Here is a 72,089-nt window from a genome sequence, read left to right as displayed (position 1 = left end):
GCATTTTCTATGTTTTAACAGACATTGATGTCGAATCCTATGAAAATTTGTAAATTCAAGACATTACTGAGAAACAAGAATTGATCCCAGAAGTTTATACAGGAAAGCCGTAATCTATGTACGTAGCACACATTGTAAAAGCAGTTTTTTTTTTAATTGAGAAGAAATTAAGAAAATCTTTCACCAGGGATACTGAGATTTTATTTTATTTTTAGTAAACGAGTAATTATTTACATAAACATTACATTTGTTAACCTTAATGCATTTTTTTTTAATGAACAATTAACATTTTAATGGCATTTACTAATCTAGCTTGATGTTAATAATGTCAATTTATGAAAAACTTTGTTTATTGTTCATTCTTATTTGTTCCTTATACATTAAATAACATATGTTTAATATACCATTAACTAACAAACTTTATAATGTTAGATGGTAAAAAAATATATTTATTTCTAACAGGTTTTTAATTTTCTTTTTATCTAGGTTAGTGTTAATTTATCAAAGGTGGCTGCTTCATGATAGTTGTTCATAAAGTATTAACTAAAGTTTTATTCATTTATTTATTTATACAACTTGAAATAATAATGAATAACAAAAAACTAAATAACAAAAAAAATAATAATAACAAATGAATATGTATTATGTGGAAATTAACATTATATTAATGCAGAATAATTATTTTTTATTGTTAGTTCATTATACCTAATGCATTAATTAATGTTAACAAACTGAACCATATTGTGTATGTTCCCAGTATATCCCAAAATTCATACATTTTTCCATGTTTCATTTAATCATTTGATCGATGCATTTTTATTTTTTGTTCATATATTTATGGTAAATTTATGTACTTTACCTCTTTAATTGAATGAAAAAAGTGAAATAAAAAATTAACATACTGCTCTCCATGCATATGTATGAGACCATCTTTCTTAGATGCTTTCTATAGTTTTAAGATAATTGCAATATTCATATCGTGTGACTGGAATACAGCAGGACTTTGTTCAGCCATCACGCATACTGAATCGTAATATAAATGCATTGGTGATTATCTCATTGAGAGATGGTTTTGCTGACAGACAGTAGGATGGTTCCATGTGGTCATATTTTTCCAGAGGGACTAGTTAAGGGTGAGTGTGCTCACTTATGCCTGCTGGCTAAATTCTGGGCCATTAAGCAGAAATACATATCTACCAGCTGTTCAGATGTTTGAATGTGTGTCACTGCACAGTTTTAATGTCCACTATTCCCTTTGTGGATTTCTTAATTAAGAGTGAAAGAGGGTTGTTAGTAGCTCTGTGGAGATATGTATGACCTTTCTTCCTGAGGGTTTAATGTTGACGAATGTCCCATTCGCCTCTGTCTGAAAAGTGCTGCTCTGGCAGATAGCTATCAGGGGATTTCGACTGTACTGCTTTCAAAGACTTCACATAGACTCACGCTTTTAACAGAAGCAGCTAGGGCTACACAACCATTGCTTTACAGAACAGCATGCATTGAATTAAGGTAACAAAACTGATTAAATACAGAACAGTATCACTGAAGATATAAATATTATCTATAGGAATTTTATTTTTGCCCTATTCTATAATTCAACATTATTTTAAATATGTTAAACTGTACAGTAGAATTAGGCAGTGTGTCCACCAAAGCGTTTTTTGCTGATGCTAACATATTTTTCCAGATGTTTTTGCGTCTTTTTTTTTTTCACATTAGCCAAGCGTTGAAGTTGAAGAACGTTCCAATTTGAGAACACAACACAACGCTCTTCATTTGCCGTCCAATCACATTGGGGGAGGGGTGGGACAAATACAACACCGACCAACAGCAACAGATTACAAGAAGAAGCACAACAATGAAACAAAATGATAATAAAACAGTGCTTTACCCTGTGTCGACAGTTTCATATTCAGAAATAAACTACTGCAAAATCTGATGTTACACTTCCTTGGATATTCCATATCAGCAGCCAAAGCGTCTTAAATGCTAGCTCACAACTAGCCTTTTTTTCAGGTGGCTAAAAATGCTTTGTAGGACACGCCCCCTTATACAAAACAGATTAGTTAGCATGTTTCCAAGACATTGCTAGAGGGTTGTGGGTAGTTGCTAAGGAGTTTCTAAAATGTTAGGCAGTTGCTTAGGTGCTGCATAGTTTCTAGGGAGCTGCTAGAACATTGTAGATTTAGGAGTTTCTAAAGATTTGTGGGGGTTGCTAGGATTATTCATAGTTTCTATGGAACTTGTAGATCATTGTTGTTGGTTGTTAGGGGGTTGCTAAGGTTCTGAGTGTTTCCTTTTTGTTCTTTTTTATTTTACTTTTAGAATGTTGTCATTCTAGTGGTTGATATGGTGTTGCTAACAGTGTACTGTAAGTGGTTTCTAGAAGATTGTGGGTGTTGTTAGACAAGCATCCTTAACTACTGTACATATTGCTCAGATAAAACCATTGCGTTTGTGTTAAACATTTGTTAATTTATTGTTTAGCTTCAGTGCACAAAGATTAGGAGTGGATATAGTGAACATTAGACAGATGTCCTTTCACCGCAGAATTCAGATGCTGTGCTTGTATTTTCCATGTGTAGATTTATAATGTAACGTTACACCTTTCATTAGCTGGAGCTGGCCGCTAACATTTGGCCACGAGTGGCTCACATTGGACACAGCTCCAGAGAGCTACTTGTAAAATTGGCTTGCTTTTGAGGAAGGAGGCAATCAAACCAAAGTAAAAAAGAAAAAAGAAATCCTTACAGAGGTAATCTTGTGTTTGGATTTCAAGGATGGCTGGTTAATTTTCACATGGCAATATTGATTCATATAATGTAAGATTACCTAATTTGTACGTTATCTCACAGAAGTGTACACTTGGAGGACTGCAAGTGGGTGGCATTTGGGATGGTTCCTGAGAATTAGCTGTCCAATCAGATTTTAGTTCGTTTTCAAAAGCTCTTGCCATTTTTGGTGTTCTGTGGACCTTCAGAAACCTTTGATCAATCAGAATAATCTCTTGCTAACATTACTTAAATTAAGTCCCATGAAAGACATATTCATAGCAGTGAATAACAGCAGAATTCAGGGAGCCATTTACAATGTGGCCTTTGCAGGGTTTATTAATATTATTCATGGATGCTGTACGCATGGAGTCACTTAAACTATTCTATGTAATTGCTTCCACTTTTCTTAAATGGCATATGAGTAGTTGCACACATGGCTAATTGATTTGTGACAGGAAAAGACCTCTGTATTTTAGTAGAAAGTATGCTGCCTGTCTCCCCGCGCTGAAACTGAACATTTGTGGTACTGAACAGTGAGCTAATGACCACAGTGGTTTCTGTCAGGATAGAGGATTGCTTTGAAATGGTTGCTGACAGCTGAGCATTGCGTTCCATGTGCTTGAGATTCAGTTCCTAATTGAGCCTTTGTGTAAGCAGCGTCTCTGTCTCACATTAAATAATTTAATTATTCTAGCCTGCTTTACATATATATATATATATATATATATATTTTTTTTTTTCATTTAATGTTACTGTAGTCTTTTTAAAGTGATTTGTGGTTAGGCTAAAGAAATAAGGTAATTAGGCTCTTGCCTTCTCTTATAAATGGTTTCTAGATTTAAACTGACATTTATTACAGTGCTAGGAAGGCAGAAATGCCTTCTTGTTAGGGATTGTTTTAAACGCTAAATATTAGATGATGCAATTAATTAAGCTTAAACTGTTTAATATGTTTCACTGATGCTTTGTTTTGTTTTTGGCGTATTTGTGGCCTAATGGGTTCTATTCTATGGGTTCACTTTTCATTGGGAACATTTCTATTTCTTTGTATTTTTGTGTCAGCTTCATGAGAGTTTTCCCAAAGCTCAATAAAAGTATTTCCTCTGTACACGTGTGCCATTAAAAACACAAGCTTAGCCATTGTTGAGCTTTTAGGTCTTTCTATCTACAAGGTCATCTTAAGAGAATGCTCAGGTTTCCATTCTTCCACATTTCCAGTTTGCCTGAATAAATGACTTCCTTTAAAACACTGCCTACCCGCTCGCCCCACAGATCCTAAACACTCCACCAAATGCAGCCATACTGGTGAGCACAGATAACCTACATATGGAATACTAAGGACTTAAAGTACATCAAGCACCATGAATTTTTTTTTTTTTTTTTTTTTTTTTTTTTTTGTGATAGGATTAGCTCTTTTTAGCATTTTAATAAGACTGGCATAAAATACCAGCTCTAAAAGCTTTTAAATTAGTATGAGATGATCTAGAGTGATTTTAGTAATAGATATAATGGTATTTAACTGAAATGAATGGGGTTTCACAGCAGTCTTCTTTAGTCTGCAATGAATATTGCATTTTTTACCTTTTGACTTAGTATTTTTTACTTATATTATATTTTTTCACATGTTATTGTAGTATGGCATTTACCTGACATGTATAAAACATAAAGCAACTGGCAACATGTCAGTGGCATGTTATATTATTAATTAATGTACTTTTAAGTTTGAAATGTTGTTAAATTTGTGATGCATGTGTTTCCATAAATTCTATATTAGGATGCAATATTTAAATATTATTTATATCAGCCGATATAGAATATGTAATTGTTCGTGCTAATTTCTCCCTTATTTATTTATTTTTTTATTCATTTCGCCACCATTAAACACTCACTTTAAAGATAATCTTAAAAAAAATAATCTTAAAATGAGTAGACACTGTTATATGTAATAATTACTCGATTTTTAAAATGACTATTTTTCATACTGTATATTAATAATTGTGTTTCATGTAGTGCTTTGTATTTTTGGTCACAAATGTATTTAATCAGAATAGTATAGATATATAATATTGTTCATTTAGTATATAATTCCTTTCGTCTTTTCTCATTCTGTCTCCCCCTCTGTGTCTGAGTGATATAGCACATGCGTTACCCTGCAGGTAGCCCCCGTTCTGACCCTGCTTTGTTTGCAAACTGTGTGCGAGTATCAGATTCCTCTTTGACAGAATGCAGTAAGCGTGGAGCGGCTGACTGGTTCCGGCGTTGTGCAGCCCACCTCCATGGGTCCTCACATCTGGAAAGATCAGGTTAGCTGGGGGTGAATGCCTTCCAAAGCCTGTGTCAAAGCTGCATTCTGACTCTGTGTGTCTGCCATCACCCTAAATGACCTCCGGTCTCCTCCTTTTGGTCTCTGCACCTGATCCGGAAATGTTAGTTGAGCTATTATAAAACTGTTTGTCAGCATTTCTTCCACCAGCTATGGTTGCATATCACTTTTGCATCTGCTCAGCCATGCTCTTTCAGAACAATATAGTTAAATATTCCACTCATATAGTTAAAAAAATATATATATAGACACTTTGTGACTGTCAGGATCCAAAAGTGGGGTTTTGAAACAAATGCCATAGAAGTAATTACCATTTTTGGTTTTCCAATTAACTTTTCAGTGAAAAGTTTATGAAAGAACCATTTTATGTGATAAAAGACAGAAGTTTGGAGAACTTTTTAATGATCTGAAGAACCTGTAAAGGTTCTTTACTGGCATTGATGTTTCAAGAATCGCACAAAATATTATTTTAAGTGGAAAAAGGTTGTTGTTGTTGAAGTGAAAGTCTTCAGTTGAACTGACTCCACTATTAGAAATCACTGTTAGACCTTTAAGGTTATCAACTAGAATGTTCAATAAAAGTGCAATTTTTTTATGCAATTGAATCAGACATTTTAAATGTAGCTTAAAAAAAAAAAAAAAAAAAAACTCATTGCAGGATTCACTTAGTTGTCAATTCAGATAAGATATGGGGTTATCAGCAGAGAACAAGGCTCTTAAAAGTGTTGTCATTTTAGAGAAAGTGGTTACAGATGTGTTCAAAGTTAAGCTCAAGGTTTTTCAAAACAATTGGAAAGATATCTTAATTAAGCAAACCATGAGTTCATTATGAATACTTCATTACCTAAACGCAGAATATGTTGGGGAGACAAATTAAGATAACAGAGCAGAATGGCTAATTAAGATAACGTTAATGAATGTACAATTGAATTTAGATAAGAACAAAAGAATCATCAAACACTCTCGTTAGAGTGCTACTGTCATCAAGAACTATTGCAAATCTGCTCTGTTCGGGTTTGACACAGACAAGACGAGTTAATTTGCTCTTTCCTTCTCTCTCTCTCTCTCTCTCTCTCTCCCCCCAACCCCCCCCCCCCCCCCCCCCCCTCTGCTTACTGAAGAAATTATTCATTGCATTAAACTAGATGAGATCTGTTGTGCTTGTCATGCAGAAGTTGCCATCACATGCTATGGATGATTTCCAGGGCATTGCTAAGTGGTTGCAAAGGTGTACTATGCAGTTTTCAGGCATTAATACACTAAAACATTAAACATATAGGTTCCAATATATATCTATGTTATAGAACCATTTCTGAGAACATTATAGTAAACAGTTCTTAAAATAACTAGTTTACTTAGTGTGAAGAACATTTTATTAATCTAAAGAACAGTTTGCCAGTTTTCCACTAGGAAGAACATTTTGTGCCGTGGAAAGTATCCATGGATGTTAAAGTTCTTCATGGATCCACTGATGCTATTAAACATCCTACCTAAGAGTAGGCATCAATGATTAATATTCATGGAACTTTTTCATTGCACAAAAAGTTCTTAGCGGAAAAATTTGTACAGATTATTTAGATGTTCTTCACACTAAGAAGAAAATGGTTCTTTTAAGAACTGTTAACTGAAAAGTTATTTTGGGAACCCAAAATGGTTCTTCAGTGGCATCAGTGAAAACCCCCTTCTGGAAGCTTTAATTTTAAGAGTGTAAGAGAAGGCTTCAAGGTGGCATAAGTGGTTCCACAAAGAACCTTTTAACATTCCTGAAACCTTTCCATTACACAAAAGGTTCTATAGATTTTTTAATCTATAGAACCTTTTGTTTCATGTTTTTTCACACTATGAAAATTTTTTTATTTTAAGAACCATTCACTGAAAGGTTCTTTGGGGAACCAAGAATGGTTCTCCTATGGCATTGCTGCGTAAAGGCTGATTCATTTTTCTGCATCAGTCCTACACTGTAGCCTTTAGGCCACAGGCTATGCGTCAGTTTTTATTTATAGTTCTACTTTGTCAACCGAGTCTATGGGGGTTCTAGCAGACCAATCACAGCGCTTACGGTCCAGGTAGAATTGATGCGCTGTTAGATTTTTGAAGAGGTGCACGTAAGGCTACGGCGTAGGCTACAGTTTAGGATGTGTGTCTATGCGTAGGCTACGGCGTAGGTTCGACGCAGAAGTATAAATCAGCCTTAAGTCCCCTTTAGGGACCTTTATACAGTAGGTTGCATGTAATAGAGAAGCATGTGGGGTCCTATCTGGTGTCTTCTGTAAGTTGGACTAGGTCTCATCGCGTGAGCAGCATCCTTACAACTCCTCACGTAACCAGTTTCAGTTTGAGACCTTGGGACAACAGAACAAGCGCCACGACCCACTTAATGTGAGCTAAAGACAAACTGTTCTTGTCAAAGTTCATGAGACTGGAGTAAGATGGTGCACACAGTCTGGGGACAACAGATACACAATCTTACTGATGCATTATGCATCAGCTTGGCAGAATTTATCAGACTGCCAGTGACCATTTCTAAAGCGCTCAGGCTTGTTTGTTTAATTGCTTTGAAAGATAAAAAAATGAGGTCAAAAGTGGTACTTTAAAAGATTAAAGCATGCAATTGCAATGTCATGCAAAGAAATCTGCTTCAAACAATAATGCTATTTTTGGTAACTGACTCTGTCATTATACAACCTATTGAACAGCTTTCATGGTCTAACACTAAATTTGTTCATAAAAACTCCTCACTCCTGATAGATACATCAAACGATCATGAGAACAATTTGTCCCTATATCTGCCTCCTCTCATTATTGAGTTGGGTGCATTCAGAGTTTCAAGGGGTCAAGAGTGCTTTTGTTTTTTGGGGTGCAGGGTTTTGTATGGCTCGACCATTCTCAGAGCTCCTTCAGTGCACGAACACTCACACATTTTGGCATACAGCAGCGGTTCTCAGCTGATTTTGCTTTAGGACCCACATTTGATAGTGGACAAACCAGTAGCAAACCAACATGGTGCCAAAATAGTTTATCGTATTAAAATAAATGCAAATGTTTTCAACGAGTCTATGCTTTCAAGGTGCAGTGTCAAGTTCCATTCAGTTCCTCTCTAATTAGCTTTAGTCATATTGTATTAGCCACACCAGTTGACTATGAATTAGTGCTCAAATGCCATCCAAAAGTAGATGCAAAGTCAGTCTTTCATTTATTCATACATTTGTTAATTTCTTAATTTGTATATTATTAGTAGTATACTATATATAAAAAAGTGACTTGACTATCCTCTTGCTACAGCAGCTTTATTGCAGAATTTGGATTTGCCTCATTTTTTTATTTTGCGTAATTGATTCCAGGGCTGCATGATTACGACAAAAATCATAATTGAATCACAATTGTTGATTATTCCCTTGAAATTGTAATCTCGATTAGTAATTCCGATGATCACAATTTATATTGAATGATGTTAACTATTGTCGGAAGCCACTGCATGTCATATTTTTTAGATGAAAATAAACAAGCTGAAAATACTAACTGAAAAACTTGTATTAACTTTTATTGCTTTTCTAGTATTTAGAATTAAAACAATGAAAAACCCCTTAAGATAACCTTAAATGTAATATATATTTTATCATTATTTATCATTATTATTTCATTACTTGCAGTTAGCAACATATTTTCAGACTGCTCTTGAAACCAGCAATCGTATGATATCCCAGCAGACGTCCTGAAAAGAGGGTGTGGGAATGCAGGAGACATGCAGAATGCAATATGTGCATATGTGTTTGGGGGAAGGGGTCATTTGTAATTGCAGTAAACAGGTTACTGAACCAAGGGGCCCCTTCTTTGAATGGTAAATCAGCTTGGCTGTCACGCGATGTCACACAACCACATGTAGAGTAGACAGGCAGAGAAGATCGAAGCTTCCGCTTTCTCTCTCTTTCCTTTTCTTTATCATTATCTTTCCCTTTCTCTTCATGAATGAGGCCTTTCTCAGGCTGGGACTGGGACACTTGGCTTGCCACAGACTACTAATGTGCTGTGAGTTTCTGGTCAGGCATTAAAAAGACAGCTCAATATGTTCAGGGTCCTGATGTCAGGAGGTTGTGGAAACCATCTCTCAATGTATTACACACATCAGTTGATCTGCCAGGGGAAAGTGTTTCTGCTTATCAGGGCTGCAATCGGATATCTGGACTGTGTTTGTGTGTGTTTATACTCTTTCTCCTCAGGGTAACAGGGTCTTTTGCAGTCAGGTAAGGGTCAGGAAGTATTGCTTGATGATTCCTCCTTTATTCCACGCATGTTATTGTTTCCTTCCAGGCCAAATTCCAAAGCTTATAGCTGCAACGGTTGAGGGTTTGCTGGTAAAAATAACATTGTGCAAGTGGGTTCAGGGATCAAGACTTACCGGGGTTAAGTGGCTTGGCAGATACGGTTTCCATGAACATGAGCTCAAGATCACCAGTTGCTGGAAGGAAGTTACATTTAAAGGTATAGCTCAAAGAAAAAAATACAATTAGAGAACTCATAGAAATCATTTCATAGAGCCATCATTTACTCATCCTCATGTCATTCCAAACCTGTATGACTTACTTTCTTCAAAGGAACAAAAATGATTTGTATTTATTTATTTTTTATTTAAACTGTTGTTATCTGGAAATCTTTTAAACTTTGATTGCACTTCTGTCTGTATAAACTAACTTGACACATGAAGTGAAGATGTGGTGTTCCAGGTTCCACTTCAGAGATGCCAAACATATTAAAAAAGGGATATACCTCATAATTTAATCGCCCTCATGACTATCCAAGTTATTTCCCCCTGTGAAACACAGACAATATTCTTAAAAATGGTTCAGACTGTCTTTTTCCATACAGTAAGGATAAGAAAGTACCATCAAATTAAAACTTGGAAGACTCATAATCCAAGTCTCAGTTTTGTGTAAGAAACAAACCCAAACAGATTCTGTTTATTCTCATTTATACATATACATATTCAAACTTTCAGTCAAGCAATTTGGACTCATGAAAAGTTATGATATTTCATAAAGTTAAATTTGACATGGTGAGATGGGTTGTGGGTCAAATATAAAAAAGGGTTTTACAGCATGGAAGCACAATGGAAGATTATTTCACTCATATTTTAAAAAGTTATCTGAAACATTAAAGTAGACACTTTACCTATATTTTATATGCTTTCTATGTACATTAAACCACTTTTGTAAATGTAACTTGGTGCAGACACCAAAATGGAAAGTCTCTGCATTGACCCTTGTACAAACTCGATTCCAAAAAATTTGGGACACTGTACAAATTGTGAATAAAAAGAGAATGCAATGATGTGGAAGTTTCAAATTTCAATATTTTATTCAGAATACAACATAGATGACATATCAAATGTTTAAACTGAGAAAATGTATCATTTTAAGGGAAAAATAAGTAGATTTTTTTTATTTCATGGCATCAACAAATCTCAAAAAAGTTAAGACAAGGCCATGTTTACAACTGTGTGGCATCCCCTCTTCTTTTTATAAGAGTCTGCAAACGTCTGGGGACTGAGAAGACAAGTTGCTCAAGTTTAGGAATAGGAATGTCCCATTCTTGTCTAATACAGGCTTCTAGTTACTCAACTGTCTTAGGTTTTCTTTGTCACATCTTCGTCTGTGCCAAATGTTTTCTATGGGTGAAAGATCTGGACTGCAGGCTGGCCATTTCAGTACCCGGATCCTTCTTCTACGCTGCCATGATGTTGTAATTGATGCAGTATGTGGTCTGGCATTGTCATGTCTCTTCCCTGAAAGAGACGACATTTGGATGGGAGCATATGTTGTTCTAGAACTTGGATATACCTTTCAGCATTGATGGTGCCTTTCCAGATGTGTAAGCTGCCCATATCACATGCACTCCCATACCAACAGTGATGTAGGCTTCTGAACCGAGCGCTGATAACAACTTGGGTTGTCCTTGTCCTCTTTAGACTGGATGACATTGCGTCCCAGTTTTCCAAAAATAACAAATTTTGATTTTCCTGACAACAGAACAGTTTTCCACTTTGCCACAGTCCATTTTAAATGAGCTTTGGCCCCGAGAAAACGCCTGTGCTTCTGGATCATGTTTAGAGATGGCTTTTTTGACCTATAGAGTTTTAGCCGGCAACAGCGAATAGCACGGTGCATTGTGTTCACCGAAAATATTTTCTGGAAGTATTCCTGAGCCCATGTTGTGATTTCCATTACAGTAGCATTCCTGTATGTGATACGGTGCTGTCTAAGGGCCCAAAGATCACGGGCATCCAGTATGGTTTTCTGGCCTTGAAACCTAATGCACAGAGATCGTTCCAGATTATCTGAATTTTAGGATGATATTATTTTGTAGATGATGATACTGTAACTTCAAACTCTTTGCATTTTTTTCTCTGAGAAACTCCTTTCTGACTTTGCTCCACTATTTTTCGCTGCAGCATTGGGGGAATTGGTGATCCTCTGCCCATCTTGACTTCTGAGAGACACTGACACTCTGAGAGGCTCTCTTTCTGCCCAATCGTGTTGCCAATTGACCTAATAACTTGCAAATTGGTCCTCCAGCTGTTCATTATATGTACATTTAACTTTTCCGGCCTCTTATTGCTACCTTTTCCAACTTTTTTGGAATGTGTAGCTCTCATGAAATCCAAAATGAGCCAATATTTGGCATGACATTTCAAAATGTCTCACTTTCAACATTTGTTATGTTATCTATATTCTATTGTGAATAAAATATAAGTTTATGAGATTTGTAAATTATTCCATTACTTTTTACTCACAAACAACTCACAGTGTCCCAACTTTTTTGGAATTGGGTTTGTATTAAATGTTTTAGGTATGGAAGGAAACTCTGCAAAGCCTGTTGTGTAACAAAGACATACACTGTTAAAATAATAATAATAATAATAATAATTCGAACCCTAGTCTGATTTATTATTATTTTATTTTTTTTATAAATACGCCACCTATAAGCCTACACCTATAATATATCCCTGACATAATAAAATGTTCATGATGTCGCTGTGACGAGTGGGGCGGGGCCGAGAGACGTGGGAACGAGGAGGGAGGCCAGGTGTAGTGATTGGAGATGAGCTACACCTGCGCCCCACCACCGGTCTCGAGTTCCACGTAGGAGATGGAAGGATATAAAACTGGAGCGACGACCGTGAAGGACGAGAGAGGACCAGGCCTGAGCCATTATTTTATGTTTTGCTTTTTATTTATCCCTCACGGACGACTGGTGTGCTGTTTTGTGTTTATTTTTGGCATTAAAGTCTTTATTTGATTGTGCGCCGGTTCCCGCCTCCTTCTTCCGGATGATTAGGAAGTTTTTATTATTACAGTCGCGTTATATTTATGCATGTCATCACATCACTGTCTGGACTTCATAATCAAGTGCTCCCTCTCTTTGTCTGTCTATCAATCTGCATGGCTGTTTGCCTGTCTTTCTCCTTCAACACCTGGTTAGACATGGAGTGTGGGTGTGTTGTGTCAAATATTGGCTGCTGTGGGGAAGTAAATTAAAACGAGGTGCAATTTCCTCCACTCTAATTAGCAGTAAATTGGCAGAGTCTGTTTAGTCAGTCTGTCCAAGGCTACAGGGAGAGATTAACATGTCGCTACATGAGTCAAGGAATAGGCTGCTTGATACTATCACAATATGTTTATATTTACACAATATGCCATACGTTACCATTATGTCTATTTAACATGTTCATTTAGTGCAATTAAACAAAAAAAAATAACATGCTAACAATGAACACATTTATTCACGTGTCCTGCTTTTTATGTTTAGTTATAAGGAAATAATACAAACAATATATTGTCACTTTTTGTAATATCTATTCAGTGTTTGATTTAGATTAATTGCCATTTATTTAGTTAATAATTCAGCATATTATGCTATCAGTTCTGTTCAGTTCTTTTAATAGATTGACAACTCTAAACTGTAATATGCATGAACTACTATTAACAAAGAGTATGTTTGTGTAGATTCATGCAGTTTCAAAACCATTTAGGTGGTGAGTTTAGTTTTTAAAGGCTGCAATTCTGCTTATGCATATGGTCTGATGGTTTTAGTACATTTAGTGTGTGTGTGTGTGTGTGTGTGTGTGTTTGAAATCTCACTTGGTAAAACAGATTGCACTCTGGTCAGGTTCATGAATGGAAAGCATCTGTCATGCATTGAGCTGTAAGCTGTGCAGGGTTCCCTGGCTGTTTTCATTCTAGAAAAGCAAGAAAGAAAACGAAAATACAGAACAGCATCATGGAACAGAAACCTTCTCTCTCTGTCTTTCTCATTTGGGCAGGAGTGTGTGTTGTTAGTTGATTAAATGTGGTATCAGAGGTGAACTATCTATTACTTTACAAACTTCCTTTCAGATTTGTTTGAGTTTTTAAGAGTTTGTCCATCCTCCTGTCTACTCTTTCCTGTATTTGAGTCCAAAGACAACTACTGTCTTTCATCGTCTCTTTCTCACATTCTCCATTCTCCCTGTCATGCACAAAGCTCAGAGGTGATTACTGGATTGTATTGTTGCCCAGGATCTCCTGAAAGAAAAAACGTGAATTCAGCATTGCATTTACTGTGACCTCGGCCTCACACTCGTCACAGTCAGTGTAAAACACAGCTCTGATCAATATACCTCCTTATCAATGTCACTGAGACCAGGTAAAGATTTAATCACACCATTGACTGGACAAAAACGTGAACTGTAGCCAACTTACAACGAAGAAGACTTTTAAGGTGCTTTCACACCCGTAGATCGATGACTTTGTTCCAAAAAAACAAGGATTACAATGTTGCTTTTTATTCTTGGTGCAGTTGGCTTTTACATGGCAGATGTTAGGCTGATGATACACGGTGCAAGTTTTTTTGAGCAATGTTGCTTGGGCACTTTCCTATTGAGGATGGGTAACAAATATCTATCTGGATACTAAAGATCAGTTTTGGGCCCTGTATCTGGTTGCCCATTTTTTTGCTCAAAAAGTTGCCCAGTGTATCATCACTCTTTGCTCTTGTTGCACTAGTAGGTGACTTTGTCTCAGGGTCATTACTACTGTCCTCCTGTTGGGTCCCTGATAAAACGGCTGATTATCTGCTCAACCTGCAATTTATCTCCTGGATGTTAACCAGTGATGATGTATTTTCTCCATTGATCCTTTTGTGAACAATGCATTACACTAACATTGGCTTTCAATCATTGCAGCCTCAACGGTGAATTTGTCTACGAAGCAGTTAAAAGTGTGAAATACAAATACATTGAGCAGTATCTGACTTTTAGTTTCGCCATGGGTCACCAAAAAAAGCACATTCAGACATTTTTACAACAATATCAATCTTTGTCGATGTGGCTTTAACTCAAATGACTCATTAGGAAATAATTGCTTTAGAACGTTGACAGCGTCCAGTGATTTATGACGCAAAGAGAGAGCGTGCACAGGTGAAATCAATCTGCTGTAACGAGAGAGTCCACTCTTACCAGTCTCTCTCAGTCACACTTCTTCTCCGTTAGTGTTTACAGTCCACCGTTCTTCTGGGTCTATGAAGAGGGCATTCACACCTAATGCCGTGTGGCACATGTCTGCAAGCATCGAGCTTCTCAATGCTGATCAAAGATACTTGAAGGGCTTCCCTCCATTCAATCTTAATGAGGTTTTAATGAATCCATACCTTCTGCTGCTGCCAACTTGGAGATGGTCTGCATAAATTCTGATGTAAAGTTCTCTTTGAGTCTTAGATGTCACCAGTAATTTACCCACTTCTGAGCACCAGAATCTAACATTTTCATGAGGCCATTGAGTTTCTGTGAACTCTTGTCCACCATGGAAGCACTTGAGAAATAGGCTCAATTTGAGGTCTGTGTTCTTCCTCCCAGACTTAATTAACGTTATACAGGAAAATAGAAGAGGGGGTGTGTAGGTGGAGGGTTGCTGGAAAGATTGATGCAAGACTTAGGTAACCAGACATTTCTATTCTGCAGGAGTGGATGACAATGTTTATTCAGAAGTTTCTTTTTGAAATGTTTTACCTCCTTTACATAGTGCTTTGTTCCTGAGTGGACATTGAAAGACTGGACACTTGGTACAGTAAATGCATTTAACCATCCCTTATGAACACCTCTAGGTATTTTCCGGAGAGTTTCACCAAACAATAGTACATTGTTCTGAACTAACTGAAGAAATCCAACAATGATCCATTGTTGACTGACAAAACATGTAAAGTAATAAAAAAAAAAAAAAAAAAAAATCCTATTAGCGACATCTTCTTGTGATTGTCAGAATGCAAGAAGCATTTAGTTAGGTATGTGAAGTATTGTTAAAGCCTGCATACATACGTTTTTGCAGAAACACTAAAAACATGCATTATGAACATTTACATTATTTCAAGTATTTTATGTCTTAACAGCTGGGTTTCATTTTAGGTTCATATAAAATGGAATTCATGGATTTTTATATCCTGGTTTTATTGCATTTAATCAATGAGATTAATTAAATATGTTTAATGGCATTATGTTCATATAATGCATTTAATTATTTTTATTTATTTTTTTGGTTCAAAGGGTTCCATCAATTTGCTTAAAAAATACACTATCATTCAAAGTTTTTTTTTTTTAAGTCTCTTATGCTCACTAAGAATGCAGTTAGTTGTTTGAAAATACAATCAGAGCAGATTGTGAAATATTATTACAATTTAACAGAACTCTTTAGATATATTTTAAAATGTAATTTATTCCTGTGATGGCAACATTGAATTTTCAACAGCCATACATCATGTTTCTGTGTCACATGATCCTTCAGAAATCATCCTAATATGCTGATTTGCTGCTCAATAAATCATTTAGATAATTATCAGTGGTGAAAACAGTTGTGCTGCTTCATATTTCTTTGCGAAAACCATGATAGCTTTTTTTATTTCAGAATTCTTTGATGCATAGAAAGTTAAAAAGACAAGGGTTTACTTGAAATATAAATCTTACGTTACATTCCAGTTCTGTCACATTTGAGAAATTTTATCCATGCTGTATGAATAAAAGTAAAAATTTCTTTAAAAACCTTTGTTACCAATGTTACATTGTTGGACTACATTCATCTGCATATTACATGTTTCATATTGTTGAGAAGTGGTTAAGTTTAAGGTAGCGGGTTACAAATAATGTGTAACGTAGACCTAACTATATATTTATTTTGTAAATTTGTACATTTCTGAATCTGTGCGCATGATTACCTTTATGTTTTTGGTGCTATTAATACATATGTTTCAGTCTATATTTAAACAGACAAAAATTAGGAATACCTACACATACTAATGTGATTAGGCAGAAGATACAGTGGAACATGATGTTCTACAGTGTCTTTTACAGAAGTGTTTGACTGAACTCTGTGCTGAACTCTTCAGTAAACGACTCTTGGAGATTTCAGTGACACATGTCAAGTGTGTGGGTGCTGTTATAGGAGAAAATGTAAGCCAGTGGTACAGGCTTTATGGATTTGGTGAAGTTTTTTGTTATGACTACTCTGTGGAGGTGTAACATTACATGCAGGCCACTCACTTTCTGTCCACCCTCTTTCTCCTCCCTGTATATTGTTAAATTATCTCAGCTAGCCTTGACATGTCCGTCTGGAGTTTTTTTTCCAAGGAAAGGCTTAAAACAGTGAGTGGTGTAAGGGTATCCACAAATCTTGATCTTGAAAAAAGATTCTGTTAATTGACAGAAGCATTGTTAATTGTGAATATTGTTATTAATAAATTCAGTTACCTATTCAACAATAGTATATTTTGTCATATTCCTCGTGGAATTATGCTATTATAGTATACCAAGGTCAAGGTCTATAGTAAGGATACTTTTTAAATAGTCTATGCAACAACAGTGGTTCACAAATGCATTCAAAAATGTTTTTGCACTAGTTCAAGAACAGCTTTTCTGAAGGGCTGAGTATTCATGACTGTTCTGGGTTTTGACATCAAGGTGGCCCTGCATATGTTGACTGGATGATGGATGGTTTTCAGAGGGCTGGTGGTTCCATATGAACACAAAACTGAAAGTGCTTATGTATCCAGTTTTTTTTTTTTTTCTTATTTGTGCAAAAAGTAGACGACATTATCTTGACTTGGCTTGTCACTAATTTGGCCTTCCATAATTGTATATAAAATCAGTAAAGAAAACACTGAATCAATTCTGAGTCTGAAATGAGTAAAATAGTGATGTTTCTTTCATCTTCATGGCTTTTCAGTTGAGCTTTGCATAGTTTAAAACGTAGACTCTGTTGTGATCCCTTCATCTCCTCAAACTCCCTCACATCCCATTTTCCGTCTGCCTATCTCTGTATTTCGCTCTCTGTTCTTAAGGTTGGCTCGTGCCACCATTTATGTGGGTTAGGAAAGTGATTAGAGTCAAGAGTAGTGCTTTAAAGACCTGCTTTTGTCTACAGCTGAAAGACTTGAACGAATTGCTTCAATCCCGCTTAGCAGACCTGAGGCTGTTGGGTAAAATCTTCTTCAAGCCTCTGGCTGCCTTAAGCTACAGGTAGGAGTTTCTCACTCTCTGGGAATTTGCATCTTAATTGGGTTTGGCTCTTATAAATGAGGTTAATTACAGCAATGTGGATTTAATTTCAGAATCAAGTACATATTTAGGTTTGAGAGAGAAGGTTTAGAAACACACTGAGATTGCAATATTAGTTTGCACCTAAAAAATCAGATGAGGTATATCTTATGTTTGCTCATGACAGTTCTAAGTAGTTATTTTCTAATTCCAAGTAGAATGGGCCTGAAAAATGTATTAGTGATAATAAATTTATGTAGGCAGTGACGCATAGCCATCCCAGAATGCACCTCAACAGCGAAGAGTCAATAACACATAATCTCCTTCATGTGTTTCTGTGTAGCTCAGTTAACCTGGAAATTAATGCTTAAATAATGTTTATATATATATATATATATATATATATATATATATATATATATATATATATATATATATATATATATATATATATATATATATATATATATATATATATATATATATATATATATATATATATATATATATATATATATATATATATATATATATATATATATATATATATAATAAATCACGGTTGCACAAAAATATTAAGCAGCACAACTGTTTTCAACGTTGATAATTATAAATGATTTTTGAAAATTCTGTTTTTATGTCACAGTAATACATGACTTTTTGAAATATATTCAAACATAAAACAGTTATTTTAAATGCAATAATGTTATATAATACTCTTTTACTGTATTTTTGGTTAAGTAAATGATGAACATTGGAGATTACTTTCGAAACATTTTTTAAATCTAACTGACCCCAAAAATTGAAAATAAATACATAAATGTGTAATAGTTGGCACACACACACAAACCAAAATTTATGTGTAGAATGGCGCAAAACGGCTGAAATAAATGTTATCTGATTTGAACCACATGTGTGGCTTCTGTGGAACTTAACAGCTGTGTTAAAGGTCAGTACTGTGAGGTCCCAGTTCCACCATGTGCTCGATGGCACTTAAGGGAAGGGCGAGTCAACCTCGGCACGCTGGGAAGGCGAGCACATTGCGCAGAGTATTTTATTCATGGCTTTGTGGTTTTTTATGTTATTTTGCCATCCATTTTTTATTGAGAGAAAGACAGTGACTCACACGGCGTGGTGTTCTTGTCCATTAATACTGCATGCCAGTCTCAGCCAGGATTCTACCATGAAATGTTTATAGAGTAAATAATTGCTTCTGGTTAGCGCATGTTGTCGACACCCAGAAGGCGACGGCCGGTGTTTGGACCACAGAAAACAATATAGTCTATGATAGTATATAATATCAGATTAAAACATTTAATGGTTTATAGTAGAGGATTTTGTGTTGTTTGACAACACCTTAATATGTAATATTAAATACTGAATATCAGATCATCATCATAATATTATAATAATAGATCATAATATTACCATAGTTTCAATATGGTACCTTGGTCCATTCACAACAAATTTAATCTGATCCTATCACTGTACTGTACCATGGAAGGTACTGCCAAAAGTACTATTACTATTATACTCCGGATAATAACATGGTAATACAATGTTTTTAATTAAAACATCCCTATATATTCCTTTAAAAAAATACTGTGAAATTACCAGGATACAGTGGCAGTATTCATTGGTAATAAAACCATGGCACATTTTGTGAGATCACGTCCAAAATACCATAGCAGCACCATGTTATTTTTTTAAAGTGATATGAAATGTACCCTAGTACCTTGTCCAAAATACCGTAGTAATACCATGGTACTTTTTGTACTGTAAGTTATATGACATTTAACATAGTACCATGCCAAAATAATATAGTATTACTTTGGTACTTTTGTTAGGTATATGACATTTAACATTGAACATATCATATACTGTAATTATACCATAGTACTTTTGGTAAGTAATATGGTATTTAATGCAGGACAATGCCCGAAATATGTTAGTCATACCATGGGACTTTTGTTAATGACTTTTTGTAAGTGGTATCAGTAGTACTTTGGTACTATTAGCAGTGATATCACATTTATGATATGTATGTACCATGATATGTTGATTTTGCATTAAAGAACCATCATGTAAAAAAAAAAAAACAAAAAAAAAACATAGTACAACCATGGTACTTTTTGTAAGTAGTATCATATTTATCGGAGTACAATGGTACTTTTTTTGTAAGTGAAATCACATTTACCATAGTACCTTGTCCAAAATACTATAGGACTTTTTGTACAGTAAGTGATATCACATTTATCATAAAACGCCATGAGGTTGATTCCCACTCCAAAAACCCCTGCTTGATTTTCATTGACTGCTGGATTCCCTCAGTCTGATAAAACAGTGTTTGTGGAAACTCTTCGTGTCATCTTACATTAGCATAAGGTAAACCATAAATCGTCACTTTTTCTTTCATCACAATTCACACTGCCTTCCTAAGCATCTTTACACACCTGTCACATGGTCCCACAGTCCTGGGACAGACTCTGCATGGACTTTTGGACAAATGGCTGAGCTAAACAGTCTCATTTATGGATTTACTATCCCAGAGTGCTTGAACAGATGAGGACTCGAACACTCAACCCAAGCGCTCAGTAGTGGGTGGAGGTCGATAGGGGGCAAGGAAGACTGGATGAAAGGGGTTTTTAGAGGTTGATGGGGGTATGGAAGAGGTGTGGGCATCGGTGTGAGTGTGGCCATGCCTTTTTGTCTTTGGGCCTGTGGATGAGGGTGTTCTGTGTGGACTGATGGGAGGTTTTGTATTGTATTAATAAGTGCTGAGTGGGAGCTTCATGTTTCCTGTGGGTTAACTATTAACATATCCTTTTTTATTAACATATAAAACAGCGGTGCTAACTAATATTTTTATGGAAACTCTGATCCATTTTTAGTATTATTTGGTGAATAGAAAATTCAAAAGAGCATAATTTATTTGAAATAAAATCTTTTGTAACAGTGTACCTGTAAAAGTTTTTAAAGGCGTCATTAATTAGTTCTTAGCACATGAGCTTGAGTAGCTGGACACATTATTTGGGGAGGATTTACAGAATCAGCCTTGGTTACTCCACAAAGACAATAAGCAATAGCCAAACGATCTTCCAGATGAAGGTTTTTCTTCCAGCCTGAATATACAAACTCCCAGGAGCTTCAGTTTTCATATCATAGAGTGTGTTTGAAAGAGAATTAGTTCTGGATCTTCCACACTTCTCCAAAGGGCTTTATTTATTTCTGCCTGCTAGCACAGATTCTTAAGCAATAACACATAAACTTTCCTATTCAGCCTATATTGTTTCAATGATTTTGCTTATTGTTGAGCCTGTGCAGTTTATTGGGCTAACAATATAAAAAATTCAAATTGGAAACTTGGTGGTTTGAGAACCACTGAGAGATGAGATGAAAAAAACAACTCATACATAATTTAAGTTTTGACGAAAACTCATACTCTGTATAATCTTATGCTCACCAAGACTGCACACACACACACACACACACACACACACACACACACACACACACACACACACACACACACACATATATATATATATATATATATATATATATATATATATATATATATATATATATATATATATATATATATATATATATATATATATATAATTTATTTATTCATTTATTTTGTGCAAATTATGCCCTTTTACACTGGAGCAGCATTTCTGCAAAATGAAAGGCTGATAAAAGTCCCTTGTTTGGCGTGAATTACATGCATGCATGTTTGCTTTCCACAGACATTCATTCTTCCAATCTGATATTGAAATGATGTACCCCAGGCCCTTGGTCATCTGATTTCAATGTGAGATTTGCTAGTAAAGACCGGAATGCTATATGACGCCACACTGGCCTTTTGTGTGTGAGTGAGTGGAATTGAATTGAGTTGTGTAATAGTTGGACCCTGGAGTCATGCAGGAATATGCTTCGGCGGATTCCTTTTTCTTTTTTAAGCAGTGCTGTCAGTAAGACTCATGGGATAGATGATTGAAGCAGAGAAAACACTAAGGTGAGATAGAAAAGACTAGAATACACGCAGTTCATTTTTGCCAGGCCCACGTGGAGTCTGGCAGATTTTTGTAGAATTGGAACACTGGATGTTCTACACATATTCCACCCTTGGCATGGTTGTCTGATAAATTATTCGATGTACTGTCTTTAGACATTTTACGATGCACATATACATGTACAGTATATAACAACAGTTTAAGCCTTTTCATTGAGTTCAGTAGTATAATCGGATGTGTTTATTAAGGTGTGAAGTTCAATTGCTCGCTGGAAGCAGACATCAATTAGATGGAGAATCAGTGGGGAGCTCACTGTAGTAGGAGGCAACTTTAATGAAAATTGAACACCACTTGAACTAACTTGGCAGACCGCCGCTCTCGCTCTGCATGCCGGCCTCATTATTTACCCATTAACAGACTCTCTGTTATAGCAGGCAAAGACTTGCTACTTTATCATGACTCCACATCGACTTAAATAAACAGAGTTTAGTCTCCTCAGCCTAATCTTACAGCTGGCAATTCTTACTGTGACAAATGGAGGCTTATGTTTACATAGTAAGCAAGAATTGTGTTGTCTATAAGCAAAAAGTTACTCCTACCAAGATTATTATTATTATTATTTTTTTTTTGTTAATGTTCAGAAAATTAAAGCTTCTCTTCAGAACCAGTTTTAGCAGTAATTCCAGCACTACCACAGGTCAAAGTGTAAAATAATTGTGAGTTTTTCTAATACAGCAAGACTGCATTCATTTGAGCAAAAATACAGTAAAAAAGTGTATATATATATATATATATATATATATATATATATATATATATATATATATATATATATATTGCATTATTATTACATTTTTCTGTATTATTGTATTTACATTATTTATGCGTTTGAATGTTCAGTTTCCACAAAAATGTTAAGTAGCAAAAACTATTTTCAACATTATAATAATATGAAATATTTATAGAGCATAAATCAACATATTAGAATGCTTTCTGAAGCATCACGTGACACTTAAGACTGAAGACTGTAGCCAACAGTTATTATTATTTTAAACTGTAATAATATTTCACAATATTGCTGTTTTTACTGTATATTTTTTAATCAGATGTATTTATTTGTCCATGTTCATGAGATCATATCATATCCTGAGATATTTCCAGTGTTCTCCATCTCTTTTTTCCCCCTCGTATGGCGCCTGTTGCTGAGAGATTTGGACAGTCCTGTCAGTCACAAGCTCTTTTGTCAAAACCTGTTGAATCCCAATTATTGAAGCATTCATGCTCTGTGTGGTTTGTGCCAAATAGAAATATGAAGAGAGTCTGGTGGTCTGTAGTTCAACATTATCATGTTACAATAGGCAGCATCACGGCTTTGGGTTATTAAAAAGAGATCAGACTGAAAGCACTGGAACTGTTCATGGACTGCTCTATTGTCTTCTAGAAGTGTTGGTATGTTCTGTCGGGGAGGGATCACTGATAATAAGGTCAATGGATTTGGGGTGGAGTGGGCGGAGTCACAGAAACTGGTGTCAATCAAATATGCACACAATGAAATCTTAACTGATTTAGCTCTCTTTAAATGAGTATATTGTCAAGCTAGTTATACTTAAAGGGACAAATAAAAAATAAAAAATGTCATGATTTGCTCACCCCTTATGTCATATGTTTTACTGCTGTATAATTTTTTTTGTGAAATATAAAAAGCCACTCTTTTACACAAGTAATAATGTGAATTTATATTGACACGTTTTTTATTTTATATTTATATTACAGTTTAAAAGTTTATTATGCACATCAAGGCTTAATTTCTTTGATCAAAAATGCAGCCATTATAAAAACATTATATATTTATTTACAATTTTAAATAAATGCTTTCTAATTTAATGCATTTTAAAATGTAACTGTTCCTGTGATGACAAAGCTGAATTTTCAGCAGTCATTACTCTAGTCTTCAATGTCACACGATCCTTCAGAAATCATTCTTATTATGTATATATTTCTTTATGTTTATATTTAAGTTGATCTACATTTTTTATGCAAATATGATATATATATATATATATATATATATATATATATATATATATATATATATATATATATATATATATATAAATTCTTTCTTTTTTAAAGTCCACTTTTACCATACTTTTTATGCAGTTCTTTTGTAGGTTGTCAGTGTAAACGACCTATATGCAAGTGAGTAAATGAAAGTGAGTAAATAATAAACTATCCCTTTAACTTTATAAGTTCCCCGACCAGCCTTTCTTTAAACATTGAATATCACCTCACACGGGGAGACATGCTAAAAATAAATGAGGGTGGAGTTTTGACGGGTGTTTTCATACGAGACATGGACAGGAAGGGACAACTTCCTAATGTCCCGACTAGGACATACATTCTGTTCTTGCATTAGATATAGAGCAAAATAAACATTGAGAAACCAGGACAGTGAGGTTAGGAAATATCTTCCACACCACACCACACATGCCCTCCAATGTCAGAATGATTCTTGTAGAGTGAGTGCAACTTTGACAGTGTGTGTGGGATGTGAAAGAAGGAAAAAGTCTACCTAGAGGATCCTCCACTGGAAGAACAGTCCTCCCCTTTGCTCTCTCTCTCTCTCTCTCTCTCTCACTCACAGTCTTTCTCAGCTGGCTCCGCTCTCTCTCAGTCTTGAGCTGTGAACGTGTGTGCTGAGCTTGTGCGAAGAGAGAGAGAGAGAGCGAGAGAAGCGCCTAGGGCTTCACCAAGCTTTAGTTGAGTTTTAAAACAGTCAGAGAGGAAGAGCACACAACATCTAGGAGATACACAACCACAGAAACACACTTTAAAGTGAGACAGTGATTGGTGTGGACACTCATGGTCCTCTCCTGAGGCTGTGACTGCTTCATCAGGAGAGATGTGATCGTTGTGTGACTTATTTAACACACAGTCACACCTGCTCCATTCAGGACTGGATTGCTGATACGACACCGTGTTTACCAGAGGCCACTGGACTGCACACAGCCGGGGCGAACATGGACTACCTGTGGGGGATTGTACTACTGCTGTGGACGCTTGGCGCACCGGAAAGAGGAACCAATGCACAGAGGAGCAAGAACAACGTACCCCGGCTTAAACTCTCGTATAAAGGTCAGTCACCTTCTGCTTCTGCTGCTGATGGGGATTCTGGAACATTGATCAGAACGATTGAGGAGTCTTAGAAGAGCAGATGGTAAAGTTAGATGGTTTCTTGAGCGGGTCTGGTTACTTCAGGGGGATATTTCATATCACATGGTTTAATTATGCATGGTTGGTCATTTTGAAAGATGTTTTTGATAGAATGAAAGTGAAGCTGGACATCATATTGATAGTCACGGATATATATGGATATGTGTGTTCATTATTCAAAACTAAAATATTAGAGTGGTGTTACTGAACGAGACATTGTCTTTTTTGTGTTTGGCTAGTGCTGAGGGGGGAAATTATAGATAAAAAAAGAAATAGAAAAATATTAGAGTAGAATTTAACCATTTTTACTTAGAAATTGCAAGTAAATGTAATTAATAATTACAAAGTAACACATTTAATTAAATGTGAAATTTCGAAATATTATTTTCTTGTAAAACATACTCCAGTAATCTTTTTTTTTTTTTTTGTGTAATTGCGTAATCATAGATTTTATCAACAATGCCATTTTCTTTTTCTTAATTTTTAAACAATTAACCTTAAAAAATGATTCTATGTAGTTATTTACAATTTCAACCTGATCTGAATCTTAAATATTACTTTTGTTTGTAGTGCCTGTTCAGGTTGATTTGGTCATATAAAAAACATTTTTTTTTTTTAAGTTACCACATGTATCATTTTGAACAGTTTAGAGCTTTAATTAACATTTTTACTTTTGAAGGAAGCACTTAGGTTTAATTCTACAAGATACAGGTAATAAGTTCAGTTTCATGCACAGGTTAAATCAGGGATGTGTATGTGTAGATGTTTGTGGATTTGCAGAGCCTTTGGGCTGAATGCGTTTGTCTGGATGCACAGGTGGGAATGTTTAACAACTGCCATTCATTGTTTCCCTGAAACACCTACATGTACAGTTCATACACCAAAAATACAGACTCAACTCATTTTTAATTTATATGCTGTACATTTTCAGTCTAACTTAATAATAGTTAAATCAGTTAATCATAAATGATCTATCATGGCGGTTTTTGTTTTCAAAAAAAAAAAAAAAAAAAAAAAATATATATATATATATATATATATATATATATATATATATATATATATATATATATATATATATATATATATATATATATATATATATATATATATATATATATATATATATAATTTTTTTTTTTTTTTTGCATCAGTTTATTTATGTATTTTATTCAAGTATGAGAACATGTCATTCAGACTTTCCATGTTGGCATCTGCTAAGTTATACAAAATTTGCACCATAATATTACAGAAATTGTTTGGATATGCAGTGTTTAATATCATCAAAAGATATTGGAAATGTGGATAAGCCTATTTATTTTGTATGTATAACTTCAAATGGATTTTATTATTTTTATACAGCAGTGTTTGATTCTATCAGAACAGACTTGCCCATTTTTGGATTGCGACCCATTACTTAAGGACCAATGATCTATCGTATTCTTCTCTGCATGTAAATGTCCTGTACTTTCCTCCACTTTTGTTGCTCAGCTAGAGTAAATTGTTTATAAGATTCCCAGTGTTTTGAGAGAGTGTGTTATGATAATTGCAGACTGTATAACACAAGGTGGCAGTTTTTAACTGTGCATGTTTGTTAAAACATTACAACTCTTTCCATCTGATTGGCATTCATGATGAAGTGAACTGTCAGAAGCGAATTCACAGAACGAGTGTTTTAATGCGAGAGCTTGTTCCACCCTCCCTTTGTAATAAGAAAGAGACAGAGAGAGAGAGAGAGAGAGAGGTTTAACAGTCAGGGCAGATGGCTGTATAAAAGTGAACCATTTCTCTCTTTGCCAGCTTTCTAATTGCACTGACAGCTCCTCATTAGCTGGCTGGTGGAAGCTGAGCTCTATATGAACCGCGGTGTGTGACTGTCAGGTGACAGACGTCCTCGATCCAGCATGCACACACACTGGGGGCACCTGAAGTACCCAGAGCTCTCATCTGCCCCAGCACACACACACACACACTGGAGCTGTTTACCGTATCAAACACTGACACCTACAGGAATACACACATGAAGAAAGAGACAAAGAGAGATGGAGAGGGAATATATGTTTGTGTTTTGCATCTAGAAAGAAGTGTAAATGCCAAGACTGATTCTGATATTCACAAGCACCAGAGCAAACTCACACACCTGTGAACATGTGTCACCACAGTCTGGCTAATTCATCTTTTTCTGGAGTCTCATTAAAATGCATGTGGGTGTGTGCAATTAATCATGGCGAGCATATATTTGTTTGTTATATATACTTTGATTTACTATAAATGTATTTAACTAAAACAAGAAAAAGTTTTAGAAAACTGAAAAATTCATTCATTCATACTTACATACATACATACATACATAGAGCTTAAAAAAAAAAAAAAAAAAAAAAAAAAAACTTGTCTTCCTTTGGTTGGAAAAACATATTGTTGTGCCCAAAAACCAAGATGGAATGTAACTTCTTTTAGCATAAACCATAATTTTTACTTGAAGCATCAATACAAATTGACACTTTTTTACTATTACATTTGTAGAAATATACAAATTATGCAAAAACATTTATTTTATTTTATTTTGATTTTGATTTAAATGTTACCACGTGAAACACAACACAACATCATCCAGACAAGTTGAGCCATTTACAAGCAGACACAATTCCCTAGAGAACCTTCCAGAGACATAATGATTTTTGTTCTATGATAATGATATTTACAGTATGCTCTAACTTTCACAGTAACCTGCTGACATTATGAGATTTGAATCAAAACATGATTTGGCTAAATAAGGAACCTTTCAAATATCGAGGACAACTTTAAATGTCTCCACAAGTTGTTTTTGATATGTTTCACTTCACTATATTTGTGAGGATAGAATTGTGGCCCTTACATGTACAACCCAACTTCAGTCCTTATAGCCATATCTCCAAAGAACGAGGGTGTGTGTGTGTGTGTGTGTGGTATAGGTATCCCCTCTGAGCCGAGAGTTCCCGGAGCAGCTTAAAAGTATCTCCTTTACATAAATGTTAACCGGTGTGGAAAGACATAAAGAACGAGATAATGTATGTAGCTGCATGTTGTCTCAAATAAGTGGCAAAGAATCAAGAGATTGGCTACTTCAGTCCACACATAATGTATGTGTGTGTGTGTGGATTTGTGTGGTGGAATAATGTTTTTGGTGTAAAACTATCCAAGTGAATGTTTTAAGACAGCTATAATCTCATGAAGGAATGAGAGAAGTTTTATTTCACTTTAATTAAGCTTTTAATCCACAAACATGCCAGGAATCTGGTGTTGGGTGGCATTTGCAGTATGTGAACTCTCCGTATCCTATAAAGTCGCAGTGTTAGAGCACACACACCTAAAACAATACGCTGCCAAATTCCTATGAAATGGAAAACATTTATGCAGCAATACTTATTTTCCCCCTTGGAAAGCAAAACGACTTGAGGGGATTTGTATTAGATTTGATTTCAGGTTTGTGATTGCTTTAAAATCATCTTTGGACCCCGTGGAAGGAGTTCAAACGATAAGGTATGCTAATAATCAGAACTCCAGATTTGATTAGATGGACATGCATGCTGTGATGAATGGAAAAAAGGTGTGCGTGGATAGCACTCATGTTTCATCTGCCCACACACACACACACACGCACGCACACGCACATGTGCCCTGCAGAGCAGAGAGCGCAGGCAGTATGTAGGGTAGGGAAGTTTATTTTTATCAGCCTCAGATGGGACCGTTCCTCTGCCTCCACCTGCCCTCCCCTCCTCGCTTGTGCTCTCAGAGGTTTTTCCACAATAGATGGAGGGAAAGAGACAGAGAGACGGTCTCAGTGGTTCGAGGAGGCAGAGACTAGCTCTTCTTCAGATTAGCAGCATGTCTAAAGCCATGTCCTCCTGTGTGACCGCATGCTGCTACTGTAGATTACCCACAATGCCAGGCAGGGGCACCGTATGTTCTCGAATCTGACACAGAACATTTTTGCACTGACTCAGCTGAACCATGATACACTACTGTTTAAAAGTTTGAGGTTGGTAGGATTTTTAAATGTTTTATTTTTTTTATTTTATTTTTTTTTTAGAATGATGGCTTATGCCCTTATTGGGTATATATTTTAATTAGTAATTTATTCCTTTGATGCAAAGCTGACTTTTTAGCATCATTACTCTAGTTTTTAGTTTCACATGATCCTTCAGAAATCATTCTAATATGTCAATTTGCTAAAACATTTCTGATTTTATCAGTTCTGGAAACAGTTACGCTGCTTAATATTTTAGTTTGATACAATTTTCAGGATTCTTTGATGGATAGAAAGTTCAATAGCATTATAAGTGTTTTTACTGTCACGTTTAATCATTTTAATTCAACATTACTAAATAAGAGCATTCATTTGTTTAAAAAAAAATTACGCTTTTATTTATTATTATTTTTTAAAGCAAGTTAGGAAGTGGCGTTTTCTCTTAAGTACTGAAACTGGGCTGTGTTTCTCAAAAGCATCCTAAGCAAAGTTGATCGCAGTCACCATTGGTGGCAATGGTTCTATGATTTTATGAGTAACGTTGCTTTTGGAAACACAGCCCTGGTCTCTTTTCCAACATGTTCTCATCTCAATTCAGCAACACGGCTATCAAAATGATCTCTTTCCAAATCACAGCATTTTCAATAATATATCCGCAGATTCCATGTAGACTGTTACTTTTATTAGTTCATGAACAAACCTACACTCAGTAGTTAAAAAATTTGTCCTGGAACTGAAATGCATTTTTTTGTTTTTTGTTTTTGTTTCAGTATTCTGATGCTAGTGATCGAATGCTAAAGTTTTACATTTGATGCCCACAATCTTACATTTTTGCTTAAATCTTTGCAGAATGAACTTTAAAACCATTTGGTATGTGTATTGGCATCTCAAATCTTTGATACTGAGAACCTGTTCCTGAAGGTGTTCTCAGATGATCTTTAATAGATAAATAACTCTGGGCTATATGATAATTACAGCAACTGTCGCTAGAGAAACCTGCCAAGAACAGTCACTTTTTCAGATTTATATCAGAGTTATGTTTCTGTGTGTAATGGATATTACTGATTCTAAAAGCACCTTTCTCTGTTTTACAAGGCAGTTAGATCATACATCTCATGTTCTCATTAGATATTTTATTACCAGGCCCAATTAAACATACTTCTCACACCTCAATCGGATCGCACACTCACAAAGACATGCACAATTAGCAGAATGATGTAATAATTACAAGATTTTCTATCTGGGGTTTCTGATTTATGAGCTCGGAATGCCCTGGCAACCGTCTGGATCATAACAGATGCTTTGTTTTCACCTATTTGACTGTAAAAAAAATTGCCGATTGATTTGTTGTTTTGATGAAGACACACAATCATAACAAAGAAAGCAGCATTGTTTCAGAATGCTCACAGACATTTATTGTACACAGACTATTTGTTGCAATGCTTTTGACAGTAATCAAGTGTAGTTAATTTCCTCTTGAAATAATTTAGGACATAATTTAGGAGATGTTTGTAAGACATAAAGCTCAGAGGAAACACTGGTTGAACGTTGTACAGTTCATTTCCTCACAGTAACTGAAATATATGTAAAACACAAAACATAAAAGTCCTATACACTGTCAACTTGATTGCGAAATGCATTGCTTTGAACTGGATGCTAGTGATAGGCTTATGTTGAAAGATATTTAAATATAATAATTTATATATTGCCTTGTAAGAAGCAAATACATTGTAAAATTCAAATGTATTATATATTTTGTTAATATATTTTTGCTAATATATTACAAAATGTAATTTGATTGAACTGATTAATGTGCATTTCACTTATTTTGTTTAAAGTTGGGCTAATTTGCTAATGCTTTCAGTCATAAATAATAGTGCTTTGTTTTAAACATTTGCCATGTTTGAATCAGTTTCACAGAATTCATTTTATTTATTTATTTTCCTATTGAACACAGTGATAGTGAAAAAAAGTTTCTTGTTTTGGGGTCAGGTTACCTTTATTTATATAGTGCTTTATACAAAGCAGTTTTACAGTTAGAAAATACTGATTCAGTGAAGCAAACAAGATTTAATTCAGCTGTAATGCAGCTCTCAAAAATAATAGTAAACAGTCATTATTCAGAGGTTTGAAGTTTAGGCTGAAATGAAACGAGTGTAGCTTTCGGAAGGATTTTTATTTGAACAGAAACAGCTTTGTCTTAGAAAAAAGCCTGTTTGTGAGTGAGTAAGTGTGCACACTGAAGTGATGGTGAGATGAATGCCATGGGGTTTCTAGTGTGTCTGAGTGTGTAAAAGGCATTCTGAGTGTTTTTGAGTCATGGCGCCAAATGGAAACACCACAGCCACTCCAAACCTAAGTAAGAGATTCACTTGCATTCTCTCTTTCTCCTCTTCTCTCACTGGCCTCTTTCTAGCCATCTCAACCTTAGTCTTAACCTTTCTTTTTTCTGCTCTTCTCTTCTCCTATGTGACACTCCACAGGTTTGTCTTTGCTTTCTCACACTTTCCGCTTTCACTCTTTCCTCTCTTCTGTTCTTCCTCCCATCAGGCCCCTTTGAAAGGCTCTTCATTTTTTCCTTCACTCATCTATTAAATATAAATGCAAATGATGTGTGTATGTGTATATGTTTATGTATAGGTGTGTGTGATATTATTATTTTTAATTCATCAATTAATTTATTTTTGGTAGGTATTAACCTTAAAAGTCAGTTCATGATCATGTGTTTGAATTTAAGTAGATGTATTTATATTTACTTTTGTACGATGAATACTGCTGGGTTATAAAACTGAATACAAGCTGAAACACACACACATTCATAGGTTACAATAATTGTCCAAACACTTCCATATTTCTCAGCTGCTATTAATGTCCCTCTGGAGTGCAATTTAAGTGTGACGGCAGGGAAAATCTTACTTCCCTTAAGGACAAATGCTGTAATTACAGCTGGCTGGTCCCGTCACACATTTTCTGTTTTCTTTAACGTGGCTTTACCCCACATGCCAACTTACAGAACAAACCTAAGAGTTGCATATAATGATGGACTGAGACCTTCAGTTAGATATGCTAGATGCTGACTCTGAAATAATTTCATTTACTTATTTTTTGTCTTAGTGGCAGATATTTCACCCACAAATAGAAATTCTGCCATTGTTTACCCCCCAGACCTGTATGGCTTTCTTTCTTGTGTGGAACAGAAGTTAAGAGATGTACACTCTCAGAAAGAAAGGTATGGAAGCTGTCACTGGGGCTGAAGCTTTTATAATATGCACTCTTTAGTAAATAAGGTACAAAGGTATATCTTTTAAAAGTGTACTACCCAAGTGACAGCTTTTGTGCCTTTTTTTTTCTGAGAGTATATTTAAGATGTAAGGCATCATGTTCAACTTGTTATTCCATACAGTGAACACATGACATGTCCTGCAAAAAGGACTTGAAAGCACAACAACTAAAACAAATCCTCTGTAACCCTCAGATATCATCTCTGCGTGCACAATCGAATGTCAAGATAACTCAAATTCCAGTCTGTTCCTCACACAAAGCTACTGCATGTCTTCTGAAGACTTGATTCTTTTATTGTGCTTTTTTTTGTGTGTGGCTTGACAGTCACGGTTTTTGGCTAAGCTATTCTTATAGAAAAGAAATAAGTAAATAGCAAATGTGGCTTATCACTATTATGAAGCTACTTGAAATTATTGTATGTAAGTTACTTTTGTTTATTATGGCTTGGCTTCATTCAGCTATTTGCTCTGTACAGAATTAAATACATAGGAAACAAAAGAAAAATCCACAGGCAAATATCTGTATTTGAATTTATGAGCACCGCCAGCTTTCCTAGCTGCATATTTGCCACAACCACAGTCACACGTCTGTCTCGCACACACTAGAGCAGAGCTAAGGTCCCTGCTGAGCTGTTCGCTGTCAGAGCCAAGGTCCATCTATCTGTCTCCCTCTCAACCATATTACTCTAAAAAATGAAGATGAGGTTGGAAAACATCACGTTTAACGTATCGTCTGCCATAGTTGAAAGCTCAGCATTTTTTTTCTATCAGCTTTTGTTTTGTAAGTTTGAAGGTTACCCATTCTCAAATGAATCCGATAAACTATATTCCCTTTTTTCTCCCACAGAAATGCTGGAGTCTAACAACCTGCTCACTTTTAACGGATTGCCCAACAGCTCTGCCTATCACACCTTTTTATTGGACGAAGAGAAAGGAAGGCTCTTTGTGGGGGCAAAAGACCATGTGCTGTCCTTTAACTTGGTGGACATCAATCTGGACATGGATCTGGTAAGACGAGGGTGTTAGAACAACTTTTAATTTAATCAGGATAACTAAAAATGAATTAGATGATCAGCATTGCACATGGAACATCATTCAAATGAAAGCTGCTAGTTATGGGGATGTGTGAAACATATTTCACTTATGATCAGCTCTTTTTTGGGATGTTGTTAAACCCTCTGTAACCAAAGTCAGTAGGTTTTAGTCTAAAAAAGTAATATTAACTTAAATTTTCGTGGGGAAAAATCCTTTGTGGGTCAAAATGACTGGAACAAAACACGAGGATATATAAAAGTATATATATACATAATAGCTTTACTTGCTATTTAAACATACACAGTCTCTCTCTCTTTCTCTCATTCTCTTGTTCCCTCACTCTCTGTCTTGTACACACAAACACGAACACATCAGCACACACGGGGATCTGTTTCCAACAAAAAGTGTATGAATATTTCAGAGCACAGCTGTCATACTGATCACATCGAGTCTGGCTAAGAGCTGCTATCCATTCACCTGGATAAATAATGAACAAAATAAACGTAGCCAACTACAGACAAACGGCGCCAGGGCAAAACCACAGACCATTTTTGCCTATATACAACTATATGCAAACATAACAGAACAAGAACAAAGCGAATATAAATGTTATCATATGAGGAAACATAGGATATATATCACTTATACTTTAGTCAGCTATCTTAGTAACATTGTAAGAAGCTGTTCACACAGAACATGCTCTCATTCTTGAGTTGAATTACGTATATTTTCCATTGGGCATTTCATCCCATTCTAAAACAAAAAAGTTGGTCAACTAATTCAGTTATTGTCAGGAATAGTGGCGTATACTGTACTATGCCACATTTATAATTGAGGTCTAATGAGGGCAACATGTAGCACTTTCTTCCTCCATACCAACTACTATACAAGTTCTGTATAGTACTTTCTCTCTTTTTTTTTTTGTGTCCCTTGGAAACACAGTTTCACCCAGCACTTATCTGATCAGGGTGCAGTTTTACACGTTCGCAGCCATCAGACAGGAGCTCCATTACAGCACATTGAACTCTCTCCAGCCACAGGGAGAATGGAACTCGCTGTGACAGCAGTCCCACAGAAGCCTCGTTCTTCCCACTAATACAATTCCATTACTCTTTCCACTCTTTTACACAACGTGTCTGGAAAGTTGTGTCTAGACCTTGGCTAATGCAATAGCTAATACTGATTTATACAGATTTGTGTTAAAGAATGGCGTATACACTGGGTATAGAAAAAAATCAGCCCCCTTTAAAATAATCCCATTTTGTTGCTTTGCAGTCATGCTAAACGTGTTGCTATGATACATTTTAGAGTCCGAACTGCTGCTGTACATAGTTTCAACCCATATTTAGTGAAAAAAGTATATAATATTAATATATAATAATATATAATAATATTTAGTTCTTAAAACAAGTAGGTTGCTACAGTAGGACTATGAGATTTATTAGACAACAAGAAGCTCCCAACAAAATATTTCCAGTATTCTTTCGCCTTTAACTTTCTCTTTATCTCTCTCTCTCTGACCGGTAGATATCCTGGCCTCCTTCTCCTTCTCGACGAGATGAATGCAAGTGGGCTGGGAAGGATGTTCAGGTAAGTGCTTCTCTTTCGCTTTGAATTTTTTCCCCCATCCTCTCCACAACCCTGAGATCTGTCGGATAGTTCTCACTGATGCAGTGAACTGCTTGTTTGTCTGTACTGTTCAACTTCTCTCTGCTTCATCACTCATGTCTCAATGTGTAGTACACATATGCATGATCTAACTTTATGATTAGATCAGCAAGATGTAACTACGTAAATGATTACACAAAAATCTGTAGCTGTGAACGGACTGAGTATGTGACCTTGTAATAGAATTTCCCAATATTATAATTTTTTAATTTAATTTTTAATGAAATAAATGCAGCCTTGGTAAGCATAAGAGACTGTTTAATAAAATCTTACTCACCCAAAATGTTTGAGAAGCAGTGAAAGTTTTTTAATTTAATTTTTTTTTTTTTCTTTTTTTTTTTATCTCTCAGAATTGTACAACTGTAGCTAGGTGGTGAAGACAAAAAAAAAAAGAAAAGACAAAAAAAATTACAACCTCACTAGCAGTCACCACTTGCACTCTCTGTTACCTGTGACGTCACTTGCAATCGACACAAATGGTGCGTTGCCAATAAAGACGAGACACTGTTGTGGTTAAATGATTAAAAATAATTTAATTTATTTTAATTTAGAACCATGATGTACAGGGTCCTGCAAGTCACCTGTAGGAGGAAGAAAAGACCCACAAATCCGTGGCCACAGAACTGCAGAACATGAACACAATGCGCAAAGTGTCTAGTTTAGCGTTTTCCTTGTAGAAAAAGCCATAGCTTAATTTGTGGGTCTTTTTTTTTCGTACAGGTGACTTGCAGGACCCTGTACATTATGGTACTAAATTAGGTTTAATCATTTAACCACTACTGCGTCTTGTCTTTATTGGCAACACACCATTTGTGTCTATTGCAAGTGATGTCACAGGTAGCGGAACAGGCAAGTGGCGATTGTGAGTGACATTGTACAGTAGTTAAAAAATTTTTGTTTCTTTTTTTCTTGTCTTAACCACCTGGTTTCTGTTGTGAAATGTTGAGAGATTAAAAAAATGGTGTCTGAAAGTTCAAGTGCATGTCTGCAGTCAGACCCTTCTCAATTAGACAAGTATAGATATATAAATTTAATATTATAAATATAGAAATGTAAAATGTTTTTATTTTACTTTATTTTAATTTATTTTGGTTTAGTACAGGCACGCTTAGTCAACAGCATGGACAAAGCAGCACGTTGTGTGGAGAACTTAAACTTTAATTAAAACCATGCGTTTTTGTCCTTAAAAGACAAAAAATGTCAGTTTAAATTAAGTATGAGTCATGCAATTAACAAATGCTTGCTGAGAGAAATCACTGTACAAATAAGTTACATATAATTATCAAGGTATGTTATGTTGGGATAGGAGGTTGGAGAAATTCAGCTATGTCTAAAGTATCAGTCAGTCAATATTGACGGAGTAGAAAAAGCCAAATCTTTGAGTCACATATTATATGTTGTCATAGTTTTTTGTTAACCTTTTCCACATTAGATGAGTCACTTCAGTCCCTTCCAGATGAGACTTGCTCAGTCATGTGATTTTAACACAACTGAGGAGCTTCTGAACATACACATGCACATTTCCATAGGAAAAATCCCTGCTCAGACAAACACAAACACACACACACACACACACACACACACACACTAACCCTGAGAGAACAGGCCACTGGGGAGCTATGGACGCCCATAACAGGATTTCCCTGTTAATGCACTAAACACCCGGCTGAAAACAACTCCAGCTGTTGTAATATTTTCCTTTTAAAAAAGAGCTTTGTGAGCTCATGTTGGTCAGCTGTGCCGCTGCATGTGGAGTTCTGCTACAGGAGTTTAATGCACACAGAAATGACATACATTAGCCACAATAAACAGAGGAATTATGCAATAGTAAAGAACATGGAATGATTGGGTCAGTCCACAGATTACAGAATTACAATCTGAGGATATCAATAAATAAATAAATAAATAAATAAATAAAATAAACTTATGGAGGTGATAATGTAAGGGTAATTATTGATGAATATATGAAGCAAGTTCCCCTCAGGTTCACGCAGGTGTCCTAATCACAGGATTTGTCATCACATTAACTATGTTCCATAAACTGGTCAAAACAAGAAAATAAAACAAATATTTCATCCATCTTCTCTACTGTTCAAAAGCTTAGGGTCCATAATTTGTAAATTAAATTAATGCATTTAGCAGACACTTTTATCCAAAGTGACTTACATTGCATTCAGGGTAACAATTTTCTACTATCATGTGTTCCCTGGGATTCGAATCGCCGACCTTGCACTTGCTAACGCAATGTGCACCAGTTGAGCTACAGGAACACACAAAAAAATATATATATGTGTGTTTGTGTGTGTGTGTAATTAATTCATGTGATAGTAAAGCTGAATTTTCAGCATCATTACTCAGTGTCACATGATCTTTCAGAAATCATTCTAATATGTTAATTACCTGCTCAAAAAACTGATTATCAATGTTAAAAACAGTTAAAACGCTAAGTATTTATTTATTTATTTTTTCACTTTTGATCAGTTTAATGCATCCTTGCTAAATTAAATTAAAATATTTTAATGGATTCAATTTTATTTTATTTTACAGATCATATTTTTTATTGCATGCCACTTGTTTTTACATTTTGCTACCTAATTATTATTATTATTATTATTTTTATCTGGTTGGCATTCAGACATTTTTAAGTGTGTCCAAATACTTTCTGGGGCCACTGTATGCGTGTGTGTGGGTGATAAGCGGTGTCTGTCAGCATTTGTTGACACAGATGGGAAGTGTTTATTTATCTGAGAACACAGTGACGACTGTGAATCGGGAAATATCGATGCACCACTGATGTGGTTTGCTTTTCTCTCTGTTAAGTTCAAGGTTTTGTTTTGGAAGTTTCTGTTGGTAAAATATTGGCTACATCACTATAAATGCTATGTTTCTGTTCATAAATTGATGTTGTTTTGTTCTCTTTCTCTGCAGAAGGAGTGCTCCAACTTCATAAAGGTTCTGCAGCCGTTCAATCAGACGCACTTGTATGTGTGTGGAACAGGAGCCTTCCATCCCGTCTGTGCTTATGTGGAAGTGGGCAAACGCCCGGAGGTAAATACATCCCTCATCAGTTATTCTTTAAAAGTTTATAGGCTGTTCTATTCGATCAAATTATTGTTATGTCACTTTTGATTATTTAGAGGCTTTGGTCTCTCAGATAAGACCTAAACATTATGCAAAAACATTTGCAAATCATTGTGTAGCCTTAAAATGCAATGGAAATTTTCTTAATTGTTTCAATGTGTTTTGTCATTTGCACAAAGATTGATTTTGTGCTCATTTCTATCAAGGACAACATCTTTCGGCTAGGGTCGTCAAACTTTGAGAATGGCCGTGGAAAGAGTCCCTATGACCCCAAACTCCTGACTGCTTCCATGCTGATCGGTGAGTGATGCTGAATATGAACGATTGATTTCCTGGTTCATATTTAAATTTACTGTAAACCTACCTGTCAAATGTAATTCTTGGGGTTTGTGAAGATAGATGCATTTTATAACAAATAATAATAATAATTTAAAAAACTTTCTTGGCTTCACATTTTTGAAAAAGTGAAGTTACATACAGCCAAGTATGGTGACCCATACTCAGACCCATACTTGCTCTGCATTTAACTCATCAGAAGTGCACACACACACATCAGTGAACACACACAAATCATGAACACTCACCCGGAGCAGTGGGCAGCCATTTATGCTGCGGCACCCGGGGAGCAGTTGATGGTTCGGTTCCTTGCTCAAGGGCATCTAAGTATTGCCGGCCTGAGCCTCGAACCCACAACCTTAGTGTTAGGAGTCAAACTACACATGGGTGTAGGATACAGTACAAACCCTTGTGTAGGGTTTCACAAAATGAAATTCGAAAGCATCTAACTAGAAGCACAAATTGCAATATATAATATAATATAATATAATACAAATAAACTTATAAGTATTAAAAAATTCACAATTTTTATTATAATAGGAATAATGATAAAATACTAAATAAACAAATAAATTCAATTCATTTTATTCATTTTGACTCAAATTGTTGTGCTGATAATATTATTACGCAGAGACGGAGCATATGTTTGTCTTCTCAACAGCAGTTGTTGCACTTCACTGAACTGCTTTGTTTGTCACTCTGAGAAATTAATGAAACTATAAACAGAACATAAAGCAGATCTGGTTAGAGGTAATAATACAGGTCTTTATATTTGGTGTGTAGCAGTGCGTAACAAGACTGTGTTTTGCTTCCGTTTATGTGCTCTGAATGGAAACTCATCACCCTTGATTACTGAGCTCTTTGAGGATGACCAGTGCAGACTGTTCCTCTGATTTTGTGCTCTACCTGCAGAGCGTTCTACTGTTAAATCTCTCATCTCAGATTAAAGGTCACTTATGACACACACACAGTCCCGTTCTCTCACGCCTTCCTTGAGCGTGAAATTGCCTGTGAGTGTTGACTCTCACACCTCTTTGAGTCCTCACCTGAGCCGTGATTAAACTTTAAATATAAATATATTGGAATAGTTCGTCCTGTCTCCTGACGTTTCATTCTCGCCATCCATATTGAACACACATTAACCATCTTAAATGAGTTTTAATTTGTGTTTTGATCATCAGATGGGGAACTTTATGCTGGGACATCAGCTGACTTCATGGGCCGGGACTTTGCTATTTTCCGAACGCTAGGCAAGCACCATCCAATCAGAACAGAGCAGCATGACTCCAGATGGCTAAATGGTGAGACACAAATACATATTTGCACTCATTATTCACGATAATGTATATATATTAGGTCAATGTGAGCTGGTGACACAGTAAGGAGATGAAAAACTGTCTGTTTAGAGCTGGCTCACAACATCGTAAACATCGTAATCATAATCGTAAAGGCTATACACAATTTGCATCTCATTAAGATGAACACACACACATATACACACGAAAAGTAGAGCGTCAGACCCATTCAACTATATGAAAAATTCATCTTCAAAATCAGAAAATCTGAAATGGTCAGTACCTTTGCTATTAAAGTTATTGGTCCACAATATTTTTGGCTAAATCATGTATTATGTATTTTTTATTAATGTGCTGTTTGTTGGCCTTTCAGATCCCAGATTTATCAGCGTGCATCTCATCCCAGAGAGCGACAACCCTGAAGACGACAAGATCTATCTGTTCTTTAGAGAGAACGCTATTGATGGAGAGCAGATCAGCAAAGCCACACACGCCAGAATCGGACAGTTGTGCAAGGTACAGATACTCTTCACACATGCATACACCAAAAGGACTACAAATACATGGCAAATTTGAGCACAGTTCAGGACTCTTTTCTCTGAAAAATGCTTTAAGAGACTGCTTCCATTCAGTCTTCTTGTATATTCAGTCTTCATTTGTGATTTTTCTTTATCATGGTAATGTATACACACAACATCACCCCATTCTACTCCTCCTGATGGTGGTTGATACAGGCAGCAGTAAGGCCCAGCCAGTGTTTTTGCATTTGGCTTCACCTCTGTTTTGTGGCCTTGCTCTTACCCCCGACCGTGAAACTTAAGAGATGCCTAAAATGTCAAAGGAGCCATCAGCCGAGAGAACAAAGACTCCTCTGTGGAGAAAATGTGAGACTTTGGCAGACTTGCTCAGCTCAAGTGTGAGTCTACAGCTTGAAGAGGTAGAAAGGTGTTCTCAATTTACAGCTCGCTCGGTATTCCGGTATGACTGGAATCCTCCAGCACAGACAATCGTCTTATTATGCCGAGTGTATGTTTAGTTTATGCAACTCATTTAACCGCCTTGCTAATTAGAGCTGATCAATCAACAGCAAAGCAGACTGTTTGTTTATATTGCTCTGTTGTTTCTCATGCCAGGGTTTTTTTATTTTTTCATGTAAAACCTGATTGAAGACACGTGTGTGTGTGTGTGTGTGTGTGTGTGTGTGTGTGTGTGTGTGTGTGTTTATACAAATGCACACACCTCTTTAAAATGAATGAATCATCAATTATTATACCCTATACATAAACACTGTCTGTTCAAAAGATTACTGGAGTTATTGTTTTGGGAATTTTATGTTTTAGTGCATTTACCTTAAAGGGGTCATGCAATGAGAAATACTTTTTTTCCTTGATCTTTTGACATGTAAGAGGTCATTGTACTATAAAAACACACTGTAAGTTTCAGCTGTAAAAGCTTCTGTTAACCCTAAAACAGCTTTTATTGAAACCAAGCTGTCAAAATGACTCATTTAAAAAAAAAAAAATTGAAATAGAATCGAATACATAAGTCAGTGCAAAGCTGATTTTCAACTATGTGAATGTCTCAGAATTCTTTTTTTCATGATTCTGTGATACTGTAGCATACATGTAAAAGTTTTGAAAAGTGTATACACACACAGGGTGGAAAATAGACTTTTTAAAATTATTAATTTATTTTTAAAGAGAAGGTCTTTACATTATAAAATAAATATGCCTTTAATCACATTTAGAATTGGAAAGAAGGTTTTGTTTGTGCCTCCGAAATGAATTGTCTTTATTTACAACTCTGTTTAAATTTTTACCATACAGATGGTATTCTGGGAAGTTAAATGTTCACCCACAATAGTTTATAAATATTTAAACTTTTTTACCTTTTTTTTTAAATGCAGATGTCAAGTCAAAATTTAGAGTTTGCATTGACAAACTTTTTTTTTTTTTTTTTTTTTTTTTTTATTGTTATAGCTTAACATATTTCTAATTAAATTATCTTACACACTGGCTTGTCTAAAGTAAATATTAAGTAAAATGATACAAGTAAATTTTAATTTGTTCCTGACAGAATGATTTTGGAGGCCACAGGAGTTTGGTGAACAAATGGACCACCTTTTTGAAGGCCCGTTTAATCTGCTCCGTTCCTGGCCTGAACGGCATCGACACACACTTTGATGAACTACGTAAGTGACCCATGCTATGACGATACCTTCAGATTTTGCGCTATTTTTGTGATTTGACATATTTGGCTGTCCACTCACTAAAAAAAAAAAATTGTTCATTTTCAGAGGATGTTTTTCTCATGAGCTCCAAGGATCCCAAAAACCCTATTATCTATGCTGTTTTCACAACCTCCAGGTATTAAAACATCCAATTTACACCAAATTCCCTTTCCCCACCAAGCCTGGATGCTTATCCTGTCTTTTTGTATTCAAAGCTTGTTAATTGTGTCTCAAGTCCCTCATGGCGAAGCTGTCAAATAACTCATAACCGCTGTTCCTCGGGTTTACAGTAACATCTTTAAGGGCTCAGCGGTGTGTATGTACGGTATGGCAGATATCAGGAGGGTGTTTCTGGGCCCCTATGCCCACCGAGATGGACCCAACTACCAATGGGTACCGTTTTTGGGTAGAGTGCCATATCCAAGACCTGGCACGGTAAGACAGCCAATCAGTGCTGATGCCTCTGTACATTTTACTTTTTAAATTAAAATGCCTTGCCTGCTTGGATTTGAACACATGTTCTCCTGGATGTTGACAGTGCCCCAGCAAAACGTTTGATGGTTTTGAATCAACAAAGGACTTTCCTGATGACGTTATCACTTTTGCCAGAAGCCATCCGGCCATGTACAACCCAGTGTTCCCCATCAACAACCGTCCAATCATAATTAAAACCGATGTCGACTATCAGTTTACTCAGATAGTGGTGGACCGGGTGGAGGCAGAGGACGGCCAGTATGATGTTATGTTTATTGGCACTGGTGAGTAGAATAAAGTTGTTGTTTTTTTTTTTTTAAATAATGTGATTAACATGATTTTTAGTAAGTCAATCATGTCATTCTTCTACCATAGACATGGGCACAGTTCTTAAGGTGGTTTCCATCCCCAGAGGAACATGGCATGACCTTGAAGAAGTCCTGTTGGAAGAGATGACTGTGTTCAGAGTGGGTTTATAGAGCTTATTATACTCATTTATTCCTAATCGGTACATTAGTAGGATTTTTTATTGAAAACTATTTAGTGCAGATTATATACTGTTGAATTTTTCTACTAAAATACCTCAAAGGCATTATGTTTTAGGTTTAATTCTTTTTCCGTTTTTCAGACTGAGGAATATTTAGTAATATTATTTAAAAAAAAATATGTATTTATTTTTTCACAGGAGCCAACAGCTATTACTGCGATGGAACTCTCCACAAAGCAAGTAAGTATTATTAGAACTTCAAACAATTGATCTTGATTTTAATGCAATAAAGGCGGTGAAAGCAGTTCTGCATTGAACAGGATTCCATTAGGCAAGTCTGAAGAACATAATTGGTTTAATGAGTGAAGTGCAGGGAAAAGAAGAATCTAAAATAGCGAAATAGGCCTAATTCTTTATAGAACACAATGGGTCTCATTCACTAATATTTGTATGCAAGTGGACAAAAAATTCACAACAGGTGTATTTGTTTTTATCATCGTTGCTTAATCCAAATGATTCTATTCTATTACTGAATATGCTTCGTGGAGGATCATATGACACTGAAGACTCGAGTAATGGCTGCTGGAAATTCAGCTTTAAAATCACAAGATTAAATAACATTTTTAATATATAAGCACATTGAGCTGGTGCTTTTATCCAAAAGCGACTTACAATTGCTATATATGTCAGAGGTTGCACGCCTCTGGAGCAACTAGGTGTTGCGTCTTGCTCAGGGACACATTGGTGTCTCACAGTGGATTCGAACCCGGGTCTCTCAGACCCGGAAAAGTTGAAATAATTCAGCTTAACACATTCTAACATGCTTTTTATGTTAGAATGTGGGTCACTAGAAGACTGTTTGCAGATATGTAGCTCTAATTGATTGTAAATATTTTTTTTTTAAATATGTTTATTAAGCACCAAAATACAGGATGCACACAATAAGAAACAGCACCTATAAATATACAACAGTGCTCACATTTTTTTCCAGTTCCCCCCCCCCCACACTTCCAACATAACACTATCCCTGTCCCCTACATGGGGTCCCAGACCCTGACGCCCCCCACTCCTAGATAACAAACAAGAAGAAGAAAAATAAATAAATACAAAATAATAATAATAATAATAATAATAAATAAATAATAAGTAGCATTGTTGTTAGTTACACTGTATGTCCAAAGGACATAAACATTTCACTCATCAGGAATAATATTTATAGAATCTATGATGGAAAGCAAGGGGTTCCAAGTTTTGTCAAATCTCCTCAAGGAGCCTCTAAGGGAGAACCTTAACCTCTCAGGTTTTAAGTTATGTAAAACTTCTATTATCCTAAATTTAATGCAAACATTCACTCACAATAAGATCCAATAACAGGTGATCTCCGTGAGTGCAGAACTAGCCTAGCATGTGAGCTTTTTGAAAAAGCATGAACTGGCCAGCCAAGTAAGCACTGGGTGTTTTGTGGGGAAATTGTCATTTATTTATCATGTACCAAAAAAAAAAAAAAAAACACATCTCTTACTCTTGGGCTGGGATTACACACACACTTTGCTTGGCCTCCAGCTGCATTACGCAGAGCAGGGGCTGCTGTCACAGTCACTCACACAACACGGCAACATGAGGTACAGCCATTAGAGGCCACACACACACCAGCTAGTTTTACACTCAGGACTGCAGCGTGAGCTCTCTTTTAGATTGTGTGAATAATCAAGCAGACACTGAGGATATCTGAAGGGATACATAATTAAACAGCTGCGTAATCACACCAGAGCACAGGCCATCAAAACTTTGGCATTGTTGTTTTAAGGAAGTCCCAATCTCTCTGCTCTATCTTTCAGCAACAGCTCTATCTGGGATCCACCGTTGGGGTTTCTCAAATGCCGCTGCATCGCTGTGATGTGTACGGGAAGGCCTGCGCTGAGTGCTGTCTGGCGCGTGATCCTTACTGCGCCTGGGACGGCTCACAGTGTTCCCGATACTTTCCAACTGCTAAGAGGTACACTGAGGAATGCAGAAATACTGCAATGTTGATCTAAGATGAAGATGTTCCATGAACTTTGCTTTTTCTCTCTCTCTCGACAAAGGGCTTTGAATTCCTTTCAGATTTGCAAATATACATAAAAAATGGCCAGAATATTTTTTTTTATTCTTATTTGAACTAGATCAAGGTGATGAATTTAATGAATTTTTAGTCGGAGAGTAATTTAAATGTAATTTAAATGGGCTCACTGTAATAGCATTGCTATTTTTTAGGCTGTAACATGCAACACTGCAAGGAGTAGTTGACTAACAGTATTAATTTTTTACTGCTAAAGTATTTATTGATATTTTGAATTGGCTTTTATTTTAATATTAGTTTTGTCATGTGCTTCTTTTTTTCTTTTTGTTTTTTTCAATAACAAAAATGATAGTTAACAAAAATTACCAACACAATTAAAATGATCATTGACTTAGCCACATTCCTACAAACCTGTATCTTTCTTCCATGAAAAAAAAAAAAAAAAAAAGTTTAGTAAAATGTTTAAGCTGCTCTTTTCTTTACATAATAAAAACATATACACATTGACTAAGGGCTCTCAAAAAAAGAAGTACATAAGAAATACCAGAAAAAAAAAACATTTGTATTACTTCTGCATAACATTCCAAGTCTTCCCGGATGGAAGAAAGTTAGTTTTGGAACAAAATGTCTGAAAAAGATTTTAATCTTGGGGTGAACTATCCCTTTAATGTCAGTTTTCTATTATATACGTCACAGAAAGAACATTAGACGTTTTGAAAGCACTTCAAAATGCTGTCATTCCATCTTTGAGTTCTTGACCTTATTTGAAGTGTCCATCATAATCTAATTGGATTTCCCAACTGTCCTTTGTAGCACTTAGAAGCACCACTATCGTTTCCACTATTTAAACTCATCTCCTGCGGGCCGTGAAAAGCAAACATACCACTACTTTATACTTCATCTTCAATTTCAAAAACAAGAACAGAACAGGTCTCATGTTTACAGTCCATGTCTTGTTCCAGGAGAAAGGAATATGCTTGTGGATGAGGTTCTCAGAGAGGTTCTTTGTGTGCTACTAGTGCTGAAAAGGCCTCACATATTGCCAGCATTACAGAATTGCCTCAAAGGTGCATTCAGGACAAGATTTCTCAGGACATGTGTTGTATGATACGTCTTTTCATAAAGGTTAGAGACTAAACAGCCCAGAGCTAAAACGGGTTCTATTTCAGACACACTTATGCTTACGTGGAGCTGTGATTGATTTATTTAACAAAGTAAGAGATTTTCCGTGGGACAGATGTGTGTAAGAGTGGATTTGTGAGTTTCGGTGGTCTCTTTATAATTCTCTGCTGTGTGTGTTGTACGTTCGCAGGAGAACGAGGCGTCAGGATATAAGGAACGGAGACCCTCTGACTCAATGTTCGGATCTGCAGCATCACGGTAATACTGGTGCAATCACAAAACTTGTTTACTAGGTGCAGAAACACACTATGAAGTTTGGGTTAATGATTACACATTTCTATCCACTCCATAATTTTTATTTAGTATTTTTTGGGGTCTCTCTTGGCCTTGGCTTGGATCTCTATAGACCTGAAACAAACAGAGTTGTGATATAGACATGCTGGGTGTTACTTTGCTAGTGTGATAGCATATGGTCTGAACTATCAGTTTGTATTCTCACTGTTGGATGTCTAGTTTGTCTGTATCAGGATCAAGAGTTCTCACTTCTTTCTCTGTTGTTTCACTGTCTGTGTGAGCAGATGAGGCAGACGGAGAGAACGGCTTGCAGGATAAGACAGTGTATGGGGTTGAAAACAGCAGCTCTTTTCTGGAGTGCAGTCCTAAATCCCAGCGTGCCCTTATTTACTGGCAGTTTCAGAGACACGGAGAGGACCGCAAACAAGAGGTATGTTCTGTTGTGTATGCAGTGGAGACCAAAAGACCACTAGTTATCAGCATAACAAGTAAGAAGTTGAATTGAATAATTACCATGTTACATTTCTTAGTATTTGGTCTGTGCCTCTTTTACCTAAATGACAGCAGCAGTTGAGCAGCACATATGTCGAGTTTCTTAGACTTCATGATCACGATCTCCAGCAAGATTTAAGAATGGATATTGAATGGAAAGAATTTGATATTTGCAGTGTTAAATATCAGGTCATAATTCATGCAAGCCTTGCATCAATCTTTCATCAATTCATTAAGATGTGTGATTGGTATCATAAAATTATTTCTGAACTGCATTATATATATTCTATATAATATATATATATATATATATATATATATATATATATATATATATATATATATATTATTATTATTTTTTTTAATTGGTTTATATGGTGAACGTAGCCAATAATACTGTAACTGCTGTCAATAATGTTTACAGTACTCAGAGCATGTGATCTGATCTGCATGTCTACATGTTTTTGTTTAGATAAAGTCAGATGAGCGGGTGTTGGGCACAGAACAGGGTCTGTTGATCCGAACCCTCCATCAGAAGGACTCGGGTGTGTATTACTGCCATGCTGTTGAACACGGCTTCATCCAGACCCTCCTCCGCCTCACGCTCAACGTCATTCCCACCGAACACCTGGATGACCTCCTGCACCGAGACACGGCCGACAGCAACGACCAGGCCAACGGCAAGATGTGGTACCGTGACTTCCTGTCCCTCATCAACCCACCGAGCCCAAACAGCGTCGACCAGCTCTGCGAGCAGGTTTGGAAAAGAGAACGGAAACAGCGTAGACAGAAAGCCAATCTGCTGCACGCCAGCCAATCACACGCCAGCCAGCTAATCCACCCCAGCCAATCACACACCAGTAAGTGGAAGCTGCTTCAGGAAAACAAGAAAGGACGCAATCGCAGGACCCACGAGATGCAGCGGGCGCCCCGTAGCGTGTGACATAGACTCGACATAAAAAAAGGATGAGGAAATCCAACAGACTTCTATTTGAGACTGGAGACAGGAAGAACGGAATTCCACTTCCTGTAGTGTGTGGAAGAGATTAACTTATGAACCAGAGCACATCTTCATTCACGCATATTGAGACTCTAACTCTGAGAGGACTTAACGGGACACAAGATGCAAACAGAAACTGAAATACCTGTAAAAACAACATAAATACAATAATATACTGTGAGACAGGTTTCAGTCTTTCATTTTATGAGGGACAAAACATGGATGCTAAAAGACCACCATTTAACCTCCATTTAGCTGAAGCACAGTGCATTCTGGGTAATAAACTTGTCTATAATATTATGTGTATAGAGTGTGTTGACCTTAACATATACTGTACTGTATATCTTTGTTTCGAAATAGTAGGCCCATCTGTTTATGTACATATCCATTAATTGAGGAATTGTTCATTAGGTTTTATTCTTCTTTCTTTTTCCATCTTTCTATCTTCCTCCTTGTGTTTTCTATGTTCATCTGCTGCAAAAGCAACGCCTCGACAAATCCATTAATGGAACTGTGTTGTTCCTCTGAATAAGCTCTTCTTGACGAGGAAAAAAATAACAAAAAATATTTTCTACTATTTTCTTTAGATTTCTATTTAATTTTGTACCTTGCCAGAGTATATCTAAAATATTTCATAATAGATTAATTTTATTATTAGTTGTAAACCACTGCACCGTGAGGGTAAACAAGCCCTTTCCACTATTTTTTTTTCCCTTCACATTTAAGTTATTTGTTGACATGATTTTGTCTATGTTCACATTCGCGTTTATATAAAAGGATTGTGGTCGAGTATGTGAAATACGATGGCGTTTATTAAGGGGTATTGCCATCATGTTGTTATGTTTGTCACACATACTTGGGAAAATACTGGTTTTCACTACAAGTAAAAAAAATAAATAAATACTTTTAATTTGAAAAAAAAAAACACACACAAACATAACAGATGGCACTTCAGGACTGACCTTTCCTGTCCCTGCTCTCTATATACATAATCTCAGAGATGTTAAATATATAAATCTCAAAGATCCAATTATTACATTTTTTTAAGAGAGATTACGAAAACAGACTATTTCTTTCTACTTTACTTGAAATACCTTATGGACTCAATCATGAAGCATGAAATAAGACCAGAAGCATGTATTGAAAGAGTAAATGGGGAAGATTTAGATTTTCTCTTGACTTTATGAGAGGGCAATGGAGGACAAATTTACAACTGTTATATAATATTCCGAGCCTGTCCCTGAGGCTGAGGAAAGGACAGCTGTGTGACCGGAACTGCTGGAACCAGAGCTAGAACAGCTGGGACAGGACTCAGAGACTCACTTCTCCCACTGAATTAGTTTCATCAAGTTGTTTTTTGTTCCTTTTTTGTTAAAGCCACACACACACTCAGACCTACAGCACAAGTATATCTGAATGTAGCTGTGAACATACAGACTGTTTATGAAAAAATGGCCCAAAATATACGCCTCTGTGTACAAACTGCATGTGAATTTACAGCACCACTCATTTCTATACTCGTTTACAGTAGCTGCTCTTGTTTATGAGTGATTTGTCTGGCGTTGGATTCCAGGTGGTGCTGAAAAATATTCTGCTAATAATGACAGATGGTGTTATTGACAGGCATAATTTCTGCCTGAAAAAATATCTCCCTTTGTAGCTAATTATACAACCAACAGGAAACCGTTTTAAATGAAAGGATTTCAAATGCAAAACTCAACAGCACTTGAACTTGGTTGCCCTGTTTAGATGGACTTTGGGCAGAAAAGGACAAATGCCTTGCTTCGACTTTTTTCAGGTAATCCCCTGAACTGGAAATGAGGGACAAAGACATGAAAATGCTGCTGTAAATTATTCATTTCTGGCATGCATTCTGCTGTTCAAATAAATGTCTCTTCTAAAGAACCTGTTTCAGAGGGCTGGACCCGCTGGGTGCGTTTGTTTCTGGTTGCCTTGGCAGTGCCCTTGTGTTCTAGGTCAGAGTGGCCAAGTCTGCTTTTAATACGTGACTTTGGGCTTTTCTATTTTGGTTAAGTTGCGTGAAAAAAAAAAAAACCCAGGTTGAGGGTTGCGTTTTTTGGGGTTTATTTAAAAAATATATATATATATATAGATGGTTGCTTAAGAAAACTCCATCTATCATTTAGGAATTACACAATCACGTAAATAATACCATATTTTTGATTAAAAAAGGTTTTTGAAAAGGTTTTTGAAATGTAACAATTACATATTAATACATATTGTATATTGTGACATTTTATTGTGGTAAAACAGGTGACAAATATTAAATGTCCAGCTGTTTTCATTTTACTCTGCTCTCTTAACCCCGCCTACTCTGATTTGATTGGCCATCTCAATAATTTTTACATTGATGAGCGTCTTGAGTAGCCAATTTTTTTTTTTTTTTTTTATTTAAACATTTTTGTCATTCTAACAACAAACTGAGCACTGCATAAAGAAGTTCAGCAGAAATTATTTGGCTCATTAGCAAAAGTCAACCAATAAGTATTAATATTTAAATAAAGTTACGAGTCACCATTAAAAAACATGCTCAAAATGCAAAATGAGGGCTGGATTAAATTAGCCTTCTGCCATAGCCAATCATCATCATCAGCTGTAACATTTCTAACCAATCAGCTTTAAACTAGCTGTTTAGCGTCATCGTGTCTATTTATGGTGAACGCCAGAGGCGTCCTTATCTATGTTCCCATCTTGCCCACTGATCTACATTCATCTTTATATAGATCAGTGAATTTGCCATTATTATGTTATCTAGTGACATTTAGCTACCAGTTTAATAATGAAGGAGTGGAGGATGGACCGTCTTCACACAGAAGTCGATGTTAGATGGAATGGGTCCCTCCAACGTTTCTGAGCGTTTATGTTGAATACATTCTGTGGATGACAGCTGCATTTGATTTGTTTCGTTCATTTAATCGTGACAGAGTTGGGTTTTTGATCAGGAAAAATATAAAACGACATAATGAAAACTTTTGTATTATGTCAGGGATATATTATATGTGTAAGCTTATAGGTGGCGTATTTATAAAAAAAATTAAATAATATATAAATAAATAATTAAATCAAACTAGGGTGTGAATTATTATTATTATTATTTTAACAGTGTACGTCAATGTTACACAACAAGCTTTGCAGAGTTTCCTTCCATAGCTAAAACATTTAATACAAACCCAATTCCAAAAAAGTTGGTACACTATACAAATTGTGAGTAAAAAGGAATGGAATAATTTACAAATTTCATAAACATATTTTATTCACAATAGAATATACGTAACATGTCAAATGTTGAAACTGAGACATTTTTAAATGCCATGCCAAATATTGGCTCATTTTGGATGTCATGAGAGCTACACATTCCAAAAAAAGTTGGAAAAGGTAGCATTAAGAGGCCGGACAATTTCAATGTACATATAATGAACAGCTGGAGGACCAATTTGCAACTTATTAGGTCAACTGGCAACACGATTGGGTATAAAAAGAGCCTCTCAGAGTGACAGTGTCTCTCAGAAGTCAAGATGGGCAGAGGATCACCAGTTCCCCCAATGCTGCGGTGAAAAATAGTGGAGAAATATCAGAAAGGAGTTTCACAGGTAAAAAATGCAAAGAGTTTGAAGTTATCATCATCGACAGTGCATAGTATCATCCAAAGATTCAGAGAATCTGGAACAATCTCTGTGCATAAGGCTCATTTAAAATGGACTGTGGCAAAGTGGAAAACTGTTCTGTGGTCAGACGAATCATGACACAATGTCATCCAGAATAAAGAGGACAAGGACAACCCAAGTTGTTATCAGCGCTCAGTTCAGAAGCCTGCATCTCTGATGGTATGGGGTTGCATGAGTGTGTGTGGCATGGGCAGCTTACACATCTGGAAAGGCACCATAAATGCTGAAAGGTATATCCAAGTTCTAGAACAACATATGCTCCTATCCAGACGTCATCTCTTTCAGGGAAGACCTTGCATTTTCCAACATGACAATGCCAGACCACATACTGCATCAATCACAACATCATGGCAGCGTAGAAGAAGGATCCGGGTACTGAAATGACCAGCCTGCAATCCAGATCTTTCACCCATAGAAAACATTTGGTGCATCATAATGAGGAATATGCGACAAAGAAGACCTAAGACGGTTGAGCAACTAGAAGCCTGTATTAGACAAGAATTGGACAACATTCCTATTCCTAAACTTGAGCAACTTGTCTCATCATTCCCCAGAAATTTGCAGACTGTTATAAAAAGAAGAGGGGATGCCACAAATCAACAAATGTGTTGATGCCATGAAATTTAAATTCACCTTTTTTTCCCCTTAAAATTATAAATTTTCTCAGTTTTAACATTTGATATGTCATCTATGTTGTATTCTGAATAAAATATTGAAATTTTAAACTTCCACATCATTCGATTCTGTTTTCATTCAAAATTTGTTCAGTGTCCCAAATTTTTTGGAATCAGGTTTTTATGTTTTGGACCTTAATGTAGGCTTACAGTACTTATGCATGAACACAGGCACTTGTAGCTATGCCATCTCGATTGTAAGAATACATGTGTTATAAAATATTGTATGTCAGAGCGCTATTAATAATGCTAAGGTATGCTATAGCAGATATTGGCAAAAACCATCTTCTACAATGAGCAGTTTTCTCTTTCAGATCAACTAAATTTGGGGATATAATAGAGTCCTTTGCTATTAGCTATCGCCCATAAACCAGAGCAGAACACTCTGGCAACCTCACAGAAACACCCTATAGCTCAGTATCATTTTATTTTATTTTATTTTAATTTTATTTTTTAATCATTCACTTTTTTGTATTTTATTAATTGACTTTTATTTTATTATCATTATTATTATTTATTTATTGATTGATTTATTTATGCATTTATTTATTTATTTATTTGCATTGACATAAGGAAATCTGTAAAGCTCTAGTTTTGGTTATTACAAGAAAACAAAAGGACATATCTGCCATCTGGTGCAAGAGTTTGTTACTGCACTTACAGGTTTAAAAACTCCGGAGCTTTTCCAGGGAGCTGATGTACCACAAGGTCATCACACATCTAAATGACTTCCTAAACACATTCATAGCATTCTGTAAATCCAGCTATACTCACCAAAGCTGTAAGAAATGTGAGGAACAGATTCATGCTTGTAGGTGAGGGAAAAATCAACTAGTTATCAAAACTGAAAGTGCAATAATCGAATTGTTTCCGTTGTTTTTTCTTATGGAAAAACAATTCATTTTGGCTTTTGAACTCCCTCACACTTAAAGCTGATGGCTGGTCATGTATAGTGACGAGAGGTCAGAGGTCATCCAGATCACCCCACAGACTGCTCTGCAGACACACATGTGTGTCGTAAATGTCCATATCTATGAACGAGTGCATTTGTGGTTGTGTGATGAATGAACTGGGCAAGATTCCATGGTGCAGACCTTTGACACTGAAAATATATGCCCAGCGCACAGTTATTTGAAGTTTTCACCTTTGGGAGTGCTTCAAACCAAATGAGCCTGTGTGTTCCATGTTGTGTTGGGGCATGTGTTTTGCATGCACTGCAGAATGTGTGTTTGACACTTAATCCAGAAGGCCATACAGAGCTTGGGACAGATTTGTAGGACTATAGAATATAAAACAGAAGGCCCTAGTGGGTTTGTAATGTAGAACTGAAGTATTTGTCATTTGTGGTCTATACTAGCACTTAACAGACTATTAAAACACTGTCTTAATGATTTGTTTAACTTTACTATGTTCAGAAAAACAGAATGCCACAATGTTTACCAGCTGGATGCCTTCTGTGTATGTATCTTGTAAAAGATGTTTGTCTGAAAAACATGTGTCAGGATTGTTTACACTGCTTTATCAAAGTGCGTGAAAGCCTATATGTGAGGAGACAGCAGCACAGTTTAATGGAGAATTCCTCCAATGCCTTTCTAACACATACTGGCTATATATATTATTTATTTTTATATCCTTTATACCAATAAGGCATTTGAACTGTCTTATACTACAGTATGTTTTTTATTGTATCTTGATATTTTTACCACGGGTTTAATTGGATGCAGGATTGTATTACTTCATGACTCTGTGCTGCTCTCTGGAGGGATTCTTGGAAGTATCCTTAAATGTTCAAATGTTGTCAGACTGTACAAAGAAGTTGATACTTTGTGTTTTACTGTGCAAAGATGTATAGCTTGCTGTGTTTAAAGTAATATACAGTGTGTTATATCATTAATAGATTACAATCAAATTTGTGTCATTTATTAGGGATGCACAATATAATGATTGCATTAGTAATCTGCCAATATTGTTTTTTATTTTAATAAACTTCAGCAAATATTGAATATATAATGTATCTGCAGTTGATATCATGTTTAATTAATTGTGTATGCTCGTTTTTGACATTTTTCAGCATCTAATGGACGCTTAAAGTTATTTCGAATAATTAAGTAACATGTTAAATGCAATCTTTAGCTAATCTCAAAGTGTAATACATTTTTCATACTGTACAGTGTGATGTTGTGATGTCCAAGTTCCTGTGTAGCATTTAAAATGACTGATTTTAGTATTTTTGTGTGTGTATTTTTAAATGGATTTAGTCAAAATAGTACGTATATATACTTTAATTAAGAAGGCCATTTTAGAAGTTATGGTTTTGTATTGGATTAGAAAAGACATTTTAGGAAGACATCCTTTGTGGTAGTTGTGTTTGTGTGTGTTTATTTGTCACTAAACTCTAAATTCAGTCTAAAACATACACACAGACAAACCTACAGTATGTGATTTTATTCCCTCAGATCTAGATCCCAGGCCAGAGATCAAGCCCTCCTTCTCTGGTCTTATCACACATGTGGAGATGTTCAATGAGGCAGATAGACAGCCAGCAGAGGTGAACCAGGACCAGGGTGAAACACCAGACACTGTTTGAGTGTGTGTCTGTTCAACGCCAATGTGAACAAGAGTGATTGCTTTAGTGCCATGGGCGAGGGGAGCTAGACACCTGCAAAAATGAAAAAGAAAATATTGTCCTTATAACAACAAAGTGTTAAAAAATGATGCAATGAACCTTTTATTATACCCCCTTTTTATCCAACAAGGATTCATTTATAATGTTACAGAAGATTTCGGTGGCATTTTCCCCTCAGGGTTGTTGCAAGCATTGTCAGTGTGTAATGACATGTTATTCTAGCGTAATGTCTTATTTATACGTTTCACTCAGATCATTCTATTTGCCCATGTTTGAACTGGCATGTAACTATAGAGACAATGAAACAAACCCATGCAGGTGAGGCTCTACAGCTATTTGTTTAGAATTTCTATTTGCTTATCTCCTGATTAGCGCTGTGTATGTGCATTATGCTATCACGGTTACTGGGGTCGGCAGGCTGAGGACGAGCACTAAACCCTCAGCACGGCATTAAAGCGGCCTTGTGTGTTTGTATAGCATCCAGTACGCTTCCCTTCAATAATTCAGTCCACAGTTTTTCCTGTGTTGGTGGTTGTCTCAGTGTCCAGTTTGCAAATTCATGACCATCATTCTCAAAATAAGATGGTGTTAGCATGATGGAAGAGGCTGTAGACTCATGAGAGAGAGAGAGGAGTTAAAGTTTGCTTTGGAATTAGGACTTACAGTATTGTTCAAAATAATAGCAGTACAATGTGACTAACCAGAATAATCAAGGTTTTTCGTATATATTTTTTATTGCTACGTGGCAAACAAGTTACCAGTAGGTTCAGTAGATTCTCAGAAAACAAATGAGACCCAGAATTCATGATATGCACGCTCTTAAGGCTGTGCAATTGGGCAATTAGTTGAATTAGTTGAAAGGGGTGTGTTCAAAAAAATAGCAGTGTGGCATTCAATCACTGAGGTCATCAATTTTGTGAAGAAACAGGTGTGAATCAGGTGGCCCCTATTTAAGGATGAAGCCAACACTTGTTGAACATGCATTTGAAAGCTGAGGAAAATGGGTCGTTCAAGACATTGTTCAGAAGAACAGCGTACTTTGATTAAAAAGTTGATTAGAGAGGGGAAAACCTATAAAGAGGTGCAAAAAATGATAGGCTGTTCAGCTAAAATGATATCCAATGCCTTAAAATGGAGAGCAAAACCAGAGAGACGTGGAAGAAAACGGAAGACAACCATCAAAATGGATAGAAGAATAACCAGAATGGCAAAGGCTCAGCCAATGATCACCTCCAGGATGATCAAAGACAGTCTGGAGTTACCTGTAAGTACTGTGACAGTTAGAAGACGTCTGTGTGAAGCTAATCTATTTTCAAGAATCCCCCGCAAAGTCCCTCTGTTAAAAAAAAGGCATGTGCAGAAGAGGTTACAATTTGCCAAAGAACACATCAACTGGCCTAAAGAGAAATGGAGGAACATTTTGTGGACTGATGAGAGTAAAATTGTTTTTTTTGGGTCCAAGGGCCACAGGCAGTTTGTGAGACGACCCCCAAACTCTGAATTCAAGCCACAGTACACAGTGAAGACAGTGAAGCATGGAGGTGCAAGCATCATGATATGGGCATGTTTCTCCTACTATGGTGTTGGGCCTATTTATCGCATACCAGGGATCATGGATCAGTTTGCATATGTTAAAATACTTGAAGAGGTCATGTTGCCCTATGCTGAAAAGGAATTGCCCTTGAAATGGTTGTTTCAACAAGACAATGACCCAAAACACACTAGTAAATGGGCAAAGTCTTGGTTCCAAACCAACAAAATTAATGTTATGGAGTGGCCAGCCCAATCTCCAGACCTTAATCCAATTGAGAACTTGTGGGGTGATATCAAAAATGCTGTTTCTGAAGCAAAACCAAGAAATGTGAATGAATTGTGGAATGTTGTTAAAGAATCATGGAGTGGAATAACAGCTGAGAGGTGCCACAAGTTGGTTGACTCCATGCCACACAGATGTCAAGCAGTTTTAAAAAACTGTGGTCATACAACTAAATATTAGTTTAGTGATTCACAGGATTGCTAAATCCCAGAAAAAAAAAATGTTTGTACAAAATAGTTTTGAGTTTGTACAGTCAAAGGTAGACACTGCTATTTTTTTGAACACACCCCTTTCAACTAATTGCCCAATTGCACAGCCTTAAGAGCGTGTATATCATGAATGCTGGGTCTTGTTTGTTTTCTGACAATCTACTGAACCTACTGGTAACTTGTTTGCCACGTAGCAATAAAAAATATACTAAAAACCTTGATTATTCTGGTTAGTCACATTGTACTGCTATTATTTTGAACAATACTGTAAGTGTTTGTTTATTCAGTGAGTCAGTTCAGCAGAGTATCTCCCTGCAGTGTGTTTGTTTAGTGAGCATTACACTGCCATCACCATGTCACGTCAGGTTTCGCTAACTTTCACATTTCACCACCACCCGGCCGTTGCATTAATGTTGTTGTTTTTTTTCTTCCCCTCATCTCTCTGTCTCAGTCCTGAAGGAGAAGATCACGAAAAGTGAAAGTTCATGGCTTACTCACCCTCATGTTGCTACAAGGTTTCTTCAGTAATTGTTTGTAATTTTGCTACAAAAAGAACTATAATATATATATATATATATATATATATATATATATATATATATATATATATATATATATATATATATATATATATATATATATATATATATTCATTTAGATTAGATTAAAAACACTAATAAATTTACATCACTGTTAAATCTAAGCTTTAGCAAATTTTCAATTTGAATATTTATTCATATCTGTACATTATGACATTGTGGTACCAGATTTTGCTCGGAACATTTAAAACGATTGATTTTAGTTTTTAGTGTTTCTATTATTTAGCTACACAAAATTGAACAGAATTTTAAAATTAGGCATTTATTGACGCTTTGCTTCACAAGCACCACTAGTAGTAGAAGTAGTAGTAGTAGTAGTAGTAATAATAATAATAATAATAATAATAATAATAAGACATAGCACAGTTTTTCCTTCTTTTGTCCTTATCGTTGGTGACTGATTGCATTTTTATTGTCTGATGAGCTCTTTTTTTGTTTGTTTTTTTCTTGAACTAATATCTAAGTATAGTAAACCAAACTAATAGTATATTCACCACTGTTTGGTAATGCTGTGTTTTAATGCACACACAGTTCTTGCTGTACAAAAGGAGGAGGTAGTGTAGCAGTGGGGGTGATGGGACAGTCTTTAGATGGATAGTTTTGCATTAGCAAGATATTAGCAAGAGGAGATGTCTACAATAGGTTCCAGAAGTTCAAGACAGTAACTCTGTGTTTCTCCTGCTCAGACGCACCAGAGCTTTAATACCAACAAACATGGAGGGACTGTTTCACTGGAATGAGGTGAACGAGAGGATTGTGGTCCTGTTTTGTGGCGCGATGCTCTGTCTAGTAATGTGGCACTAATTATTGAAGCTTTATCTCAATCACCTCCACCAGAGATTACTGTGGAAATCAGGCTAAGGAGATGTGAAAGATACAATGCTAAGTGGAATTCAAGGATAATTCGATTAAGTTAAAAAGTTTTCAGTTATCCTAGTAAAATGATACACCTATATGAGTTTGCTTTTGCAAACATACCACCATTTTCATTTTTTTTACACCAATTTTTTTTACTAAAATTTACTTAATGGTCATCGGGTACATATTAAGACTGTCAGACCTAAACTACCATATCAGAAAATAATATAAGCTTTCTGGAAGTGTTGACAGAAGTGTCACACGCTAGTGAAATGGTGTTCGCAGTTGCAATGTTGGTGTTACAAATGACTCAAATGTTGTGCGACACAAGGTCATTCAAACATAACATGACAGAACTTTTATCTGCCCTCTTGACATCAGCTAATCCTTATGTCAGCACACTCTCTTCTGACTTTCTGGAGCCCTATGACAGGTCAGAGTGTGACGCAGACCCAATCCACCCTTGAACACCCTTCTCTCAGAGGTTTGGAATGGAATAGCATACTGCTTACAACTTACTACTATTTTTTTAAATTGAATGGTACAAAGTGGCACTGAGTTATTATTTGAGTTATTTAATGTTCTTGAATATATGTATTTTATTCTCACCAAGGCTGCATTTATTTTAATTAAAAATAAATAAATTAATAAATAAATTAACAGTTTAAGAAAGGTTTTCTATTTTAAAATGTCATTTATTTATGTGATGGCAAAGCAAAAATGCGTCTTGCCATTAGAGAAATAAATTACATTCTGTTTAATATTTTTGTGGAAATGGTGATACACTGACATTCAAAAGTTTGGGTTAAGAAAAAAAATGGAAGAAAAAAATGAATGAATAGTTTTATTCAGCAAGGATGGTTTAATTTGATCAAAAGTGACAGTAAAGGCATTTGTTAATGTTTCAAAAAAAGAAAGAAAAAAAAGTATTTAGTGTCTTTATTATTATCCAATCTGAGGCTGCTCAGTACCATCTTGACTTTTATCACTCATCAATACTTGTACCAGGAGCCGAAGAGTAATAAAGGTATCACTGTGTCTCTTGTTAAACACAAAATTCTCTTCCCCTGAACAGGAAAGGTCTGGAAACATGCTTTTTCTTTTCACCACATGATCTTCTTGAGCATATTAACAGCCTCAGGATTTTTGGACATTTTGGATATAATCTTCAAAGTATTGTTCCATGGAAGACCAAAAGCTCATTTGTAACCGCGAGTGTGAGTAAATGATCATTTTGTATTTCTAAAGAATTAACCCAGCTTGATCAGATACTTTTATGGCACACAGGTATTTCAGTCATTTATATACACTGTGCAAGGTAATGCGTGTTAAAAATGGTAATCATCACAGAATGCTTTGTTTAATTCACTTTCCGTTCTCTAAATAGCCCCAACGAGTAATATTCTGAGAAAAGAAGTTTAAAATGCCTGATGGTCCTCATGTGTTTAAGTATTTCTTAGTTTTCTATCATATTTCTTTGAATGTTATGTGAATCTATTTTGTTCAGTGGCAGCCACTGCATAAAATGTTTAATACTTCAAAAAAGCATAAACACTGCAATATTGTACTAAATGGTCTAAATTGTCTATCCTTGAAATGTTATGACGAGACAACCAAATTAGAAAATATAAAATATATTTTTTTTTCTAAGCACTTCATTCATCCTGGAATTGTATGAAATTGTATTTTTGCAGACTAATTTCTATGCAATTACAGTTAAAAAGCTCAGTCTTTATTGACATTTAACATAAGCTACATTTATTCAGTATTTGAGCATTTCTTTTCTAGTTAGAATTTAGTTTTTGCAGATCAAAATGCAGAGGGTAAAATCATGGGCTCTGAGCATTTGCCCAAGTGTTTGTGGACGCAGGGTGGTCTCATTGGATTATGTAATAAGAGCAGTTCAGTTCGGCTTAAATAGCAGCAGTCATACCAGTACAAAGGAAACCCTCCAACAGGGTTCTGCTTTAATTCTTCAGTTTCCTCAAGCCTGCTGAGAAAGATCAAGTTACAATTATTTTTCCCTTCACTCTCACACATTTTATTTCTGTTTTTGCTGATTTCTATTAAGTCTATTAATTTTATTGTGTTGTTTCCCAGAGCTTACTGTACATACAGATATATATCCTTACTCCATTATGAAAATATTTAGCTTTAGTTGGAATTATAATCCCCCCCCGCCCCAGACATTTCTTTTACAATTATTGTAATAATCGTAATTGTAATATTTTTTTTATTTTTTTTATCCAAAAATAATTGTCTTAAAGAAAAAGTGTTTGTGCTTAAGTATTTTGCAAAGTATAAAAACTTGTAAAAAATATAGAGGTTTACAGCTAGTAATTTTTTTACATGTAAGATCCTGTCTTTTAGAATTTACAAAAATTGTGCTGTGCCGTTCTGAAACACTGCTGTTCTGGCTTTGGTTTGGGTTTATACAGTGATAATTAGTTAAAATCTCCAGGCCTTCAATTTACATAAGCACACATCTGGTTAAGCATCGGAATATCACTGATGGCCGACGGTTTCCATTCTGTGGTTTGTTTGTGGCTTTTCACTTTTGATTTGTAGAGAAGGTTTGGAGCAAACCACTGTGCATTTGTTTATTGGAACAATGGTCTGCTTGTAAGTTCTCACGAAATATCTTTTTCTGCACTATGACATACTGTACAATGTATGACACAGAAATATACCATGCATTTGAAATTAAGTGTTTTTTACTTTGAATGGAGACTAATAATGAAGCTATGGGAAAAACTGAGGAAAAACTCAAGAGACGGTGCAAAATCGTTCAAAGTTGGTCTTAAAACAAAAACAGGACGCAAACTTCACAACCACGTGGAATGAGAGGTCATTACAGCACAGTCATGCTGCTAATGAGTCTTTCAGAGGCAACGTTCGAGTCATGCAGGAGAGCCTCCAGATTCATACAACAAAATGGCAGTTTTATTAAAGATGTCTGTGGTTTGTGATATGCACTTGGATAAACCTTTTTTTTTGTCTAATATGGCAGCCAGGACGAGTAACTGTATATTACTTTAGGGAGCATGTTTTTTTTTTTTTTTAATGGTCTACATAACTTCCATGCAGATAACAAGTACTAGACTCTTGAGATATTACGGTCAGATACACACATGTAAGCCCATCTAAACCACCAGACCATCTGTTCTCATCATATTTCTCATATATATTTTACACTCAAATATATTCAGACACACCCACACACTTGAATAAATGCCAAAGTGTTGGACATTTCCTTTCCGGATGGAGTAATATCAATGCTCATTTTCTGAAGCAACCCGTATTGCAGATAAGCATGGGTTAAGATGGCGTTTCGCACATTTCAAAATCAGATGTTCTTAATGCACAAACTGTCGCTCGTTTGTTATTTCAGCATTGCGTTTGTGGAAGATTAACATACTTCTTTTAGTCCCCATGAAATCCAGAATTGTAGTTTTGTGGCTTTTAGTCAGTGTTAGCTTTGAATCCAACTATATATTAGTGTACTCCAAAAAGTTCACAGTTATCTTTTAGCAGATATAAACATTTACAATTGATAGTCTTTCTCTACTGGGAAAACCAAATTATTGTTTCATCCTGTGCTTTTGCCATATATTAGTTTTAAATGCTACTTGCAAACAGGTTATAGTGTATGATGTCGGTTTAAATTCCAGTAATGCTTTTATAAATAAATTAAATGTATATATATATATATATAGTTGAGTCATGAAACTCTAGATGGCGCATTCTGACACTGTGTTAAAGGGGAGGTGAAATGCTATTTCATGCATACTGAGTTTTTTACACTGTTAAAGAGTTGGATTCCCATGCTAAACATGGACAAAGTTTCAAAAATTAAGTTGTACGTTTGAAGGAGTATTTCTGTTCCAAATATACTCCTTCCGGTTTGTCACAAGTTTCGGAAAGTTTTTTTCGAGTATGGCTCTGTGTGACGTTAGATGGAGCGGAATTTCCTTATATGGGTCCTAAGGAACTTCTGCCGGAAGAGCGCGCGCTCCCGTATAGCAGAGCAGAGAGAGGCTGATCAGAGCGAGAGCGTCGCGAAAAGTCACAAAAGGAGTGTGTTTTTGGTTGCCAGGGCAAGACAACCCTGCACAGATTACCAAAGAAAAAACAGCATTAAGGGACCAGTGGATGGAGTTTATTTTTACAGAGCATCAACTGAGTTGTGCAAGTGTTTGTGTTTGTTCCCTGCATTTCGAAGATGCTTGTTTTACAAACAAGGCCCAGTTTGACGACGGATTTGCGTATCGTTTATTTCTTAAGGATGATGCAATCCCAACGAAAAAGGGTCTCGATTGCGTGTTGGAACCACAGGCGGTGAGTAAAACTGCTTAAAATATCTCTGCCTCCTTGTTAGTGCGTCCCCTCCCATGCTGGAGACCCGGGTTCGAGCCCCGCTCGGAGCGAGTCCTTGCTGCTGCTGCTCTCATTCAGTTTCAGCCTTCACAGCTTCCAAACGCTGTCAACGCAACTGGCGCACGTGATTCTTTAGCTCCGCCCACACGTCACGCCTCCAGGCGCTCGTGTTTTTCCGGGAAAAATCGGTACAGACTATCTTTCTCTTATGAATATAATAAAACTAAATACTTTTTGGAATTATGAAGGATGCAGTACTACTCTATAGGTACTCAAGATTAACATGATATTGAGTGAAAACGAGCATTTCACCCCCCCTTTAAGAAAATTATTGTGGTGGCATAGACATAATGCACATTTAATCTTATATTAGCATACCTTATATTGAGAGGTATCATTGTCAGTGTAGTTCGCCCTTCCACTCACTCATGTCAGTCATCTGTTCATAGTAAAACACATAAAACCTCCAGCCTGATCTGTTTCAGCTCGGGTGTCTGTGGGAGAGTGGGTACCATCCATGGAAGTGGTCAAAGGTTTCATTAATTTGTAACTATGACAGCAGCAACTCCTAAGCATACAGAACGTGGTTAAAAATAAATAAATAATAATATTTGGGTATTTTACAGATATAGATGTACCTAGAATTAATATGTGAAAGTCTTCTACTGTTAAGTGTTTCTGTGAACAGAAGCAGCTCTAGATGTCGCTTTACATATGCTCTTTTACGTTTAACCGTACTTTCATAACACATTGTTAGAGAATGCTATGATAGATTCCCCTCTTTTCTCTCCAGATGTTTTCTGACAAGCGCTGGATGGGTCAGGTGGTTCTTTTATACAAGCCTGTCTTTCTGTGTATGTACTTGTATGTAAGACATCCTTGTAGCCCCTCAGGGTCCAGAGAAAAACTCCCTCGGTCATGGAGCCTGATGTTTTTGTGTGCAGTGATGCGTGAGCCAGTGAAAACACACCTGGATTCACCGTCAGAGACAGAGAAACTGATCATACCAGCTCTTAGAACGTGGACATTCAGGTCATTCTGTGTTTTTAGTCACTAACAATAACTCATCAATTGAGGAATGTGGACAAATAAATCTGAAGTTATCTTGAAATTTCATTTTGAATTACCTAAACCTTGCCCAATCCTTAGTGCTCAGTGTTTATGTAGAATTTATTTAGGGGATACATCTACACATACACACATACAAAAATAGACATGTGGCTGTTTTTAAGCTATCAGAAGACATGGTCTTATCTCCAGCTTCCAAACATTTAAGATAACATTCCTTTCAATTTCAAGGGTTTGTGGCAAATATTATTTATATCGGAGTTTTTAGATTAGATTTTTATCACAGTTTTTTGAGATATGAGTTAAAGCTTAAGGAAAAGACATGCCTCACCTCACTGTATGAAGCTAAAAGCTTTATCTGACTCAGACAGACATTATGGCTGCCAAAACAGCAATGCGTTAAGACAGATTAAGAACAATCTCAGCTAAAAGTGTGTGCTAATGCATCTATAAAAACCAGCATGGCATCCAGAAGAAAGCCTGGCAGTGAAGTAAATCTTGTCTTGTCATGACAGTCCCTGCTCTGTAACTTATTTTGTTTGGCTTTGAATGTAGAAATGCAGTAGTTCAACCCAAAATGTAATTATTTACTCATGTTGTACCAATTTTTTTTTCTTCTTCTTCTCTTTAAGACGAGAAAGAGCTTACACCAAGAGCAAGTACGATAACTATAAATACAACGACATATTTATTTTGTCCACACTACCGAACAATAACTGTCTGTTTAGGCCAAGCACACGCTCATCTGCCAATTTAAATTCTCGAGCTCATTATAGCAGGATTAATTCTGATTGGGTGTCAGTCTTTTTATTGTTCACCAGTTGGAAAAAATCTGAAAGTGATTCCAACGATATTGTTTCTCTGTGCCTTTATCGTAATAGCTGTGGTGTGGACTTTGATTTTATTTAATATTGAGACCGATTTCTAGAACTGTCTCTTAATTTTTATCTTTATAGTTGTCCTTGGTGTGAAGGGGCCTTAACAGCCTATTCTGATCCAGTTATAATAGGGCTATAAGATTAAAACATGAAAGTCAGGAGAAGTACTTTTTAAAGGTTCTTTTATGGTGTTTTTGGTCCATTTAGTTATGTTGACTTGAAACAGTGTTGCTTTACAGAAGAAAATAAAATACAAAAAAATAATACAATTTTTGAATAATATTTTTAATTGAACTAATAATTGTATTTTATGTTAGCATAAATAACGATACTAAAACTCTTTTAAAATAATGAAAATGGTAAAAGGTAAACATCAAGATTTTTTTTACTAATAAGAATTGTGAGGTAAAATATACTAAAACGTCCTGGGAAAATAAGGTCCTAAATGTAGGCTTAAATTTCTCTCCTTCTTCTTCTTTCCTCTATGCGCACATGCAGACTGAACACGTAATGGGCATGTGCATGCATCACCATTTTCACAACGTGCATTTTTGTAGTCAGACAACAATGGTATCGTTTTCAGAAACAAAAGTTTGCATTTTCAGGACCCAAAACACATATGTTTTCTGTTTCATTAATTTTTTTTGTTTGTTTCATTGTTTTCTATTTAATGTCTGACAGAAGAAAAAAAGACATATGGGTTTTGAACAAAATGGGAAGTAAATAAGGACAAAATTTACATTTTTGTGTGAACTATTCCTTTTAAGAATGTGGTTTACTTAGCCAATATTGTACATCAAAGAATTTGTAATTTTAATATTTGATGAAGATGGGTAAATAACATGATGCAAGTAAAACAAATATAGACTCTAAATGTTTTAGTCTTACCATAAGGCAGCTAAAAACTGACCTGCAGAGCATGAGATTGTACAGAACAGTTAACTTAGTTAACTTCTAAATCGTGTTATCAGCCTCCAGCATTCACCTTAATACTACTTTAATCCTGTCTTATTGTATTCTAGGTCAGAGAGACAGAAATCCAACATCTTAGATCTCGTTGGCAAGCTCTCATTTCTTTTTTAGAGAGGTTGTGTCTTCTGAAGGTCATCTAATCTCATGGAGCTGTGGGCGGATATTAAAACAACAACAACATCTCCTTAATGAAAAAAGTGCTGAGGGTTCTATTTAAAACAGTGATACCTGATCAACTGTTTGAATCATGCAGGCATCTGCGTTAAAATCAACTTACAGGCTTTCTTTTGAAAATGGACCTGCAGCTGCTGACATTTGAGAAATCACCTCAGCTGAAATGGCTTTTATGGTAGAATGTTCTTGCCAGTGATCTTCTGCTCTGCCATGGTCCTACAGAGCAAGGCTTTGTTGTGGTACTGACTGGAAAGTTGCACTTCATTCTGTGTTAAGTGTAGCAGAGAGGCCTTTCTCTCGAGGCTCTTAAGTCGCTCTGCCTGCTCAACCGTGGCATTGTGATGGATACCCGCTCAAACTTTTAAGGGAACAGACTACTACTTGGTCATGGCCGATCCATTTCTCTACGGCTCTCCATGTGTGAATTTCCATACTTCTCTCAAACAAGTGATTTTCGCCATTCAAGACCTTTGAAAGCCTTGAATCAAAGACTTGCATTGAGGGATTGTCTTTGATCAGTGTTTTCTTTATGCAGACTGCCATGTTGATAATGTAAGGAATAACTGACAATAGATGCTTCGCGTCAGAGTGGCATGTTACGGTGTGCATTACATTTTCAATAATTCAATGGTCCATTGATTATATGGGATGATTCTCACAAAACCTTTCAAGAAAATGTTTAGGTCATATTTGATAATTGACAAGACAAACTTTTCACCCTTTTGTTCCTAAAATGATTTCTTTTTTCTCTTTTTTCTTTTTTTTTTTTTTGTAATTGTAATTGTAATTGTTAACAGTTACTGTAGTTATCTTGCTTAAACAGTTGCCATTACAAATTCTAGTGTCCACAATAATGTAAAGTGACATGCAGCTGTATTACAACCAAAAATTTGGATCTTCAAAGCTGTGCAATTGCTGAATCAATTAGACAATGCTATAATATGAGTTAATTCAAATAATTCAAGTATGCATAATGTTTTGTGATAAATTGTGAATGCATGTGTCAAAGAGTACATGTGATGCACACCTGTGTAAACTAGATGAAGAGTGAAATTCACTCTGAAGATGAACAGAGCTTTTGTTGCAGGCCATAGACTAGCACCCCTATTGAGCTGTCAGTCTCTCGTCCATGTGTTTTCATTACGGGGTGCATGTTTCACCCTGTCAGCGCGCTCCTCCCACCTCTGTGGTATGGCTGTCTGCTGGTGGAGGATGTTTTCATAGCATTTACATGAGAAAAAATATTTTCACTACTGTGTGAATCATGAAAGCAGCGGCTCCAGACAAGGTCAAGGGGAAACAAATCTCTGATATTAACACAGAATTAAACTGTCTTTTTTCACACAGCAAGCCGTCTGGTCTGACAGGAGATGTTGAAGGGGGGTTTAAAAGGGTTCTGTGAAAAACTTTCCTGGGTTATACTTGGAGAAAGATCTTTGTGATCGACAGATTAAGAGAAGGTCAAGTTTATGAGCTGGAAATACACTATGGCTTAAAGGAGAGAAACATCACAAAAGAAATGTCTTAAAATACCTCATTTATAACTCTGAGAAAATCCTACAATAGGGGAAAAAAGGTATTTGCAAGGGAAATGAACAGGGACAAATATTGGAGTAAATGTGTAAAAAATTTCTTATTTTAAAAAATGCATTAACATTAACATTAATGTTAAAAATAAATGTATTATTTGAGATGTAAAGCTATTTGAATTATTTAAACATTAAACTAACATAACTAAAATAATGGCAACACTCACCCATCCAACTCTATTGTGCATAACTGCAACACACACACACACACACACACACACACACACACACACACACACACACACACCACACACACACACACATATATATATATATATATATATTGTGACGAGTCAGCTGCCTCCTCCCTGATTATCACCGGCACCCCGTCCTAAATCGCCGCCCTTCACCAGGCTCCCGACTGGAGTGGGTGTGTGAGAGGAGGGGCGCTGGACGAGTCAGGGCTGGCGGCGTGTGATGGGGCACACCTGAAGGAAGTGGAGCCTCATTACCGCCGCTGTTTAAAAGCCCAACGCGCCTCTCCTCAGGAGACCGGTCTCTTCCCCGTGCATGCACGCTGGTGTCCTCGTGGGTCCAGGAAGGGTGCGTTGAGGGACTCCCGCGCCACCAAGACGTGAGCTGCCGGACCCGCGATCCGGATGGGAACCGCACCCGTATACACGGCCGACGGGCCAGGATGCCGGGCCGTCCATCCCCTACCAGCGCCGCGGCCAATGAGAGAGACGCGGCCGCTAGGAGAAGCCGCCGCCCCTCGCGCCCCGGACCTAGGAGGGGAGCGCGTGCGGCCGCCGGACTCCGCCCCTTGCCTGGACCCTTCCTTGATGAACACTGCCCGACCTACACAAATCCCGCAGCACAACGAGGACACCAGATTCCCTGTTATTTTGGACACTTTCCCCCTTTTGGCCACTTTTATTCCCTTTGTTTTATGATTTCTGTTAATAAAAGCCTCTCCGAGGCCTGACGCCACGCCCACTGTGTCTGTCTTGTGCTCCTCCCGTGACACTGGTGGAGAATGCGGGCAGGCGGAGCCTAGACAGCGCAGTTGGGAAACGTCTGGTGACGTCACTCCCTCTCGCTTGCAAACGTTCGTGAGAACCCAGACTGGGACGGAGGAAAACTGGGGACAGCCTCCCAGCCACACAAGGGGTAAGTGACTTTTCCATTGTCATTTTACCCTGTGGTTGGTTGAGGCTGTCACTAAAACCCGGTTTCTCTGTCCCTGTTCTGGTGCGCTGCGAGAGGGAGGACCGCCCGGAGAGGAAGCCCCGCCCACTCCGACCGTTTGGAGCCTGGTTGAGGATGGTAGCACTCCCGTGTGGGCGGCGCCCTGATGACGGGGATGTCGCTTGGGAGGGGGAATGTGACGAGTCAGCTGCCTCCTCCCTGATTATCACCGGCACCCCGTCCTAAATCGCCGCCCTTCACCAGGCTCCCGACTGGAGTGGGTGTGTGAGAGGAGGGGCGCTGGACGAGTCAGGGCTGGCGGCGTGTGATGGGGCACACCTGAAGGAAGTGGAGCCTCATTACCGCCGCTGTTTAAAAGCCCAACGCGCCTCTCCTCAGGAGACCGGTCTCTTCCCCGTGCATGCACGCTGGTGTCCTCGTGGGTCCAGGAAGGGTGCGTTGAGGGACTCCCGCGCCACCAAGACGTGAGCTGCCGGACCCGCGATCCGGATGGGAACCGCACCCGTATACACGGCCGACGGGCCAGGATGCCGGGCCGTCCATCCCCTACCAGCGCCGCGGCCAATGAGAGAGACGCGGCCGCTAGGAGAAGCCGCCGCCCCTCGCGCCCCGGACCTAGGAGGGGAGCGCGTGCGGCCGCCGGACTCCGCCCCTTGCCTGGACCCTTCCTTGATGAACACTGCCCGACCTACACAAATCCCGCAGCACAACGAGGACACCAGATTCCCTGTTATTTTGGACACTTTCCCCCTTTTGGCCACTTTTATTCCCTTTGTTTTATGATTTCTGTTAATAAAAGCCTCTCCGAGGCCTGACGCCACGCCCACTGTGTCTGTCTTGTGCTCCTCCCGTGACTATATATATATATATATATATAGATGTGTATATATACAAGTGTGCTATTTTAGTATTATTTCACATGTTTACAGTATTAATTGGGGAATTCATGGCTTAATGGTTAGCGATTCAGACTCATAATCCAAAGGTTTGCGTGTTCGAGTCTTTAGCCGGCAGAAATTGTGAGGTGGGGGGAGTGAATGTACAGTGCTCTCTTCACCTTCAATACCACGACTGAGGTGCCCTTGAGCAAGGCACTGAACCCCCAACTGCTCCGCGGGTACTTCTGCAGCATAAATGGCTGCCCACTGCTCCGGGTGTGTGTTCATGGTGTGTGTGTGTGCACTTTGGATGGGTTAAATCCACAGCACAAATGTATTTGTTTCAGCTATATTTAAATGACCCAAAATGTTTAATAGTTTAATTGTAGTCTTAGTTTTAGTTCACACTAACAACACAGGTGGAAATTAATTGTTGTAATGACATTATGCCACAAACGCAGTATTTGCACTGAACTCTGAACATTCCCTTTTCTCCAGGGAAGTGGGAGAATTTAAGACCCTTGTAATGTCACTGTTTTTAAAAATCCTTTGTGTTTGTAACTTAATTTAGTCACCTTAATAAAATGTCCCACTTATCTGTTTGAATTTATGAAGCACATCTTAAAGTCTGTTTTTATATCTCTTTATATTACAAATGATCGTTTGAAATGCTGTGTCATTTAAAATCAGTGGTAGTGAGTTATCCACATTTTTTCTTCAGCTAATCTAAGAAAAAGACATGTGTCCCAAGAAAATGTATGACTGGAGAGAAATAAATCAATACTGTATAGTATAATATATCAGTATAATAGGGGTGTCAAGCATACTGGCACTAGCAGACTGATTGCTGATTGACTTCCTTTTGCACTGGCACAGCTGCCAAAAGCCTTCACTCTATTTCTCTGTCTCTCATTCAGCCGGAGATTGTAGGGTGACTGTCAGTATACCAGATAGCTGTTGTTAGAAAAGAAAATGTGAAAGAAGTGGATAATGAAAGGTTAGGGGAATGGGCAGCAGGCAGATGGTGACTGACATGTATCAACTCATTCACAAGACTGAAACACAGCCAATGCTGTTCAAATGGCAGAATGCAACTCTACACATGACACACTCACTCACACTGGGTTTCCATGCTGATTGTATTCAAAAGGAACCAATTAGTCATTGTTCAATAGCCTTGCCATTTTTATTCTGATGCAGTCGCCCTATGGAATAGTAAGATGAGAATGTCTTTGTTTGCACTACTGAAATTGAAAAATCATTTTTAAAGTGTAGTACAAATAATTTGTCTAAATTGTGAATAACACTGATTATTGGACTATGTTTGACAAGAAACATATGATGTTTGATGTGCAACTTGCCATTTATCTCACTTGTTTTTTCTTCACTCAGATTGCTAGTAATTTTTTTTTTCATGTTACAGTATATAGGAATTCAGCAAAAATCAAAATTTACATCTCAGTTTTTCATGGACTATTTGTAGAAACTAAGCTACAAAAAAAGTTTTTTTCAGAAATTGTTCAGAAATTGTTGCTCAGAAAAAAGAACTGTCCTTGTATGTTGGTCCTATTTAATGATTTGTAAAAAAAAAAGAAAAAAAAAGAAAGAAATCTATATTTTTCTAAAATTCATATATTTTGGCAGAAATTTGGCAAATTTTATTTTTATCCAAGTTTATTTATTTATTTATTTATTTATTTTTGAGTTTGCTATTAAAATATAAGAATATTAACGACTGGTTTACGCTGTTTTTGGTCTAAACTATAATTATACAGATTTTTGAGTTATAAGCTAAAGGGCCCTATTTAAACGATCTGAAACGCAAGTGTCAAAGCGCGAAGCGCAAGTAAGTTTGTGGGCGGGTCTCGGCGCTGTTGCTATTTTCCCGGCGGGATAAATGGCTCTTGCGCCCGGCGCAAATCTAAAATGGGTGGGTCTGAAGTAGCTTCATTATTCATAGGTGTGGTTTGGGCGTAACGTGAAATAAACCAATCAGAGCGTCATCCAACATTCCCTTTAAAAGCAGGTGCGCAAGTTCCATTATGGATTGCTATTATTATGGCGTATTTACCAGGCGCACGCCAGGAGCGGTTCATAGCCGAGGAGACTGATGTTCTTGTAAGAGCAGTGAAAGACAGAGAAGTTGTGTTGTATGGGGATGGGAGAAACCCACCCAAAATAGCGTCGGTTAAACAGGCATGGGAGGAAATAGCCACAACTGTTTCATCGATTTTTTTTCCTGGTTCTTGACGGACAAACCAATTTGTCAGATGTCCTTATATACATATATGTATTGCCACTATTGGGCAAACAGGTCTGATCCTTAATTACTACAATTAGCCTGAATAATTTGTAAGCAAGATTTATGCCTATTTTTTCACATCTTCGTGACACACCACAATGATTTCCGTCATCTCATGTGTTAATATTTTTTTAGTGTAACAATTTATGAATCTTAATAAAAATCTGTGTAGATTATATGAGCAAAGTGTATGCGCGTTGTGCACGCTATATACATTAAGGTCAAACATGCGCCCTTAAAATAGCATAATGAACAGCGCGCAACGCGCCACTGACTTTAGACTAGGTTTTTTCTGGTCAGTGGCGCAATTGCTTAATGGAACAGCAAAATAGCACCAGGGATTGTTTGCGCCGGAACACGCCTCTTTTTTTGCGCTGATCCGCCCAGGGAGCGCAAGTTCATTCACTAGTTTAGCGACGTGCTTCTGTGGAGGGAAAAGCGCGCTTTGCGCGGGTGCAAAATAGGAATGACACATGCGTCGGTGTACAAAGT

At 36.6% G+C, this 72,089-nt stretch overlaps 1 protein-coding gene across 1 annotated transcript; it reads left to right on the top strand.

Moving 5' to 3' along the window:
• The first annotated feature begins 24,011 nt into the window (after positions 1 to 24,011).
• LOC113073056 (semaphorin-3ab) lies at positions 24,012 to 49,647 on the top strand. Its single transcript, XM_026245934.1, has 17 exons — positions 24,012 to 24,804; positions 33,017 to 33,177; positions 34,732 to 34,794; positions 37,801 to 37,920; positions 38,160 to 38,253; positions 39,471 to 39,590; positions 39,958 to 40,100; positions 41,661 to 41,775; positions 41,881 to 41,950; positions 42,105 to 42,249; positions 42,353 to 42,572; positions 42,664 to 42,755; positions 42,974 to 43,015; positions 44,614 to 44,771; positions 46,147 to 46,214; positions 46,535 to 46,680; positions 47,215 to 49,647. Exons 1-17 carry the CDS (start codon positions 24,690 to 24,692, stop codon positions 47,683 to 47,685), a joined length of 2,343 nt encoding a protein of 780 aa, XP_026101719.1. The 5' UTR covers positions 24,012 to 24,689; the 3' UTR covers positions 47,686 to 49,647.
• The last annotated feature ends 22,442 nt before the right edge of the window (positions 49,648 to 72,089 follow it).

This window comes from Carassius auratus, unplaced genomic scaffold (assembly GCF_003368295.1).
Source record: "Carassius auratus strain Wakin unplaced genomic scaffold, ASM336829v1 scaf_tig00011294, whole genome shotgun sequence".
NCBI classification, from domain to species: domain Eukaryota; kingdom Metazoa; phylum Chordata; class Actinopteri; order Cypriniformes; family Cyprinidae; genus Carassius; species Carassius auratus.
Note: the sequence above shows the minus strand (reverse complement) of the source record. Positions and strands in the feature narration are given on the sequence as shown.

What these genes read in the sequence shown, in the direction of transcription:
- LOC113073056 (XM_026245934.1), top strand. Translation starts at nt 24,690, where the DNA reads ATGGACTACCTGTGGGGGATTGTACTACTGCTGTGGACGCTTGGCGCA. An exon ending in GGGCTGGGAAGGATGTTCAG is followed by an intron (nt 34,795 to 37,800) that starts GTAAGTGCTTCT and finishes CTTTCTCTGCAG; the next exon opens with AAGGAGTGCTCCAACTTCAT. An exon ending in CACACACTTTGATGAACTAC is followed by an intron (nt 41,776 to 41,880) that starts GTAAGTGACCCA and finishes GTTCATTTTCAG; the next exon opens with AGGATGTTTTTCTCATGAGC.